Consider the following 72,089-nt stretch of genomic DNA (forward strand, 5'->3'; position numbering starts at 1 on the left):
ACAGCCCAATTTTTCATTTTAATTCAAAATGTCTGTCCCAGAAATCGTTTCTCCAGGCTAAACCATGGCATCTATCTCCCTGCTAAGCAAAATTTTTAACACAGAAAAGCATTAATTTTTATTTTACAGACCTGCGAACATAAGGGAAAATTACATTTTCAGATGAATTTCTGAATTCAGTTAACCGAAGAGCTTCATTTTATAATACGGATTATAAATCGCTCTGGCAATTAATCTGTAATGTGACTAATCCTTTTTATTATCTTAATAAAAAATAAAATATGTTTCACATTCTCAGTGGAAAAGCATTTCAGGAGTTTTTAGCACAGGGACTCAGCATGCTCATGTGCATTCTCCTACACTTATCTACAAGTTAATACCTTGATCTTGCAATAAATGTCATGCAGGCAGAACATAGCTTTTAATCCCTCAGTACAACTAAAAACTTATATCTATGAGGGCTTATTCTAAAGGCAAGTGCTTTATTTGAGTGCCTTTACAACTGAGGAAATAAGAAACCCACAGCCATGAACTCTTGATTGATACAGGCAATCATTATTTTTTGTTAGGCAGAAAAGTCTGTCAAGAAAAGCAAGTGTGTTTTCTTGGTATTTTAATGACTAGTTAAGTTGAAAAGTAGGTCAAAAGTAGCCCTGTCCTTCTGGCACTTTCTTCATAACTGTGCATCTGAAAGCTTAGTAAAATGAATAAAGGCAGGTATTGGGCTAATAACAATTATTGAGTTGGCTTATATTTTTATAAGTTTCTTGCATTCATATGTGTTGGAACACTACATTTTTAACAGGTAGCCAGCTGAACAGAAGTTAACCAGATAATAATATAGGCCAAAATGTTAAATAAATTATTTTTTTAAAAAAGTAAATCAATATGTGTGGTTGTAATTGTGAGTAGAAATGAGCAGACACTGGGCTTGCCAACTGCTAGACATACCTCTTTCAAAGGTTCCATGGCAAAGCTTGGAAAACTTACAGCTGAGTACAGATGGTATTTCTACAAACATGCCAGTAGCTAGGAAAAGCAATGCAGATATGTTCTTACAGTATTCAAATCTCTTTTTATCTGAAAAATGCGGCACATTTTATTACTTTTTAATTTTTTTAAAAATATGTACATTTGAATTCTTTATTAAGTAATTCAACACATTTGTTTGTTTCTTCAGTTAAAGACTATCTCTGCTGGGATGATACTTAAACAATGATTCACATACTATTTTATTGCCACACAAGAAGAATACAAGAAAATTTTTTCAAGGACTGAATATTCTTTTGCTCAAACTGAAACTTTTTGTAATACTAAACAACTACTATCTGCTACTTCAGCATGAATAGTTTTATTTTGACACAAATGATGTGAAGAGTTTACATTCTTGCAGTAAATGTGTCATCTGTAGCTTAAAATCTTTCAGATACCATCATTTTTTCTTCTACTGCCCATACCCTTGGTAAATGTAATTGTCTTATTTGTTCACAGGATAAACTTGAAATATTTTGAATAAATATTAATAGCTGCTGGTAATACAATGTTTCTCCAGCTAGCTGGAGCTTGTACATTTTTTCCCATGCAGCCAAGTTCCAAAAATAGAAAGAGATTAATTTAGGATTTTTTTTCCCAATTAAAAATAATATCTTCCTCTATTGAAAAACATCAGTTCCCCTTTTTACCTGCACCATTTCGGAGTGATTTTATAATTTGATGAGTCCTTGCTGTGCTTAGTTGATTTTTTTGCCAGGACTTGGTTTCATATTCTCCCATAAATTTTTTAGTCTGTATTTTAGATATACCATCAAAATGAAACTTCTAGCTTTTAGCAGCTGATGCATTTTCCAGGGCAGTGATAATGCTCTGTTATTTACAGCTTTTAATGTACTTATAACATTTATTCATAGATCTAATTTCTAAAATAGAAAAATAGATCAACTTTGATTCAGTGTGAGAGATGGTCATATGTGACTTTTAGAAGGAAAGGACTGTGACATTTCATGGGTGTTTTTCTTCAAACCTGGGGTATTCTATTTACTCAGGCGGAGAAATATATATGCAGTAAAAGGCAAGATGGGTCCAGTGAGGAGTAAAACCACAGTCTGTACATTAAAATAGATTTTATTTGTATGGTAGTTAATTTTTTTACAACTTCTCTGCTTCTCTTCAGTCTCCCTCTAAACTTGTATAGGTTTTCTTAGTGTATTGATTTTTATTTATACAATGGAGATGATAGACTAGCACAACTTAATTTTGGTGAGTATATGCATGTAAAACTGTGAAGTTATGATAAAATAGAAAACTTAAGATGAAATAGTGTCCTCAAGTGAATGACTTCAGTGTTCCTAAGAAAAGTCAAATTTTGAGGAAAACACTGATAAAATTATCAATTATATAGGGTTCAGAAATGAAGGGGTTTTAAAAACCTTGATATTTCATATATCTAAATATGTGACCAGTAATTGATCCTCTTTAATTGGGAATCTACATAAAAATAGTTCTTTCCAGTGAAAGTGTCAATCAATTAATTTTAAGTAATTATGTAACTCTCACTTATGGCTTCACTTCTTTCCTAATTTCACCTTTAGCATCCTCTGTTCCTTGTATTCTCCTAGCTTTTTCCTTATTATTTTTTTATCTTAGTTCCTAAAAGTTTGTTTTAGTTTCTAGCTCTAATCATCTTAACAATATTAAAACAGACATATTTTGTTCTGTATTGCATAACATGTTTGGCCAAGAGAAAGGAAAAATATGTTCTAGTCAAAGCATGACTACCTCCATGAGATGGAAAAGAACAGCCTCTCTTTCTTGATTAAGAGACAGAAGCATTAAGTAGCCCACATCTGGGTAGGTCTGAAATACCATGAGATAGTCTACTGGGCTTCCACTTAGGTCTTACAACCTGTCAGCTCTCAGGGTGCCTCCAGCATGCCAGAGAACTTAAAGTGGTGTGGGATGCCTGCTGGTGAGTGGCTGTTGCATACCTAGGTATGCGTTGACTGGGAAGTATCAGGTACCTATTCAATCTGTAGTCATCTACATAATAACATCTAAATTTGTGTAATTTGAAAGGTGAATCCCATCCTGAGAGACCTAGCTCAAGATATTTAAGGCAAAGTGTATTTTATAATCTTCTTTACCTGGATTCTTGACATGAGGGTACATGTCCATGGGTTTTCAGCTGCTTACAGAAAGAAAAGGGATCCTCCATTAAATGTCCTTGTCTAGAATCCCTTCTTCTTAGGAAAATAAGTGTATTTAGAATATAAAGGTATCTGAATTTGAGTTATAATTAAAGAAGGAAATACTATATACTTTGGCTGGTATTGGAGAGAGGGAATTATCCATAAGGAATATTTATGGGTCTCGTTAGTCACATACATGTGTTGTTTGAAGCTGAAAATAAAATTAAATACATACAAAGAGTGAAGGCATTTAAATTACTTAATTTTGGATGACTGCATTATTCATAGGAAACAAATACTGTCAAGCAAAATATGTCCTTAATCCCAGTCACACCAAAGATTTTAGGACTATGTGATGAAAATTCACAGCTGGGGAGACAAAGGAAGAAAAAGTAGGATTTATCTAAAAATACATACATTGTGTTTGTTAAAAAAGACAAAAAAATAGTTTTTATGTGTTCAGCATAAATAGATTAGCAGCGGTGCTAAGATATATTGTAAGTACATCATAAGCTCAGTGAGATGTATGTATATAGATGTACATGCATGCTCTTATTTTTGCAGTTAAAATAAGAACAAAGAGTAGAGAGAAGCCATAAAGTGCCCGAGGCTCTCATATTGTTATGAGTTTGAGGAGAACAAAGTGGCCTGCTGTGGACACCTATTTTTCTGTGCAGAACCATAAGTCTTGTACTTGTACTTAAACTTGGAAGAGAGCAGTCCTTAACAAATCTCAAAAGAACTTGGTTCTGTAGTAGAAGAAAAGAAGCATGTGTCCAAGTCATCTCATTGCAATTTACCACTGCAGAAATTATTTCACTCTTAATTGGCTTCCACTGCAATAGCTTCACCTGTGACAATGGTCAACCTACTGCAGAGCCAGGACTGGAGAGCACCTTTGCCAGCTTCAAAGGACTGCAGAACAAACCTAATAATAGAGGTGCCTATTGTCTGATGCCCTGTTTCTCGAGAAAAAACATATTCTTAAACAATGTTTTCTATCCAATCTAATTTCTCACGTTCCATAATGATGTCAATTGATTTTTTTTTTTAGATTTATTTTTTTCTTTTCTTTTTTCCCCCAATGCATTAACACAAAACAAAAATAAATGTTATTCAAATCATGGAAGGATGTGTGGATGTGTCATTAAGAAACACCTGAAATGTTGACATCAGGAACACTGATTTTTTAAAGACATTTGTGAAGGTTTTGTTAAATATTTCCTTTAATGTCAGGAAACAAAAGGATTTGTTCACCTTTTTGAAGTGTAAGGGTTTAAAGTCCCACCTGGCACTTCCAAGAATAAAAAAAAGGATTCATAGCTGAGTTCAAATTTTGTTTCTTTATCTAGCTTTGCTATATACGATATCTTCTCTTCAATATGTTATGTGACACCATACAAGTAGGAGAAAGTACATTTTTATGACTTCAGGTAGAAATATTTTCTAATATTTTCTGATAGGTTTCATTCTCATAATTTATTCTGTGTAGTTAGACAGACATGCTAGATGTGTGAGAGTGGGCTTTTGCTGTTGACAATGAGGAGTATACCCCTCTCTATCGACAAAGTAACAAAAGCTAAGTTTCACTGTCAATCTTCTCAAGACCAGGCATAAAATTTATTGCAGGTATACAACAGAGGCAAAAGTGCAACATGAGCCTGTGCCACTATGCAGTGCATGGCGGTGTATGCAAAGAACTTTTCAGGTATAAGGAATATCAGAATTTGGAACATCTGAATTTAGTAAGTGTTCTGATACAATATACTTAAATTGCTAGGTGAAAAGCCATTGACATTAATAATAGTTTTTCCAATGTTTACAGTAAGTATGCTATCAGGTCTACTACTATATGTGCAGATTATATGTGTGTTATGTACAGAACTTAACAGACTCCCAAACCAAACCTGTCTTTACATAAATGTCAAATTCTTAGAGAATACAGTTCCTCAGCGTGAAGATTGCCATTACTTCAATGAAAAATGAATGAGATCCTTAAATGGCAGATATAGAGCATTATAATATCAGAGAACAAAATAGTGACCAGAAAGACTGTAAATGTATTTTGTATGTGTAAAGTATACTACCTACCACAGAAGTAGATGATCAGAGTAATTAATATTGTTGATCAATAAATTACCTTTTGAATCACTTGGGCACATGAAGAGTATGCTTTTTGTCTGTTTTCTGTGTATTTTATCTGCAACTTATACTGGTCTCATCAAAATGATGTTAAATCCATGCGTATTTTCCACCACATAACTGAATTTTAAAGACGTCCATTATATATACATGATTACTGATTTACACACTTTCATTTTATTGTGCTTACTAATGAATTAATTATTTTGTTGAAAAGATTTTATTTTTTCATTTGTTTTGTGATAAGTGTCCTGGGCAAGTACTCTATTTATTCATTTGAATTTCATTAACAGACACATTCTAAAATATTTGCCATATACAACTGTGCAGATTTTTTTGCAAAACTTTAGCCCATGAATAAATATGGACAAATCAGTGTACAAATATTTTTGTGGTGATAATTGCCAGGAAAACAAAAAAACAAAGCAAACAAAGAAACACCACCACCTGCACAGTAATTATTAGATGCTTTGAACATTTTTGAACTTATTTTTGAAACTTTTAAAGGATAAATAAAATAGAATTAACAGTATATATATTCTAATATTTTTGTACTATTACATTCCATTCCTTACTGTAACTATCTATACCATTCTTTACAATAATTTATTCTTGGATGATACCATGTGTCACATGTAAGTTGCCACTAAATTGCATATCACTCTTAAGGGAAGGAAAAGATAATATAAAAGCATTGCCATTTCTAAAATTTAGAAGGACAGAGAAATTAATTTTTAGATGCAGAGGAGCCATGTGAAAAATAATAATATAAAAAATTGAGCATAATTCTTTGTCTAGAGATTTGTTTGAATCTGATGGCGATACAATTTAAATATCTATTTCATATGTATTAATGCAACAGTATTCAATTTGTCTCTTATAAATTGTAACAATTTTCAAAATTGTTTCTCTGCATAACATGTTTTTCACTCTATGGGTTTTCAGCTGTTTTTTCATATCTCTCTTCATCATAATAATGATGAAAAAAAGAATATAATTTTTTTATACCTGGTTCCCTGGGAGCAGGCACCATCAAACCATATTTAGGTATTCAAGTAACTGGCCTGATTTTCTGAGGTGGTAGTACTAATGGACACTTTAAATTCTTCTTGAAGAGTAATGATAGGGATGTTTTATGCATTATTTTATTATTGTGATAAAGAAATATTGCTACATTAAATGTATTTCTATGATTTTAGGATCAAACTCGGCATTCTGAAAACAGTAGATGTTTTTCCCGATCAATCTGGAAGTAGAGAGAGTAATTTTAGGAAGACAAAATGTCTATTTGAAAGCTAGGGTTATCTGCCTTCTTTCTTCTTTTTCAAACTCCTCTTTCCTTCTTACACCATTTACAAGTTATTAAATTTTTCATTGTGCAGATTGTGCATCTCCTGCCTGATCACTTGCTCTTCCTGGTGTCAGGTCAGCAGTTTCAAAAGCAAGGCCAGCTAAACAGCTTGTATGTGTACCAGTTCTGTTCACAGCAGAACAGAGCTACTCAAACCCTATTTTTGCAGGTAACTTAGCAGAAGTGTTGACAGATCGTTAGGCAGCTCTTGAGGCCAAAAAGTACCAATAGCTCTGTTATTCTTTTCATGAAGTAGAGGTATGATGGATCACAGTTGTTTAAAATGACCCCACAGTACTTTTGTTTCAATGCAGCAACCTATGGTTACTTCACGTGCTCACAGCACTGCTATAGTCAGTGCTTAAGAGAAACTAAAGATTTCTGTTAGTTTTTGTTGGCTTTTTTTTTTTTTTTAATATATTTTGCATAGTAGTATTAACTTAGTTGTCAAAATCATTCCAAAAAAATACAGCTATCCTGTCAGACAGACTGCACACTCAATACCCATACACGCACAGAAATTCCTACCTTGGTCAGGTTTCCTAATATTCTCTGCTCCAAGATGTAGAAATCATATGTTACATAACACCCATTTTTGTTTCCTGCATCTGTGACAGCATTTCAAAAGAATTTTGATATAATGCTCATCACAAATGGCACAGAGCCCCACAGGTCAGCTTCTGCTGCTTCTGCAGAGCTCTGTACAGGAGTAACATCATTTTTAATGAACCTCCACTCACCAGATTATATAAATCTGATAAAATAATAAAATCAGCAGTGTATGTGACACAACGTCATTCTGCTTACTCAGTCCTACCAATGTACAAAATGGACAGACATCATGAGAAGCATATAGATTTTTTTAAAACTGGAACAACTTCACAAATATCTAACCTGACTTCTATCACATCAACAGAACTTCATTTATGCATTCTGTCTCTAATGAGGTGGTTCAATTAGACCAGAGAGTTTAGTGGAACACCAAAAAATCACAGCATAAAGAACATTATAGTTCCACAGCATCATATGGTTTAATATTATACAATAGAGTTATAATGCATGGCTGAAGAAAAGAGAACACTTTATTAGTTTATTAATAAAATTAAAATATCAATAACATTTTTATGCATAAGAGTTTTACTTTGTAAACCAGCCCCAAATGGTAAACACTTTAATGGGTATAAATCATTCCAAATCCATTGTGGGCCTTTCTCTCCCAACTGACAATGGAGAGAACTTACTAAATACCTGCTGAACATATCTGCAGATAAGATGAAGTATTCACTGTAATGCTTCAATTAGAAAAGAAATCAACAAAGAACTTTAGGAATTCATCACTATCTACCTACTATAAAGATAATTCTTCATGATAAATGAATTATCAGCTAATACATAAAAGAAAACCTAATAATCTGTAATTACCCTCAGCAGTGATTTAAGATAACCCTGTGACACTGCACTGAAATGGATTTGAAGTGGTCAGATTGTTTATTTTGATGTCACAACTGTCAGGACAGTAACTTTCAGCTAAGGAGTGTAGTGACATCTTCTTAAGCTTTTCCAGCTAAATTGCTAAGGCTATTTTATGACTTTCCCCATCAGATGCCTCCTGCTGTATTTATTATGAAGACTGCCAGCCAAATAATGAAAAACAACTAAGAACTTTCTGACTATATCTTTTTCCCAAGATACATGCAGTTTTTTTCAAATTGTATTGTCCCAGGAAATTTTTACTCATAGACTCAAGGACTCTATGATCTAGTTTTGTATTTTTTCAGAAGTTCCCTAGGAGATGACTTAAAAAGATGCTGCTTTTTAGAGAAGCCCAGATGAATGGAAATTAACTTTCCTTCCCTATGCTAAGTAAGGATAGCAGAGGAACAAAAAGTCATGCATGGCTGACACTGAAGTGTAGTACAGATCTATTTTATACATAATACATTGATGACATTTTTCAGAAGCTGTTCATTCTGTTACTCCTGTAGTGCTGCTGAGGTCCGTGGATCTTTGTATCTCCCTGCATATCTTACAGTCATGTTGGCAAATATTACCCAGGTGCAGTCTTACCTTATGCAGCCAGATGTTACAATAATGTGTAATTCTTCATGGTTTTTAGAAATTGGATTTACTTTCCTTTCCCTAGCCCTAAATGGACTTTTATATCCTACCATATGATTGTGACAAAAAAATCCCTAACAATTTGGATGAATAAATCAGTTTTTCCTTCACATTAAATTACATGTAACTGCATTTTTGGATCTAAAGAGGTTACTATCTATATACCTATGCATATAGGTAGACATACAGATAGATAAACAGACACTCTGTGTGCATGTGTATGTCTGTACAGACAAAATAAAAACAGAGAAAAAAGAGAGTCGTCTAATATTTAGCAACAGAGAAAGGTTATAAGGGGTTTAAAATCTTAAAAACTTTTATATTTTAGGAGAAAGGCTGTGCTTTGGTGGTTTAATTTTCAGTAGCTACAATGAAAGTACTGTTCTTGAAAACATGCATCTTCATACTCTTTTGTGTTCAGTTATTTTCTGTCTGGCTTCTGCAGAATTTGGGGTTCAGAGCTGACCTCTCAGCAAAGCTCTGTGGCACCCTGGGTTGTCATGTAAAGAATAATCCTCTCAATAAGAAATAGCCAGGACTTATTTAGTTATTTCATAATAAGTAAGACATTAAGAAAAATAATACTTAGCCATGAAGAGTGAAGCTTTCTAGAAAAAAAAAAAGAAATATATAATCCTTTGTATATAGTATACAAACACTAGTAAAAGGTAGCATGTACGTGGTCACCATATTTCTACGGCTACTTTTGCATTTGAAACAACTTATATTGGCACAGTATTTGTTTTGGGTTTTGGGGTTAGTTTTTCTTGTTTCTTTTTTTTTTTAACTGTAAAGAATATATGTGCATGAAAGCTCACACAGCATTTGATTATTAAAAAAAATTATGAAAATGGAAATTTTATGAACATAACAGCAAAACTATGATGAATTCCTCCAAGTGACACAGCAACAGACTTTGAAATTCTACATATTTCAGACCTGTGTCTATCTAGGTAGAAAACAGATGCATCACAATCCAAATAGTCAGCTGCTGGAAATAGTAATAATAAGTTTCTACTGATAACAAAAATAAGTTTCTACTGATAACACTGATGTTGGTATAGAAAAGTGTATCTGGTGCTTTTAATGATGTGCAAAACAGATGCAAAATACTTTTCATATATGTAAGGCTGTCCAGATGGTACTCATTAGATGCAGCAACAGATAATACCCTTTGTGACACTTTTCTTCCTCATGTATCCATGTCCCAAAACTGGAAATAACAGACTGTTAAAAAGGAGCTGGACGCAGAAGTTTCTGAGAATATGCATTATTTCCCGCTTGCATGCTACAGGTGACAATTACTGCAAATGTGTGAGGAGGTTCAGGGAAGATTCAGGACTGATTTTTCTCTTTCCAGCCTTTTCTTTGTGGATACTAACTGAGCTGACTGGTTGTGGAGGGAAAGAATATGTTCTGCTAGGGGACAACATGTGATTGACTTAATTGGTTGTAATTTAACATCTGAAAGTTAGACATCTAAAATCTGAGCCAGGCATTTTAGAATCCCTTTATAGTTAATGGAGAAAAATAGGCTCCTCCAGGGATATTCATCTGTTCTATCTTATGATGAGATAATGACTCTCTAGAGGTGCCTGTTCCTTTCCATTAGCTATAAAGGAAACTGCCACAGTCATAGTACTCCCTAGGATATGGTGGGGATATTTTACTTTAACTGGGCATTCTCCTTGGAGAGCAAAACTTGCTATAATTTTTTTCTCAAGGCTCTCAAGATCGTGTTCCGATTTGTTGAGACAACACCCACTGAATCTCTTTGTGCAAGTGAAACTGAGAACAAAGTTTCACTGTTTCTAAGAATATTTGTAGCCCAAGGATGACGCTTGCATTCCAACACACACACACACACACACACACACACACACACACACACACGGATGTTCTGTGCTGAGTTAAAGCTTAACCTTTACCTATATAAATGAGGGACAAGAGACAGAAATATGATGTCGTGTCTGTCTAAGGGATAATGGCCTGTCTGCTTCTTGCATGCTGAAATTTCACACAGTTCAAGTGAGCAGGGTTTTTGTAGGGGCCAGTGCCCATGCCCAGTAATGAAACACGAATATCTTCACATGATTTGACATTAGAAAGGGTAAAAATACACTGTCCATACTTTTAATTATTCTTTACTCTGGGTTTGTTCCAGTAGCAATGTGTCTGTGCTGTTGCAACACTCTGTGCACTGAACATGTCTAAATTTTCAGAGGGCTCCTGCAGAATCGTGCCATGGCTCAGGCAAGGTGATGCACTGATGAACCTACCTGGCTTCAGGGTCCCTCAGGCCAAAACACAGATCAGGTAAACCTGTAGCTTCCTGTAGCCAGCCATAAACACATCTTTCATCTACTACTGACTTAAAGTCAGCTACCGCTCCTAAATGTGAAATTGAATTCCAGAATTTACCTTGCTGTAGCCTAAGAACAGAATACATAGCCATTTCTTAGACCTTATATTTTCCCCAGCAGCCTCTGTTTATGCCTTGATAACCCTGCAGAATATACTCCTTCTTGACAGGACTGAGCAGCTCAAACCTGTCCAGAAGCACTCAGTGTCTGGTGTGAGCTTCATCATCTTCTAGAGACAATTCCTCCTTTTAACAAAGTAGCCGAATGCTTAGGATTAAGTCAGGAAGATAAAGCCAAAACCAAGTCAAACAAACCCATCTATTTCCTGCAGCATCTGAGGGATTTGAGGTCTTACAACTCACTTGCAGGTAGGGCTTTCTGGACACCACTCTACTAATCTGTTAGTCTGAGAGGCAAAAGGGCTGTGATGCACACACCAAAGACTAGACATGGCTTATAATGCAGTCTGCAACCTCCTTCCTGATGCCCTTCTTTCTGAGGACATCCAAATCTCCCCAAGGAGTGGACTGTGCTGGGTGGATTGTTTCAGCAGCTCACAGCCAGCTCCCAGGGGCTCTTTATGCTCAGGGCTCCCATCTTGTGATGCAGCAGGAGAAATCCAAGGCTAAAGTGGGGACATGTTTTGTCACTCGACTGGCAACTTCCAGCTTTGTGATGGGAATGAGTGTGGCTCCCCAGGTCTCAAAGGCTTTTCTAGCTGGAGTACTAGAAATATGTAGGAAATACCTTGTGTAAGCAATGTCAAATTCTCCTCACAGATTTTTGAGTAAAAATCTCAAAATCTTTATGCAAGATATAGTTAAGACTGTAAGGGTAGCATTGAAATGTAGATGTTTATACAGGTACCTTGTACTTACCTTATTTTTTTTTTATAGTTTTCATGTAGTTTTTTATAGCTTTCACATAAGCATTCCTCCCATTAAAACATGAACAAGTAGGATATGTAGGATACTGCGAAAGGAAATGAATACTTAATAATTTTAATATTGTCCCTCCATGAAAGGACAATAGCCAAAGTATATTTCAAAATCCTGCTGATTAGTGCATGTTTCTTAGTGGTGTAATTAGGGTAGATCCTCTGCCAAAAATAAAAATCTTAGTGTGTACTTTGATTGTGGATCACTATCTAATACATTTTGTTAAAGTCTATGTCACCAAGGTCCTGCTTATCTGCATCTACAGGAAGGCTGAACCTACAAAGGCTACGAAAGTTGGGGTTCAGCCTGGAGAAGAAAAGGTTGCATGGAGACTTCATAGCAGCCTTCCAGTATCTGAAGGGGGACTACAGCGATGATGGAGAGGAACTCTATCAAGTACTGTAGGGATAGGACAAGGAGTAATGGGGACAAACTGAAAGAGGGGAAATTTAGGTTAGATATTGGGAAGAAACTCTTTACTGTGATGGTGGTGAGAGGCTGGAACAGGTTGCCCAGGGAGGTTGGGGCTGCCCCAGCCCTGGCAGTGTTCAAAGCCAAGTTGGATAAGGCCTTGAGTAACCTGGTCTAGAGGGAGGTGTCCCATGGCAAGGGGGGTTGTGACTAGATGATATTTAAGGTGCATTCCAACCCCTTAACATTCTATGATTCTATGATTTAACGGGATCCATTAAGGTGAAAAAAAATAGGCTTCCTAGTCTAGTATACTACACAGAAATTATAAACATTCTCTGCAAGATCAGTGGTAAAAGTAACTAAATTAAGAAGTTCTTATTCTTACCAGCGATGCAACTTTATTTGAGAAAGCACACTGCTAGATATGCTTGAATGATAAACTGGAGTCTTATCTGGATTTAACATTGCTGGAAAATCCTTGAAATATTTTGCTTTACTAAGGTTTTGAAATACAATTTTAATTGAATCAATTGTCTTTTTATTACAGAAAGATAAAATTGTATTGATGAAAGGGCCAAAAGTGACCTGCAGTGAAGAGATACACTGATCCAGACAATCCCTTTATCGTGCTGCTACTACTGGCAGCAGCACGTTGAGAACGTGCTTTTATTTTGAATTTATTTGAATTAGTGAGAGTCCAGATTGCTCCGATACATTTAGAAGCAGCTTAGTTCCATTATACCGGTTTATCGCTCATGCAGCAGGGTCTGTAGATGTCTAATCTAGTAATTATCATGCTATCTTCCTTGGCCTCTGTTAAGAAAACCAGAGCCAGTTTTCAAAAGGGGATGAAGCAAGAAACATTGTTTTTAACGTGCCTGATCTGAATTTTCCACTCTGCAGGGCAAAGGGGAGGGGTGGGGAAGGGGGATGGGAGAGAGAGAAAGGAAGGCAGGAAAAAGGGGAAAAACGAAAAGGAAAGAAAAGGTCTTGTTTCAATTTTTCACGGAGCAATTGCTCAAGAGTTTTTATACCTACTTTGCAATATTAGAAGCTTATTTTATGGCATATAATAGCTTTTTAGGAGTAATTCAGTATTTCTACTATTGCGGCAGTGAATAGTCACAAAACATTTTGCTCTTTCTGGCACCTGCGTGAAGCTGTGACTTATGAATATGCTAATGAGGCTGCAACCAGCACTGGCTGGGGCTCAACACTTGCACACAATTAGCACTCAAGCTACCAGCACTGCTGGGAGGCCGACTGCAGAAAGTAATATTTAGATTGATCAATTCAACATAATGCACTTCGTTTGCAACAAAGGGTTTAAGAATAACAGCTGAAAGTTTTTCTGTGAGAACTCAGGGAAACTTAATTTTAAGACCTTTTTGTTAAATTCTGGATGCTAATTATCCAGTTTAAATCCTTGGCATCACAAAAGATGGTCCTTGTAGCACATTACATATTTTAATGGAGGAAAAAGAAGCATGTACTCTTAATGAATACTCAAATTATTAATGTTTAGACTGCATCTCCTGCAAAACATCCAAGTGTCTGTTAGTGTTGAATACTGAAAAGCAGTTCCTTGCAGTGCATACAGAAATGTCTTCTATATAACATCTGGAATTTATGCCTTTAATATTAGGAGAAGCAGTACTGTCTACAGGCTGGATATATGAAGAAGGCATCAAGCACGCAGGCAACTACTCCCACTTACAGTACACTTCTAGAGTTGAAACATAAAACATAATGTCCTTAGAGTTAGAAATATTAATATCAATATGAAAAGTTTAAGTTGCCATGATTCACTGTGACAGTGTATGGTTAGAGAGTAAAAACCATATATTTTCAGAAATGAGCACTCCTAGGTTCTACTTATGCTATTAAATGATGGCTGAAACTATTCTGTATTTACTATTTTCAGTAATTGTCTGATATTGCAGAAATTTGAAATTGACTCAGTTTCCACATCTGGACAGACCCTAAGACTCAGAGTATTTAGAAAACAATTAAACTATATATTTTAACTTGTGGGATAGCTTCAGATGAAAGATCATGCCTATTTTTAAGTGTGTTCACAAATACTTATTTGTTTTATTTGATTTTGATATTGGTAGGTTAAAAATGAATGTGGCTTTACCTGGAAAATGAGAATTGATATCGAAATATCCTCTAGGTGCTATTTCCTTCTGGCAGGCAACTCATAATTAGAAAATACATAGACATAAATAATTTCTTCCAATTCCTATAGTTTTGAGTTCTGCAAATCCTTTTCTCCCAAGCAAGCATTTTATCAGAAATGAAGGATATGGCACACTCAAAGGGCACCCATATGAGCTTTCAGTTTCACAGGAAATGTATCAGAAAGAATTGTTTTACAGAGCAATGTATTACCAGACACAGGGAGAGGCCATGTTAGTGCTTCTACTTTGGTATTTTTCTACAAATTACACACAACAGCAATTTTCAGTCTTACATTTCTTAATGTAAGTGGCTCAAATCTCTTATATATCCTTCCTAAAACCTGATCTTCTCTCTTTAGTTCTACTTATATTCCATGGCAGATGGTTTACTTCAGTGTGTACCAACCACCCCCCCAAAAAAGGCACTTCTAAGATATCCTTTGAGACAAACATTACTTGTAGACTTGCACATGGTGAGTACAAACAACTAAAATATTCATACCAGAGAAACAGAGTTTTGCACCTTTGTTCTAACAATAACTGTTTATTCACCAGTCTAGTCTCCCCAGTTTAAACCTGAAAATACGTTGCATAAATAAAAGAGCAGCACATTCCATTTATTTCTTTCAGAAACTGCGTCAGTCAGCCCTACCAGAAAATGCTCTCCAAAACACCTTTTAAGTTGCTGGGTTTCCATTTCAAATATGTCTACACAATACAGCAGTTACTTTGTGACTATTGAAGTAAATTTAGTACTTTGGAATAGGAAAACCAATTTTGTTCTGTCTGCCCTGAGAACGTATTGTTTTAGTAATTATTATTTTACTGTGATATGTCTGTATAACCATGACATTTGCAGGTTCAGTTTTTAAGGATGTTACCTAGCTAGCTGCATTATAAGAAAGACATGAACCTTTAATAACTTCCACTAATACATAATAATTTGTGAAACATAATTTTTGAGTTGCATAGGGAAAATGAGGGGTTACAAGGAGCAATATCACACTCTTTTGCAAAACCTTAAATATTTTTTCCCGAAAGAAAAAAACTTAAAAAATAACAAGAAAACATCAGGAAACTTCTCCATGTTTTCCATTAGGATGATTACTGCTAAGTTAAGACCACTCCTGCTTCTTAATCTCTTTGTGTACAAGAGCAGTATGTGTTTTAGGAACTGTCTTTAGGAGAAGCACTGTTGTGTTCTTGCTTTTCTTTTTTTTTTTTTCCTTGAATTGAGAAGCTTTCTAACTTGGTTTGTCAGATTGGTGTCTTCCAGATCTCTGATGTCATAAGGCAAGTAAGTTTTAAAAGGGTTTCACATCTCAATTGTATTAACAGTAGTCATACAGAAGCCACTTTAAGCTAAGCTCCAGAGAGCACAAATATAACTACATGTAACTATAACCCCGTGAGCAATAGGTTAATTCAAATATCTACATATATAAAGGTACATATGATAGATATGCCTTAAATATACAGTCTCAGGACTGACACCTGAACCAAAGAAGAAAGACACCTTCATGGTAGTTTCATGTACTTCTAGTTCATATTTTTTACCTCATTTGTTACTGCAATGGTCTGGAGAGCTCAAAGGTAACACACATTTACAATTGTAAGAGCAAAGGAGAGGAACCAAAGACAGCAGCAAGATGCCTTTCAGCCTCAAATACATTTCTTAGAACAAGTATAACCTTGAGCTCAGCCAAAGATCTAAGCTTTCACCCAGTTTAGCTCTCAGATATACTTCATTTAGCTGTTCTTGTCTTTTGTTTTCTTTACTCAGAAATACAAGCAGTATTTTTTCCCCATATTATACCAAAGATGGAAATAAATGTCATTAAAGGGGTTTTGAAACAAAAAAAGGAAGCATCCAGTTCTCATGCTAGATCCATGTGTGTTTCTATGTGTGAAGTAGTAAGGCTCAGTCAAGATTTCAAAGTCTGTCACAAAAAAAACAGAGTCTGGTGGAGAAAGAGAGTGATTTTTTTTCAAGTTGTCTCACAAAGATAAAAAATTTTCTTCCATTTAGAGACTCAAAAAAAACCTAAAACAAAGACACAATGGTACACCTGTCTTCTGTAGCCACATTAAGGGGTATCTAACTGTATCATGGCTTCTCAGAAAAAAACCTCAAAATTTTATATAACTCCCAGGTCAAGTTCACAACTAAAAGACATAGGTTGTTGAAACATCTCTACTTTCCTTTCAAATTCTAGCTTGTAAAGAATTTTAGAATCATTTTGTCATCTTTTATTCCAGCATTATAGTTCCCAAAAATAATTAAAAATAAAGTTCAAAAATTAGGTAGGAATAAGCACCTAAGTAAATTTAAGTGTACTCTTAAGGTATTACATTTAGTATATGACAAATTATTAATGGTTGGACAATTAACACTATTTCTTTGAATCAGAAAAATAATAATGTACTGTGTAAGATAAGAAAAAATTCCTCAGTGATCTAGCGCTAAGATTCTTCTCTGCCTCTATTAAAAACTAAAAAAGATACATTACATAAAACAGGTTAGTAAGAGTAAATTCTACCTCACCATTAAGTTAATACAATACCTGAGCTGTAAAACTTCCAATGGTTGGGTATACTTCCACATTTTTGTTTTACTGTTGTTTTATTATTTGAGCACTGTGCTGCAAGACATGAAGCTAGGGAGACCCACTTTTTATCCCTGAAAACATGACTCTCAAAAAGAGTCTTAGAGGCTGTGTAAAATTAAGGAAGTAGCTTAACCCTCCAATAGACTGAACAGGTTGTTACTGAGAGGAGGAACTTCCCCTTCTGCCAGGCTGTCTGTTTGCCATTTGGCTGTAGGCAGTGGCATTAAGTCTATACTTACAATGTCTTCTTACGATACCTACAATAGTAAGGTTAAAAACTAGAGTTATATAGCTTAAAACACAAATATATTTGAAAATTCTTTTTTTCTCTTCTTTTTTTTTTCCTAATTTGAAAGTCCTCCTTTGAAGTTTTGAATTCTGTGATTCTACAATAATTTTGATATGTAGTAGAAATTTTCTGTGGAAAGACTGAGGGTAAAATACTTTCTTGTGTACCTGGCTTTAAATATATGTATATCCACATATGATGCCTGCAATAGAGAGCTTCTAGTTTCCTTACGTGATAAGAACGTTGTTTAAGATTTCTCATACTTTCTGTCAATGTTTTCAATAGTAATGGAATGTTGGTATTTCAATAATACACTGTCTTGATATTTAGTATTAACCTTCATTGCATAAAGGACAGCGGCATTTTTATCAGGAACAATTTTAACAACAATTTAAAAAAAAAATTTAGATTGCAAATGTACCTTAATCACTTTGGTTTCATGTAGTTCAGCCATTAAAACCACTCAGCAATAATGACTGTTGAAGAATTGGTTAGCATCAGAAGTCTACAATGAAGAGCTGGTGGGCACTAGAGTCTACAGAGAAGACAAAGGAGGCGTCATTCAAAACCCCTGAGAGCAGGCCACCACACCACCCTGTGTTCATGGGAACAGCTATGACTACTTGGAAGTAGAAGATAAAAAGGTGAAATTCCTTCTCACTCATACTTGTCTTGCTGATGGCACCTTAATTTAATGAAGCAAGTTTGTCACTGATTAATAGCCAATGTGGTTGCTCCCAGCTTGCAAAATCCTGTAATACTCTCCCAGAAGTCTCTGAATCCTTCCACAACCAAAGTAGAGCCCAATGTATACACTACATTTCATGCTGAAAAAATATACCAGTCTTCATGTTACTATTCACACTATGAACTGTCAAACCACATCTATTTCATCATTCATTCACAGGACTCAAAGGAAACACAGGACAGAATAGTACACACAGAGGAATGTACCCTGCCTTCCCAGACCAGCATGTGTGATCCACTCCTCCTTTTCTGGTCTTTTAAATTCTGAGTTGAGCACTACTGATGTAGCCAGCATGAGTGCTGATTCAGTCTTGCCTAAATCACAGATCTCCCCTCTAATGAACTGCTGTGAAAGTTTCTTGGCTCTATAAAGATTATCACTGCTAAAATCATCTCATTTCCTTTTGCTGTCATAGCTTTTCTACATGCTGCCAATCTGGAGTTCACTAATTAAAAGTGATAATTCTTACATGGCAGTTTCCTTCTCTCAAGATCCAAAAGGGAAAAAATGTGTCTCCAAATGGATGTACTTACAAGTACAAGTGTCTGTGTGAGTACAGCCTCAGTAAATGAGGAATGTTACAGGTTAGGTGAGGCAGTTAAAGGAAGAAGATAAACAGAAGCAGAGGAGGATCAGGATAGGATAAGACAAAAAAACAAAAAAAAAAATTAGTGTATAATTGGATATTGGTTTTCTTGCAATAGTTTCAGTGCCACTCAATTTTTAACAGCTGATCTAATTTCAGATCTAATTGCAGCACTACACACTTGAATTTCTACTTATTTAGCCCAAATTATAGGTAATTAAACAGACCACGGCATTCCAAGAAAGAATAAAGACAGTATTCAGTTAAAATCAGTCATGTTTCATATGGTAATACCAGAATTTAGTGGGTACTTATTACCAGATTTCATGAGGGCAAATGTTCTCTTGAGGACCTTAGCTTTGAACCAACAGTTATGCCTTTCCTTTTTTTTTGCCAGTAAACTAGTAAACTAGGTTGATATAAGTTGAAAACATATAGGTATCTCAGCTGAAGAATGTTTTTTTCTAAGTAGCCATTTTTCTGCCTTTGACCACACTTAAAACACCTGATGTTCTGTTTAAAAGGAAAACCATTCACTTTTCTTGATGACTTGCCATTTTTAAGAGGAGCACTGATGCTTACTATCAAACAAAGACCTGGATTCCTCCAAGAATTTCTCTTTTTGCTGTCATGTTGATAGTCTCTAGCTTTCAAAGTGGGTAAATCTGTGATACTGAATTGGCCTAATGTATTATTTTTATGTGGTTCACAACATAAACTTGATATTTCTCAATGCACTTGGCTATGGTTTAAGCTTTTGCTATGATGCCTATTTAAAAGGAGGATCTTCTGGCTTCATATTTTACAATTGCTTTGGTTTGTATGCAGGTGAGGTTTTTTCTTTCTTTTTTTTTTATTTAATTAACATATTGCTGCAATAAGTGCATGAAGCCATTGGTATGCATCAGGAACATTCATGAACTCATGATCACTGGACTTCTAACACGAGTAAACCTGATATTTGTATGGCTTAAAATCTATAATTCAAAATAGAATAATTATGCAAATGAGAAATAATGTTTGCATGACCTATGTGCTGTAATGACACCATTTCAAAGCAAAATGAAAATAACTTTTCCTGAGTTTGTAAATGTGTAGGAGGTGTTGATGAAAGTTACATAAAAATATCACACTGTAGTACAGTCAATTGCTATCATTGATGGGAAAATGGAATTTGAAGAGGGTTACTGGTACTAGTCCTGTGCAGAGTCAGAATGAATTATTCAAAAGCAGAACATACAAACAGCCTTGCCAGATCCAGCAGCAGGTCAGTCAGGTCAGATCCTCCAGAAGTTTCACATGTGCAGTAGTGTTAGCACATGAAAGAGAAGAAGAACATGTACAGGCAGGTAGCATTGCATTTCTGAATAGTATTTTACCTGTGCTGTGAGTGCTTTGCAGATTGGATTGTATCTGTATTTGAATCTCTCAAAGCAAATTTATTCCATGATTTCTTTTATAACAATTTGTAGAACTATTTAAACTTTTTACAAAAGTCTCAGAGTAACACATTTCTGAACTGAACTATTACATTGCACTGCCTGCAGAGATGTTCCCTGGTGTTTCTTCTGAATAAGCAACCTGCTAGTTTTATTTGAAGCCTACTAGTTCTTATATTAGGAGCTGTAAACAATTGCTCACTCACAGCTTTTATATGCTATGCATGCTAAAAACCATTGTCTCAATTCCCCACCTTTGTCAGCCTCTTCACAGACTGAGGTGGCCCAGCCCATCTATTTGTTCCTTTTGCTAAAATTTTAGTGATCCCAAAGATGTTGCAGGCTGTAAGAATCAGCTTCAGGCTTTTTTGAGGGACCTCAGCAGCTCCTGCCCAGTCTGGGTAGCTATTAGCTACCCCACATTATTAAGACACTCAAAGCATAGCTCCTCAGAAAAGATTTACAGACACATACACTACACCTCATATAATAATAATATGAAGCTGTAGAAAGCAGTGTCCTGGAAAATTTGACAACTTTGTGTGCACATGCAGCCTTCACATGAATAGCTTTCAAATCCTGGGATCCTGATGTGTGAAAAGCATCTGTTATGAGCAGTTTTTAATAAACCTGTATGGGATGCAGGTAATGCATCAGATGACTGGGAGGTGAAAATCTTCTTAAAAGATAGACTCTTGGAGAGTGAGCTCTCTGAGCCCAGTGGCTAATAACTTAACACAGGTCACTGATTTCTGGGAAGCAGATTGTAGCAGTTGCCAGGCATATTCTGTGAGAGCCAGAATTGTGTTGAATGCTGCAGAGCCTCTCTGCCAAGAGATGTTTTTTTCTTCCTTACCTTTTCCAGTGCTGTCTGTCGAACTGCCTGTCAAACTGCCTAGCACCAAATCTCAGATGCTTGACATATAGTAAAAACAAGATTTCAGCCCACAGCTATACAATAAAAATGAGAGAGACATTGAAGAGCTTGATTTTGACTTAATTTGCTGCCTATTTAATACAAAGCAAGGCACAGTGTTTGCATCACCAGAGGACATACCAACACAATGTGCTAGTAAAATAGCATAGGTGAGCAGTTAGAGAGAAATCCATCCTAAATTTGAAAGATAACATAATTATGTTTCAAACAAGCAGATTCAGAAGTCTTTGAAAGGAAATCAGTTTCAAGCACCTTGTCAGCTTCTACTGTAATCATTTTCATGGTACCTCTGATCCCTAGACTTCCAGGTTCACAGTTCATGTTCAGCAAACATGTTCATTACTGTCTAGAAATCAGTGAGATTTCTACTTATGCTAAGTAAGTGTGGCTTCATGAGAGTAAAGTAGCCAAACAGGATCTCTCAAGTAGGCAAATGTTTTTTCTACAGTCAAGATTTTAGAAGAAGGGCTTTGCTGGTTTAAGTCATACCACTAGAATACTAGGGACAAAGCTGCTCTGCTTCAAAATAAACCCTGCCTCAGTGGTAGTGTCCAAAACCTGCCACATCATTATGCTGAAAAAAAGTAGCGGGTGCACAATGAATTTTGCACACAACTTGGTGAGGAGGGAAGGAGGAAGACTCAACGGTAGGAAAGAAAAAACCTGTTTTATTCCATATGCACAAAACTACACATACACACACATACATAGATCCCTGCACAGATGTATACATGTATGAGGGTGTGTATACATGTATGTGTATGCATGTATGTGGGTGTGTATATACATATGAATGTGTTTGTGAGCAAATTGATCGACATAAATGTACATGCAGTACTCTTAACTATGAAAAGTATATATGTCAAAAACCACACACATGAAAACACGTCTGTGCTTGTGGATACATACCATCTCTGCAATCTCTGTCTGCATACATGATCATCTAAACAGAAAGAAGGAAAGTCATATCTGCAAACATAGCTGTTTAAGCTGGTTATTCGGCTATTTCAAGATCATCCTGTTATAAACAGGCTTTCTGTTCCAAGAAGCAGGGCACATTAATATATATTCTCCTTCTAGCTAGCAAGAGAAAGTTATATTCAGAAAACAAGCTAAGTGTTTCTTTTAAATCAAATTACTCAGGATATTGTTCCATAATCAAGACATTATCTGTTATATGTTTCTAGCATTATCTCTACAATTTGTCATTCTTCAATCCCCTGTTTTTTTCCTGTTCAGTTTGTCCCATTGCCTCCAGAAACCTAGTTTTAGGGTCATAAAATTTACCTTTAGCAATTTTGTAAAAGAACCATGCTCATGAACAGTGTTTTAAACTAATAATTATAATTACAATAAATAGTCATTGCTCTGCTTGTTGCTCAGTATAATATGATGAGTCACTAATTAGGAATACTTATTTTGCCATTCATTCAGATGTACAAGCTTTGGCTGGATTATCTAGTTTCAGGGCAATTTTAGCACTATTTTAATGCTTTGTATTTAATTTAACATTACTGAGCAAAACTGAAGGAACCTTTGGGACCAACTTGGAAAAAAATGTAGTGAATTCAGTTTAAATAAATATTTATTGGTACTTTTTATCTTATTTGTCTTCGGGTTCCCCATCCTCCAAATTTTGCACAATTTGTGGGAGTCAGACTGAACAGATGAATTAACAGATAGTTCTGGATGTTGAGGCAACAAAATGTAAGGTGCTATAGAGACCAGAATTTTAAATATATTTTGAAAAGAAGACTTTAAGTAAGGGTCCATCTTCCATAGGTTTTCAATCCCAATTATTTTCACTTAGTGAGGAAGGAAGAGACTTCCAAAACAACCTAATTTATTTAAATATTGATTTGTAGAGAAATGGGTAGGTGAAGCATATCTAATTTCAAGTAAAGATTTTAAAACTAATAATTTTTCCAAATGCCTTATTTTGCGACCTTTTGTCTTTGAAGACTGTCTGCAGCATATTGCATGACCTTCTATTATCAGACGTCTTTTCCCTGAACGGAGTTAACTTTTTTAACCACTACTCCTTTCCTGTGTGTCTAGTCTATCACTTTTCCTCTGACTGCTTGTTGATGATGAGACATGAAACTTTGGATCCAAACATAGCTGGTGTTCCGTCTGTGGTTATAGAAACCAATTTAATCATCAATATTTTGCATTTAATAACATACTTGAACTCAACATAATTATGTTCCTCTCTTGATTCTTCTTCATTATTTGTGTCCTTGAAATATTTTTGTTTACATGGCTCATTTGAGCTATTCCACATGCAAATATTCCCATTTTAACCAATGATGCACATATCATCACATATATTTTAATCATTAGCAAGTATAAACTTTGGGGTTTTTTTTCTCTAAAAACATATGCACTGTATAGTTGGTTATTTACATAATTCCTTGCTCGTTTGAGTTATTTTTGAGGGACACATTTCCATCCTTCCTTTGATGAAAACTGTCATTATAAATACATCAACAGACTTGAAAGATGCCTCAGTTGTGATTTTCAGTTTTTCTTAATACATTTTTAAGAGAAAGGTCTTGATTTTCTTCTGGAGAACACATAGTCTTTGAGTAGTATTACTTTTTGAAAAAGTCTTCTCTGATTTTCCATACACAATGATGATGATGTTAGACTTTATTCTTTCTTTTCCTTTCCTTTCCTGTCCTTGCCTTGCCTTTCCTCATTAGCAGGATACAGTAGATATTCATGTTTTCAACAGTATTTTTCAATCTCACTTCCCTCTTTTCCTTCAAAACAGCACAGTTATATTTACTGTTTGAGTGAAGGGGTCCATTAAACACAAAAGTATGTCCCTTGATTAAACTGGAGCTATTACTCTTTCTATTGCAGTTTCTTTCACATTTTACTCACTTTTTCTCTTTGTTTTTATTTCCATTCTCTACTGACTCTTCTCATTCCATTCTCCTACTAACTACTGGGCTGCTTCCAAGCAGGTTTGCTTTCCTAAGTCAAATATAAAAATTTTTACTTTTCTTGTTTACTGAGTGGATTCCCAAGGAGACTGTAAGGAGAAGAGGGATGTAATGAGTTTTCATCTCTCTTCTGCTCTTCATTGTAACTTATGCTGAGTGGAAAACTGTTCCAAACTTTCCAAACTGCATCAGTGATGGCTAGAGAGCTACACTCTTGAAATTCTTTCAGGTTTTAAATTAAGCATTGTCATGGAGACTTGACAAGCTGGTAGGGTTTTTTTTGAGGGGAGGGAGCAGGATTTTAAAGAAAGGAAGGGATCAAACCTGTGTTAATATATAAAAAAAAAAAAAAATTGTATCTGAGGAAGAATTAATTCTCCAGTGTTTCCTACTGTTACACAATGATCTAACTGAGCTTTCCCCCTCTGAGATGTCTGAGAACAGACCAAACTTTAATTTGCTACCTATAGTGTTTTCTTACTTGGAATGGGATTCACCTCATCCAGATTCAGATGAAATCTGAAGTTGAAATCATTCTACTCTGCAAAACTAAGCACTTAAGTTCAGAAGAAAAGAGTTACCTGCTATTGGTTTCTGATCACTATGAGGAAATTCAGCTTTGGGCTTTTACCACAGTCTTCCTTTCTCACTTCCTTTTTCATCTTTGGATGATGAAGTTTGACTTGAAGTTTGGAGAAAATTATTAAAAATTGCCACGCCTTTTTGATTAAATCCACAAGATCTATGCTAGTTGTCAATGGTTTAATTTTACTATATGTCTCTATATAACATATGTCTATATGTAACATCTGGGTTGGGAAATCAGGGGGTTGAGGGTACTGAAATTTCACCAAAGCATATCAACAACATTATTAGCATCACTTGAACTAGATCCAGTGTTGGGATTCCTGGTGTCTTAGCAGAAGCGACAAAACTTGTGCTGCTGTTTCTGCCTCGTACCAGTCCAAAGCACTTGGCTGCTGCTTCTCTTGGTTAAGTTTGTCTGAGGTGCATGAAAACTGCTCTAGCCCAATGCAAAGAATGGGTGGCCATGAGATATCACAACACCTTCAGCTGGCAGGATCTCTTGTTTGCTCTGTGGTAGGCAGAGCTTGAACAGCATTTGGCTCCCTGAAGCTTCATTTTTTGCCTGAACAGCCAGTTTCTGCTTTCTCCAGGGACAGGCAGAGACCCAAAAGGGAAAAGTCTCTAAGCTGCACAGAGGACACGTGGTTAACTCAGACAGAACATTTGAGCACATCTACCATGACAAACTCCAGTAACTCCAGTTGCTGTAGACCTCCATTCTGCATTTAGAGCTGCTCACTGCTGTCAAGACTGGAGCTTTTTCTCATTATGTTGACAGTCAAAACTTTGTGCATTTGAGAACTTGAAACATAAGTACATAAATATCCACTTTCAGATTTTAGATATATATTTCAGCACCTATAAATGTGAATTACATAGGACTTGGGGAACTATATTTTCTTTTGGCTCTGATTCATAATGGAATTGATTTAGAGGGGAAGAAAGGAATCGTTCAGTCTCAGACAGTTCTACCACAGTAGAAATAAAATATAGATGACTGTACAAAACTTCCTTATTCAAATGGTTGAAAGAGCCTAATTTTCCTGGCAAAAATCCTGTTGTCAATTACATAAATGGAACCCAAATCAATTTTAATAAGTTGAAATTTAAAGACCTGATCCATCTCTGAAATAAATGATAGTTATGTCACTAGCTCAAAACTTCATTTTAGCAACCAAAGCAAGTGTTGGGAAGAAGCTTTACCAAGTTCTTGTTCATTTAAAGTTTTACTTTGCTGTGCTCTCTTATGGTGCCTGATCAGGGATTCTGCAACTTTATGGATTTTCTTTGTACAGAAGTACTTAGAGTATGAAAGATGTTACATAATGTTTACTTCTTTCACAAGAGAAGTGTATATATTTTTTTTCACATGTTCATGGAGCAGAGAGGCTGGCCTACACATTTAAGCATGAAGATCTCAACTTTCTATTTTTTTTTAACTAGAACTATGCTCTTAGAAAAGAAAATCTACGTCTCCATTCATATTTATATTTCCTTTGATATTTAACAGGAATCTCAGAGGTAATAAATTAAATTACTACTTTGTTAAAAAATTCTGTTCCTTTCTAGAACATGCTATTATACATCCAAAGTTATTGGAACTTGCTTTTAGAGAAAAGATTAATATATCTTGGTGCTTTATAAGTGTCTGTATGTGTGTGTGTATATGCAGGAAACTACAGGAATGGTACCCTAGTTTCACTCACTGTGACACACTTGTATCTAAGGAATCTCTATTTTCTGAGAGTGAAAGACATATGAATATAAATGTCTTTGGATTCCTAGGAGTTATAAAAAACAAGAGCAGCTTGTGCTGAGACAATTCATAGTAAGATTTTATGTTCACAAAGCACAGTTTAAAGTGCATATTCCATGAGATGGGCTTTGCCACAATGAAAAATATGTGTGCTGTCTTTGTGAACCTGGAAAGGAATTTAGAATTAAAGCATCCTAAATCAGATATCTGAACACATCATGCCTTGACAGTTCATCAGTTCAGTCATGTTTATCCATCCTCCAGTTCCTTGAAGGAACCTTGCTAGGTGAAAAATATTAAGTTTACAGCACTTGCAAGGGAACAAACTCTTCCACACAGCCTGCAAACAAATTATTGGGTTCATTAATGGCACAAAGTAGATTCTACATGTAGTTATTTATTTGAAGTCCAGGTGAGTCCCTGGTCCCCCTGAAATAAATTTCTCCTGATGAGGTGGTGCAAAAGGACCCCAGTCTTCCTATAAATAGGCAACATAGAAATGAGAATTAAATTAGAACTCCAATATTTTGAAATATTTCTAAGGCCACATATTTATATATCTAATATAGAATGTAAGATTTTAATTTCAAGCACTTGTAATTAATTTCTTATGTCAGAGAGGCCTTCAGAACAATGGAGCACCACAGGTACTCTGTTTTGCGTGAAATGTATAAAGGTAAAAATAATCTATAAAAAGGATTGTAATTTCATGTGATTTCAGACTTCTATTTCTCTCAATATGTTTGTCAATCTTCCATTCCTTAATTAACCATTAAGGTGCAAATAAGCATTTAAGAGTTGTCTGACAGGCTATTCAACTGTCATTAATACATTTCTGTCTTCGTTATGTATGTATGCCTGGAGTATCTTTTACTTCTTAGTTTGTCCCAAATTAAGTTGAGCTACTTTCATACATCTGCTACTGAGGTGAGCACTGTCTAAGAAAGCTGAATAGAAGACTTTATTTTCATGAGTATCTTTGTGATAGCTACCATCTATCTACAATATCTACAAAAGGAAGGCAGCTTTTGCAAGTTTCCAAGTGGACACACTTACATTTTTCCTGACTGTGGAAATGAACTCACAAAAAAGTACAGTGGCCTTAGAATGCATTTTCTACATAACTACCACCAGTTTCATCAGGTATGTAAGTACTTAGACTGTATCCCTTAATGTTTGCAGATCACTATGATGTTATTCTGAAGATAAAGGAGATAACCAAATTTTGCTAAGGTATATTTTGGCTTTAGTCATTTGTCTTTATAAAAGAAGGAGGGTGGGAAAGCAGATGATAAATGTCTACAGCCACTTTCCTAGAATCAGCTTATTCTTATATTCAGATTTTGATAGCGTAATATAAAATTAAAGAACATAAAATAAACAGCATTTATGAAAAAGAACCTGTTTGTTCCTCTAAGCTAGAAATTGAAAGATCAAAACAAGACCTCAAGTAGACACTTAGTACATAAAAAATGCATTACAGCACTTGTTTATTCTGAGTAGTTGAAATTCAACAAAGACACTCCAGGTACTGCTTTTGTTATATATTTCTAACTTCTGAATTCTGTACAGTTAAACATAATTTCAATCACTGGTTTACAAAAGCCATATTTACCTGCAGAAAAGGTTTACTTTTTCAATACAGAAATGCCTTCCACTGATAAGAAGACAGCTTCTACATCTTGAATTTCAGCTATGATGTAGCTCATTACATTAGCACAAAGAACTCAGGAAATATATTAGTAAAGTGTATTCAGCCGTGGCTACAGTTTTGATAGTGCCTACCCTGCAGAAGATCCATCATTCAAGAAAGGTCTAAAGGGACAAATTTTAACAAAATTAAATTCCTAAAATAGAGGCATACTCTTCTGCATCCTAATACTGGATGCAGAAATGCAAAGGAACACTGAATTGAGCACTCTTGAGCAATCAGTATTTTTAGTCATGCCTTATAGATATAACAAGCAGGCTTAAGAAAATCATATTTAATGCTTTAGGGCTCATAGAGATGATTCAGTATAGCATTTAAAGCTGTTCACTTCATTTGCAAGATTATAAAACAAAATATATTGGGGTATGCTTCAATGGAAAAGAGTTAATTTGAAAATATTGAAATTTAGGATTGATTTATAGTAAATTATAAGTGTACATAAAATGGGGAGTAATTTAACCCTTTTTAAACATCCTAAGGTCAGATTAATACAGAGTGCTACTTCATCAGAAATGTACCTTTCTACAGAAATGAGAAATTATGAAGATTATGGGCTGAGCTAGCATATTAGTATATTTTTTCACTATCAAGTAAACTTTTTCAGTTTAAAACCTGTTTTTTTATGAAATAAAATAAAGACTAACCTTTCATTTGCAGTGGCAAAATAACATTTAAAATATATATATATAGAGATATCTTATTCAGCCTTGGAATGCACCATCTTTTAGCAAAGTGTTAGGAAACAGATTCTGATTACATGTACTAATTGCCCCATTCAAACACTCCACGAGCTATGGTGTACAATGTTGTGCCATGGAGAGCTTCATTTGGTAGAACTGTCCTGAGTATACAGAGCCAAACTATTTCACTAAATACAGGTTATTTTTATAAAGATTAAATTCTTTATTTTTATAGTGCAGAAAACATAGGATTCTTTTTTATATTCTCTTCTTTTGTACAGCTGAAAAGATGAAATATTAGACACTGAGCAGAAATCCTTATCTCAAAGTCATTACAAGGAAGTCTAGGGGTTGCAGAATCTTGTCAATATGTGACAATCTTGGTTCTCAGCTCAAATGCTGCACAGGAGGAAGGAAAGGAGGAAGGCAACAAATTAAAGAAGTTCTTGCAATTAACCTTAAATCAGGTCCTAAAGCCACTGCAGTCTATTATGATAGCTTAGATAAGTGCAAGGTGTAGATAAATGTTAATACAAAAAGAATGAATAAAAGGCTTTTCTCACTAATCAAAATGAAAGTTTCCTCTTTTCCCTTTCTTTCTCTTTCTCTATTGCACATTCATATTTATACGTACAGGCACACTATATCCTTTGTGAAAAGCATGAAATATGTGTGATATATTAGCAACAGTTATGCCATTATTATGGAGTGGAATTTGAAATATAAGCTAGTTAAATATTTGAGATAATTCTTTTATATGATATATAAAATTGCTCTCATAAATCTTGTCAGCAGGAGCTAACACAGATGGCCAATCTGTTCATCAGGTAATATATGCTTGTGCATTTTGCTGTGGCTCTGCATGCACATCCACAAAATCTGTCAAAATATCCAGTTTTGGAGATACATCATGGTAAACTTGTATTCCTCTTTTCTTCTGCTTTTTCCCCCACACTTTTCCTGATTTAACTTTGATTTCTTTTCTTGGGAAGAAACGTCACTGCACTATATCATGATCTGTGATTTCTGAATAAGGATGACTACTCTCATCTAGGAGCTTTGTTACACACATGCAGAAAATGTGTCTTTTCATAATCTCTCACAAAACATTTAGCATGCATTCTCTGAGAAAAAGAAGTTTGTAACCCAATCAGATTAATTTTTTAACTGATCAGATTACTTGCAAGGACAGTTTCTTGACTCATTTGACTCTTTCATATGAAAAAACTCTTTATAGAGGTCCCATGCATATGTACTACTTATACAGGTTACTGTTACCAAAGATGAGAGAGATATAAGGTAAAGTTGGATGATGTAAGAAATGGTTAAAAATCTATTGCAAAACAAAATGGGGGGGGGGGGGGGGGGAGGGAAGAGTCAGCAGATTGAAATTGTCAAACTGATATTTAGTATTTCTGCAGTACTTTTTATGCAGTATATTACATCATTGGAATGATGGAAACAGTTAATGCAGAAAAATGCCTGTGTGTTTAAAAAAAAAAAGAATTTTAACGGGAATGAGTGATGAAAAAAAAGCAGGAGGACTGGATGACAAGCTTTTATGAGGATGATATTGAGGATGAAGGAAAAGACACTAAAAATATCTTTGCTGACACAGCATAGCTGTTTTAGAGAGAAGCTGAGGGTATTGAAAAGAAATCAGGTAATTTCTGGATAGTGCTAGAGAGCTGCAGGCTGTTAGAGGAAGTAAATTGGCAAATGTTTTTACAGCTATGCAAAGGTAGGAAGAAGGTTAGAATATTAATATGAAAGGGTACTTGCTGGAATAGTTCCACAAAAAAAAAACCAAAAAACATGAAGTGACAGATTTACATGACTCTTGACGAGAAGCCTACTGTTTCAGTACTAAATTATTTTCTTTCTTCAAATTAGGGTTTTTCCTTGAGAAATACACAAAAAATTGAGCAACATCCTTCAGGTGACAAAACACAAGGGTACTGTGTACATACGTAGAATCCACTCCCTTGATCATATATTCTATAAGCAACCAGACCTTTCAGCACTTTTAACAGACTGGCCTCATGACTTGCTCCCTGGTGGACATGATCTGGGTCTAACACAAAATGCTAAATACTATTTTTTATATCTTCTCTATTTTTTGATGTACTGAACTATGGAGCAGTCTGCATCTGTGTTATGGTCTAGAGAAGTAGTCTGCATGGTGGGTGGGGAACTGGCTGACAGGCTGCACCCAGAGGGTGGTAGTAAATAGCTGCTTTTTGAACGGGCAGCCTGTCACATGTGGGGTCCCCCAGGGAAACACGTGGAGCCCCATGCTGTTTAATATCGTAATAAATTATCTGGATGATGGGATCAAATGTACTCTGATGAAGTTTGCTGATAATACCAAACTGAGTGGGGAAGGGGACACTTCAGAAGGGAGTGGCACGCTGCAGGAAGATCTGGATAGGCTGGAAGAGAGGGCTAGCAAGAACCTTACGAACTTTAAAACAAGGACAAGCATAAGGTCTTGTGCCTGGGAAGACATAATCCAGGAGTGTATCTCAGGCTGGCATCTACCTGTTTGTAGAACAGTTCTATAGAAAGGGACCTGGGGATCCTGGTGAACTACAAGCTCAATATGAGAGGTGAGCTGCTGAGGCAGAGAAAGCCAGCAGATGTTGGGGTGCATCAACAAGAGCATCGCCAGTAGAGATAAAAAAGCCACTCTATTATTCTCCTCTGTGCTTGTCAGGGCACACCTAGAAATACAGTGCTGGGTTTTGATCCCTGCTAAGAAAATAAAATGAGGACAGGCTGGAGAAGGTCCAGAGAAGGGCCAAAAAGATGATCCAAGGACTGGGAAGTTGCCATATGGGAAAGGCTGAGAACTGGGCTTGTCCAGCCTTCAGAATAGAAAGCTTAGGGGAGACCTTATCATCTTCCAGTTTTTAAAGTGTGGCTACAAAGAAGATGGAGACTCCCTTTTCACAAAGAGTCCCATGGAAATGATGAAGGGTAATGGGCACAAGTTACACCTGGGGAGATTCTGATTAGATACAGGAAGAAAGTTTCCCATGAGAACAATCAGCCATTGAAATTATCTCCTCAGGAAAGTGGGCAGCATTGGACACTTTCTAAATTCCTCAAAGTAAGACACTTTTAAGATCCAGCTGGACAGTGTGATGGGCCTTAATGAACATTTGATTGGCCATGCAGAGATGGTTAGAAGTTTATTTACTTCAAACTCATGAAGGGGCTTTTGCAGTGATGAGAAAGGGAGACTGGAAAACCAAAGTGATGTATCACACAGCCAACCACAGATGTACTCAGTAGTCTGTGTAATATCAGAATCTCTGATTCTCAAAATCATTCCTGTTTGAGAGGAAATTGAGTCAAACACCACTTTTTGTTTTCCTTCCCTTCCTCCCTGCCCCTCTTTATTTCTTCCTTCTACCCTGAAAAATAATAACCTATAGGAGCCTCAGCAAATAATATGGGTTACTGAAATGATAAAATAAAAGGGAGCAAGGAGATATACTCTGGCTAAAAAGTGTGTGATATAATTTCTAAAAGCATATTTTCTCCCTGGGAAGATTATTAATTTCTTGTGTTATGGAATTTGTTTTTTGTATTGCATGCATGCCTGTGTTAAATGTGCATGTGCTTTTTATGAGCAATTATGTATATTTTCCTTTACCAAGAAAGGTCTAGATTATATTCTTTCCCTATTTCTGTCAGAGATTGAGTTTTTGTTCAGAGTCTTCTCTTTTCAGACAAATGAATTTTCAGATTCACTCATTTACCTAGAGAGCTTTTCTAATTTTGAACCGTACAAAGTTATAGAGTTACACTAAACATATATGTTTATATATATAATAATGAATATAATGAGAGGAAGAATAAGACTCAGGACAAAAAAATAAGGACTCAGAACTTTTGAAAAAATAATACATACAACAGAATACAAACCAGCTAGATCAGTGGATAAGAAATAATAAAATATATTGTTTGCATTACATAAAACAAGCATGCACCTTATCATTCCCATCCCCAAACTGAGGAATTATGGTGAAAAAAATTATTGAAACCATTAAGCCAGTTTGTAGCTGCAGCTGAAAACATAAACGAAATCTTAGGATGAATGAGCAAAGGTATGTAACACAAATTAAATGAAATATTGCCTCTATGCAAAGGGTTGATTATGTTTAACACTTATTTAGAATAATATGCTTATTTCTTTCTATTCACCTTTTCACAAAGGTATTATTTCTCTGAAAAAAAAAATAAGATAAAGTGATAATAATATAGTTCAGCAGTCCATACAGTAGTGAAAATTGTAGATTTATTCTCTTTAAGTGACCTAAATCACAGCATGCTGAATAATGAAATTTTGATATAGTGAAATATCAAACAGTTCAGACTGAGGAAATAGCAAAAAATAAATGGAACAGGTGAAAAGAGGAAACGTAGGCAGAGAAAAATTTGCTTAGAGAAAAATATGAACTGAGACACCAGGTAGATCAATGAAGCCAAAAATATTAAAAAAGGGGAAGAAACAGCCAGAGATTTATATTTTTTTAAGATATTAAAGGACATAGAGAAAAAGTTCGAATATGAGATTTAGATAAACTGAAAGGAAATATTTCTTTTGACCTTTTATGTATATTGTGTGTTTACTGCTTTGTATAGAGTACCTAGATTAACTTCATTGTCTGCTTTTAAGATATGATTAGTCAATAACTGTTTTATGAGAACTGCTTGTCCAAAAGAACAACAAATTCAAAATTACAGGATCACAGGATGCCGTGTGTAAGTTTTGCCTAGAACATATTTTTACTATTGAAAGTGGGAAGTTTGACTGTGATGGTACCAAGGGAGGGGAGGACTGCAGGAAAATTAGGTCAATTAAATATTATTTTAAACCACATGGGAATTAGAGAGGCCATAGTATGCATCTGAGCAAGTAAGGACTTTTAAAGTATAGGCACTTAGAGTTTGGTAAGATGAATTCTACTGCAATGACTTAAACAATTTTTTTCTCAGGCTGGATTTTTTCTTGGATCCAGATATCTGGATCATGTTTGGGTTGCACTCTGGGACCGCACATCCTTCTTAACTTGCACTAGATTTTATTTTCTGAGATCACCAGGAGTAACTTTAAGATAGCATTCAGTAGCATTCTCCCATTTTAAGAGAAGGAAACTTGGGGAAAAATAAAAATGATATTACAATCAGGAAAGTTTGCTAAAGCAGGGTGAAAACAGAGGATCTGGAAAGCATTAGGAATGCTGGAGAATTAACACAAAGTAAGGAAAAAATTGTTATATTTTCAAAATCCAAGGCCATTGCCATGGAAAAGAAAACTTCTAAGAATTTTTGAGATGATTTTTAAAAAAAGATAAATACAGTAGCTGCAGTGTATTTGTATTAGAGACCAAACACCAATAAAGGAATGAATGAGATTACCTGGCATTTGCAATTGCTTACAGAAACTCCAGGGAAAGCTCAGTGCAGTAAGTGGCTAGTGCCATTTAATTAATAACTGTGCCAGTAATTCCTTCTGCTGGATGCCGAAATTTATTTCCAACACTGAACTCCAAAAGAAGAATTCTCTTGCTCTTTTCTTGGACTCAAAAGCTTCAGATGTAACAAAAGAATAATGAAGGATCTCTTTTCCTCAGGCTCTGAGAATGGTAGCATTAGAACAGTAAGTACAGTTTGTCCTGAGGCAGACTTTGTACCTTACTACATGAAGCTAAGTATTCACTTTTTACAGTGAAATGACAGCAGTTGCCTTCTTCTGAGTCTGAACTTTGGACTTCATTAAGACAAATGGAAGTGTGTTATACAAATTAAACAGATGCTTCTGTATACATGTGAATTTTTGCTAATCAGATCTCACACAGTGTCATATATCAGGGCAGATTCCTTTTTTATTCTGTGCAGCATAGTTAATTTCTTTTACTACGGTCTAATTCAAAGACAGGGTATATTTTCATTGACTCTCAGTTTGTTGTCAGAGCACAGAAAAGTAGGTGATGTATACAAGCAAATCTGTAATATGAGAATGAAGTTCCTGCATATACTAATTTTTTTATACCTTAACATATCTACTTAGAGATGAAAGGATTTCTCTAAGCTCTTTATTGACAAAAAGTAAATTTGGAAAGTACCTTGAAAAATAGTATTGGGAATCATCTAAAATTACATGGAAAACAAGTATGTGATCTCTGTGATTTCACAAGTCACAGCAAAATATAAAGATTTTTTAATAAAAATAAAGTAAAAAAAATACTTTTAGTCAAAAAATTATTCATTAAAAAAGTATTAGACTATGATGAATTTCAATCCCACCCCTCTGTTTTTAAGAGGTTACATCGATTGTTTATTTTCTATTCTGTAACTCTTAGTCAGCTCTATAGACACACGTACACATCACATGGTGCATATTTCAGTAAACCATTATTTTTTTCTCCTAACTCTAACATTATTTTCTGTCTTTGAATTTCACTAATATGGAATAGGCAGGATTCCTTGTAGGACATGTAAATTAAAGCTTTGAAATAGATAACTGAATATGTATGTTTTCTATTCATTGGCCAAACTAAATTATTTCCTAGTGATTTATTTGCTAAATTTCTGGTTATTTAAGATAAAATATTTTTAAAATGTGTGTGTGTTAATAGGTATATATTTAAAAATATTTTTGCATGTGTATTTGAAAAAAAATATTGTCTTTGAAAAAAGAAATGTTATATGTGTATAATCCTTGTAGTCTAACTAACTGGTAAATTTGGGTATGTACTGCAATTTACAGAATTTGGAGAATTCTGATGTCATCTATCCCTTTGTTCACAGCATGAAAGTGGCTTATTAAGCATACTGCTGTGCCATCATGCTTTGTCTGCTGCCTCTAAGCAGAAAGCAGGCAAATACAGAATGAATTGTAGCCAGTCTTCAAAAGTAACTACTTCCAGCTAGAGAAGTTACTTTCTAGAATCAATGAGACAGATTTTTCCAACAAACACTCAGTAGCTTCTGGTTAGGCACTTAATTGGAATGGTCAAGTTTTTCGAAGAGAGCTCCTTGCATATTGAAGACATCTGTGAATGTGACCACTAAATTTTGACTCCTTAGCTAGAGCTGCTCTTTTGAGAAAAGCTGCAGTGCTGAGGGGGAGAGAACAGAATGACTGAGGGAGAAGAAATCTTGTGGACTGGAATACTGAACTCATAAAAATCATGTCTATATAGAGGAAAAGTTTCAATGGGATCCAGAAGTAGACTAAATTGTCCTACAAAGAGGACATATTATTTCTGTTCATATTAGTTATTTTCTGCTTTCTGTCCTCTCAAATTGAGCCTTTTCTATTCCACTGGGTAGCAGATGTGAAAAATACTTAAATACAATTACTTAAAGGCTCAGATTATAGAGATGAAATTGAATCTGATGTTCTGACCAGATTATGTCAGAATGACAAATCACTGAAATAAAACTAATTTGGCAAGGGAATGATTGGTATGTTGATTGTGAATAGAGTGGATGGTTTGTTTTAACCAGATTAAAAAAGATAATGTGGCTAAATTTTAAACTTCTAAGACACTCAATAGAACATCATTTATTAGTTCTGACCTTTAAATATGGAAGTTTATAAGCATGCAAATGAGAGCACTATCCAGTAGGTAGTGAAAGTACTTTCACTACTTAACACTATCCAGTAAGTATCCTGAAAGCCAAATTTCAAAGGGCAGCTGATCCTGGGTCATCCTTTCACTTGCTCATTTTGTACCCCTTTTCCTCCCTTATCTGAGTTTTAAACAGATGTCAAACTCCTTCTGAATGACTCAACTATATCAATTTCAGTCACTAGTCATTTTAGACAATGCATTTATCACTACATGAAAATCATACCTTTTTCAAAAAAGAACAAACAATAAACTACCAAATGTACTAAGTTCTTTCTATGACTATGGAAAATCAGTATTGCAGTGTGATAGATAAATTGGGCAGTACTCCCATCAAAGAGTTTAAATTATTGGCAAAAACAGAACAAAAACAGACCACTGTCTGTCTGACATGATTATATCTACTTCCTTTTCTCTATGCTGTTAGAGAGTGTAGCATTGTTACCATCAGTGTTATCTGATGCTTCAGGCAGTGAACCACACTGCCTGTTCAAACCCACTTCAGTCAATGGGAACACACAGAAAGTTTTTGGTATCCCAAAAATGCTTCTATGCACACACATACACAAAAAAATTGTGATGGCTCTTCTATTTCTACAGACACCCATTCCCTCTGAAAAGAGACAAATGCAAGACTGCTGAGAAGAGGCACTTTTACAATTTAACTTATAAATGTTTGGGTTTTTTTTTTTTAAATTTGACTTTAGAAAATCAAATTAGGTCCTGATTCACCTTTGTTGAAGCCAAAACTAATTTCCTCTCTCTATATACTTTTATTTAATCAACTGCTCTTTTTTTCTCTCAGAATAAAACAGGACTTTCAATCACAAAATAATTCTTACATTTTTCTTGATTTGGCTTCTGATGCTGTTTGTTGAACAGCATTAAATCCTAAGCAAGGAGACTGCACACTATAGTATCAGTCCTCTGCAGAGTTCAGTTTTATTCAAAATTATATAGATGTTTCAATAGTTTGCTTTCTGATGGTTTGATGATCTGTATTTTCACCTTCTCCCTTAAAAATTAATTCTCTTCATGTTAACTTAAGGAAAAGAAATATACATCCCATAGGTCCCTGGCAGTTTTCACCAATTAGTTGAACTACATATGCTTCTGACTTATGCAAAAATTGCTGTTGAAAACAATTAAGATTTAAAATAAAAACTTAAGTTTTGCAGATCAGGTTTTTTTTTTTTTTATTTTGTATTGTTTGTTTGCTTATGAAGCCTGAAGTCACAAATTTTTTAAAATTTAAGAGAACATAAGAGCAAAAAAAGAAAATTATTAAGAATTTTATTAAACAGTTATTCTTCTGAATTAATATATACACATTATCCTTGTTATTATTTTATTCTTTGTGCTTTATATGTTTGGGTTTTGTGGGTGGTTTTTTGTTGTTATAGTTTGTTTTCTTTTTTTTTTTTTTTCACAGTGCAGAAAAAAAGATGTCATCATAAGATACTTATTTGAAAAGACCTCACATGGACAGCACCTTTTTTCACCAAGTGGCCTGGTATTCTGTGATGCATACTAACAACCACGCACCACACTGTGACCCTCTTAGTACCTGTTATTATGTATTAATTTTCATCCTGTATCAGTCATAGAAAACTTCAAAAGCCCAGTCCATTTATCCTATCACATAAACTTATCCTCTGCTTACCATGGTCAGTGCAAAGGCAATTATTGTGAAACTTAGACAAAGTCCTAGTTGGTGCATGAGCTTTTCACCTGTACCTCAATGTTTAAACCTCATTATTAGCAAATACCATGTTACTCACTGGATTTGGTTTACAAATATATAAAGTAAAAATATAAGGTCTTTTATTTTGCTACCTGCATATGTAGGTTAACTCATTCTTCTTTGGTTTCTTACACCCAGCACCAGGGCTCTGAGATCCGACTATGTCCTTTATGTTTGTGGTACTGTTTGCAAGTCTACCACAGACCCATGCATTTAATAAAAAAACATATTTTTTTTAATGGTTATTATGTGTAGATATCTATGGTTCCATATTCTTTGCAGGTATACATACCTTTTAATTAATGACTGGGCCAAATCGTCATTTTCATGTTATTGGTTCCATGGATCAAAACCTATAAAAATATTCTATTAGATCTCAATGGACTGTATCAACAGATTTTTCTTAGGATAACAATAAAGAGATTAAGATGTATTTTTCAGCTCTAATATATAGTAGCTGTTCAGCACATGATGAGAAAAAGATCATATGCTGAAAATTTTATGTTCCTGGTGCTATCAAGAGAAGTTACATCAAAGACCACAGAATAAAGCTCTGGCTTCTATAATTTGGAAAAACTAATTTAAAATTTTAAAGATTTAGTCTCTCCTCATGCCAATCCTCTTAAACTGTATACTCCTCCTGGTCAAATTCCACCTTCAGTGTTTTTCCTTTCACATTTCTGGATTATTTGGAATAAAAAGCTGAAGAAGGGAAAAAACAACCCCTGACTGAAGTGTACTGTTGGTCAGCTAGATAGGACACCTTCTCATAAAAGACAAATATAAAAGAAATACACTTTTTATATTTTTTTACTTAATACTTTTTATACCTTAAATGAAAGAAAATATATGTGCTTCAATGTTTGAACTCACCTAGGCAAAATTTATTCTAGGTGTGGGACTATACAGTGACTATCAAAATGTAACCACATTTAAAATTAAAGTTTTTATTTAAGAGAGGTTTTAAGTTCATGATTCAGCACGTAAGAGTATAGTTATTTGGTGGAGATTTTTATACCAGATTCCACATATAGTTTAGTCTTTTCTGATATGATAATCAATATTTTAAGGAATACTGGAGAGGTAAAAAAAAAAAAAAGTGTTTTCTTCAGTCTAGATAAGGAATTTTAACCCCCAAAATGTGTGTTGCACTTTATATTATATAAAATTGATTGTTTAATGTGTTGAAGAATATTCAAGGCACATTTAAACACATTTAAGGGTCTCAGCTGCATAGGGAATGCCCTGAGAATAACACAGTGTTCTAACCATGAAACCTCCACCGGTTCAAAAGACAGAGGAACTGGGCCAGCATTAAATCTTAGAAATATAACCATAAATGTGCTGTGTTTATTTCCAGTGTCTGAAGTAATTGAAGGAAAGCTTTGGAGGTTTACAGGTATTTTATCTTTTAGTGTATTTCCAGAGATATTTTATGGGGTCTAAAAGAGAATTTTCTTAACTCTTCATTTTTCTTTTGAAAGCTCAGAACACAATGGGCTTGTGGGCTTTTTTGCTTCTTAGTTTGGGTATTTTTTGGGGGGGGTTGTTTAAATTTATTTTGGTTTGGGTTTGTTTATTTGTTTTCTTGTTGAGGTCTAAACAGAAACTTAGAGAAATAGGGCAGAAGTAAAATTGCTAATACCTTTTTCATTAAGCTCATACCTACTTGGTGCTTTTTCAAAAATGTATGTATTCATGTTTAGAATTACTTGAATGAATATTTCTGGAAAGGAAAGGGAGACTGTTGGGACTGTTGGAAAATGTGCTAATAATAATAAAATGATAAGAAGAAAGTACTTCTCTGTGAAAAACAAAGCTCTTCAATAAGGAAAGATCATCTCTGATTAGTTTTTCCATTGGAAATTATATATTTTTTAAAAAGGACATAGTAGGTAGAGGAACAGAAAACTTTAATCACCAAAAACCAAACTTGACTTGTCAAAAAATTTTCAATTTTTGAATTGAAACAGTAAGTTGTTGGGGTTTTTTATCTTCAAAACTTTATTTGATTAAAAATCTGTTAATCTTCCACCTGTGTTCATAAATAAATATGAATACCCTTTTTCCAAAAATGCATTTGAAATAATAATTTAAAAAACCATAATAAAAAGTATTGGAATTCAAATTGTTCTGAAACTTTCACTCACCATCAAAGGAAAGGAGGGAAAAACCCCACAAACCTCTCAGAATTAAAACAAGTGCAATAGCAAGTACTTAAATGTTTAAATAGAGTATGTATTTGAAAGGAAAAAAAAAAAAAGAAAAAACCAAAAAGTCATTATAAGGAACTATGAATGGATGTTATCTATAAATCTTAATTTTAATATAAGACAATTTCATTAAATCAGGCAAAACCATATTGAGTCTGGTTAAGCATCTCTAATCAACTGGGATGAGGAGACTCCTCCTGCTTTGTGTAAATGGGTTTAAAAATGTTTTTCTTCCTTAATATTTCCTTATTGTTATTTTTGAAGCAAGAATAATGTCAGATATATTTGCACCAGTTAGAAATACCAATCAGCATCTGATTCAAAGAAAAGCTAAGAAAATGTGAGGTCTGAAGACTCTGGACTTGTTCCAGCTCTGCACACCAACAAGTAGCTCATTTTTAGCCTTCTGGACAAAGCACTTCTTTCATGAAGAAACAGCCTGTTACACCCTCCCCCGCTTTCCTAGCTGAAAATTCCCTAACACATCATTTTCACTGACTGTTCAAGACAGTGCTATGTCATGATGGATACAGAGAAACCATAATTAACTTCTTTTATTATAACTTGTTTTCTGTCTGCAATGCAAGGCACCATCCTTGTAAAGATTATTTTGACAAATGCCAGGGATAAATGGTTAAATGGTGCCTCACTATTCCTCTAAATGGTAAATAGGATATAGAAGCAGTGCAAAACTTGAAAACCTCACAACACTTGCACAAATCTCAAATTTATGAGGTTGTGGGATTCTTTGTTCCATGGAGGTAAAGAGAATTTAAAAGACTGTGACTGAAAAATTTATGACATAATTTTTTTTATTTTGTCTTGTTGAGCTCTGGTCATTCTTATAAGTTGGACAGGAACTGCAACAGAACTTGAGAACATAATCAAAAGCCAACAATTTTATAGTGATGATATTGATGTTTTTCCCAAGAGCACAGCAAGGATTGTGTCTCTGTTTCATTTGCTGCTGAGCAAACATAAAAAGTACAGAGTTTGCTGTCATGAGCTTACAAATGAATTTGTATTTCTTTTTATTCCTGTATACTGTTACACATATTTTTTGAACTGAACCACTTATATTTTTTTCTTTTACAACCAAAGAGAAGGAATTAACCATGTAAATACGCAAACTGAGAGTAAGGATACCGTTTAGCACAAACCTTAATCACTGGAACTGAACCCAAAATTAGTAGCTTGCTTTCTGGAATAACATTTACAAAAGAGTCATTCTTTCTCTGCATCACTACAAAATCTGCAGTTCTTTTAGATCTTTGTAAGCCCTATGCATCGCTTCTAAGGATTGTGGAGAGTAGAAATGCTTTGTCTGCAGTTTCTGAGCACCTGGTCTATCAAGTGAGCTAAGAAAAGATTCATGAACTAAGAAAAGATTCATGACCTTTGCTCCTCAGGAGAGGGTATTGCATAGTAATGTGATCAGCTAATGTCAGTCATGTCCTCCCCCAGATTTGGTCAGGTGAAGAGATACATCTTACATATAAAAAGTACAAATATAAAACAAAACCAATGCCTTTTCTCTGTTTGGCTCAAGCAATGTCCTAAAACCAGACCTCTAACAGTATGAAGAAAAATACTCAAACACCAAATACCATCAGATTAAATTTCCTTTACAACTTTAATTTCAGCAGATTGATGTGCTTTTTGATACAAACTGTAATTATATAACCATTTAATTTTGTTTTTCTTGAGAAAATTCTTACAATGGACAAAGAACAGAGTCTGTGCAAAGACTAGCTAGCCAGCCAGCCGATTATTTTTTAACTTCATTCAGAACATTGTCCATATCTTATGTACAGGACATCATTTTAACTGAACACTGAATTAAAAATTATTAACTTCTGGGGCATTTCCGTGTTATACACATCACTGTGGTATCAGAGTAACAGAAACATTATTTTGCAGACACAACATCACTTATAGGAAGGATAACACAATTACACCAGTCTGAGATAAAAGGAGCTTGATACCAGAATATTCAAATATCTATTAGCTCGGGGTGATCCCACTTGACGTGCCTACAGTCCAAATTTTTAGTGTATTTAGCATTTCATAATATTTTATCTGATCAAAAGCAGCTCTAGCAGACTTTCTCTGTGGCTCCCTTTTTTGTTCTCCTCTCTCTCTACTTCTGCTCCTTTTACTCCTATTTTAACACTGTCAGCATCTCTCTGCTTCTGGGCCCCTCATTTGAGTTTGTCCTTTTCTCCTTCCCACCCACACTTTGTAGCTTGCTTACTAGTAAGAAGATGATAAACTTGCTATCAAAATGACTTTTGGCTAGAGAAAAAAGCATCAGTGAAGTTTTGCTGAGCTCCATGACAACCTATGCCTGCTCAGCCTATGCCTATTGCAGAGACATAATAGACACTGCAGTCTGGCCCTGAGGGTGAGTAAACACTATTTTAATGCTGGACAGCACATGGCCTTGGACCTGAGCCCCACAGGTTGTAAGTGGCCCTTTCACAACCTTTACCATTTTCAGGTCAAAGTACTGAAAAATTGTGTGGGGTCTGTTACAACACATCAAATGATGTGTATTAAGAGTGCAACTGAGCAGACTGGGGCATGACCTCGAGGAGGTTTGGAAAACATAACTTCCTGCACTAATGTTCCAAGATTGAGCATGGCCGACTGGACCTGAACTGTGGACTCTACTACATTCCCCAATGAGAGTGGTTTTGGATGACTTTGACCCTTCAGCAGTGTCTAGGCACAATCTCAGAGATCACTGGCTGGTGTGAATTAAAATCATGCCAGAGAGCATGAAAAATAATTAATGAAAACAGAATGAAAGAATTGGATCCACTACTATTTTTTTTTTTTTTTTTTTTACAGTATGGGTGTACTTTTACAGTTTGATCAGAACACATGCGAGGAGAGAGACCACAGAAAAGAATTACCTGAAAGTTTCATATATCTATATTCTCTTTGCTTTACCAGAAAAAAAAGAAAAGGTATCTGACACCTTTCTGTCCACATGACACCACTTCAATGTATCAAATTCATTCATCAGTCATTTGAAATTTTTATTAGTTGCTTATGAGATTTTCTTAGCAAGAGCACAAAAATGTTATAGGAAGTAGCTGAATTGTTTCTATTTGAACACTAAATAAAGCAAACAGCAAAAATACAGCCCAAAAGCTCTGATCAATTTTACAAAGGACTTGTAGTAGAAAATGCTAGGAAGTGATATTTTTTCATGAAATTATAAATTTTATTTTACAGTAGATTATGCTTAAGCCTGGTTTTTGCATGATTTACAATTCTGTAGAAACCAGAGTAATGCCTGTCTTGAACTGACAAAAATAATGAAATCTTTCTTAGGGTATTGTTTCTGATCTGAGGGTTATTAAGAAAGATTTGCATATTTTTATGCATAAAAATAAAATTTTGACTTATTATTAAGTAATATGTGGAGTATAAATTAATTACTTCAGATAAGGGCTAAGAAAGTAAAAGATTATTTTTATATTTAACTGAAAATACAGCCAGCTACCAGCACCTTTCACTTTATGTCAAGTTTAGTAGGTCATTATTTCCTTCTATGTGTACTTCAACCTTAAAAGTATAGGTAGGTTGACTAATATGTCAAAGTAAGGAGATTCTGCAAAGAAAATATTAGGACATCAGAGGTCTATTTAAGAAAAAAATAAAGGAGGTACTTTCACTGAACTAGAATGTAATGTTACAACTTACCAGAATGGTAAAGGCAGACAATGTATTGATTTACTACTTTGATTTCTAAAAGACTGTAGATTTTTTTTTTTTTTTTAGATATGCTAGACACAAAAAGAAAGCAAAACAATTTTATAGAGTAGTGGAGACAACTACGACAAAAGAAGAGATTCAAACTCATAGACAGACAAATCAAGCAAGAGTCTTTAGTTCCTAATGTAGTCTAGTGAGTAACCTGTTTATTCATTAATGAAGCAATTGCAAATGTTGACTCAGGTTTACTCTCTTGTCATGATTTGCTGGGAGAAAAGGGCTGAGAGAAAACACTAGAGCAGAGCTGTTTAAAGCTGTGTCTACAAACTCTGTATGGTTTTGGACATGTTCCAGATACATTTTAGAAATCTCAGAGCAGTTCCTTTCTTTTTTTTCTTTTTTTCTTCTTTCTTTTTGCCCTCCTCCTTCCTTTTTCCCTTTTGACCTTTTCTCCTGTCACAATTTTTATCTTTTTTCCCCTTTTCTTCCCATTTTAATGTTTCCTTTTTTTCTTCAATTCTGCCTTTCTTTTTTTTACTTTTTTTCCCCTTCTCTTCTGTATTTTTACCCTTCTCTTAATTTCGTTTTTTTTCCCTTCCCTTCCCTTCCCTTCCCTTCCCTTCCCTTCCCTTCCCTTCCCTTCCCTTCCCTTCCCTTCCCTTCCCTTCCCTTCCCTTCCCTTCCCTTCCCTTCCCTTCCCTTCCCTTCCCTTCCCTTCCCTTCCCTTCCCTTCCCTTCCCTTCCCTTCCCTTCCCTTCCCTTCCCTTCCCTTCCCTTCCCTTCCCTTCCCTTCCCTTCCCTTCCCTTCCCTTCCCTTCCCTTCCCTTCTTTGCCTTGTCCTGCCCTAGCCTTACACATCTTCCTTTTTTCCTGCCTCCTCCTATCATTCTGTGGGTTCCCAAGAGAACAGATGCCCAAATGCAGATGGAATACATTTTCAGGGTGCACCCAGTTCCTGAAAACACCACACCTAGCCCACACTGGCACTAAGGAACAATCCTCATAGGCTGTAGGTTTACCACCTTTTACAGATTAAACATCTGTCACAGTGGAGAAATTCTAAATGAGAAAAGTTGTTATGAAGATGAATTCAATTTTGATGGTATTTAGAGAGTCACAAAATTAAGGAATTAATGAAAATTTAGATTGACCAATGCATTCATTAATTACTTTTCTCTCTGGACTCCATGATCATTTAGGATATCTAACAACTATAGTTATTAACTACAGATTATTTTTCACCTTCCAGTTTTTCCAATATATATCACTATTTGAAGAGTGGGCAAACTGAAATGTTTTCAGTGATGCTGGATAAGCAGAGATTATTTGAAATAGACACATATGGATGAAGTTACATTATTGTAGTACTGGCTTTGTAAATGTAGATTTCACGGATTTCATTTAGGAATTAAAGATCCTTAAAATTTGATATTTGAAAGTTCTTGTTAATTTTATACCTTTTCTGAACTGACTAATTCTTGCTGAAATTTCAGCAATGTTTGAAGGCAGATACTGGGCATGTCTGAAATTCTCACAATTATTTGAGTACATTGAAATTAGCTACATAGCCCTGTTTTCAATGAGTCAGGCAGCATTTAACCTTTCTAAATCAATTTCAAAATAGAGAAAGGAAATCCATTGGAAAAAATAAACCTTCATAAAATATGCAGAGAAAAAGATTGACATAAAAGGCTGACAGAAGCACAATCATTCTCTTTGGAAGACTGGAGATGTAAATAAAGGTATCATTCTTCTCAACATAAATTGCTCTTATGAAATATGAATGTTAACAATACTACACAGTGGAACATATCATGAAGATCAGTATGCATTCTTCAGATGATTTTCAAAGGTCATTAAAATCAAATGAATGTCTCAATATCCACACACCATCACATGCTACAGCTGTATTTATGCTCTTTGCTGTATAGTATAATAAATATAAATTATAAGACTTACAAAGAAAATTAAATAATATTAATAACAACAACAACATAACAAAACCACAACCACCAAACTGGGTGTATGTTACACATGACTTCAGTAGCTTTGGCAATAAGACCATTTTTAATATATTTTTATGGATTTATTAAAATTTTTTTCTCTTTTAAGGTGACAAAGTTTATAAAGTGCTTTGGAGATATGTCTAAGTGCCACTGATGGGGGATTTTAGTAATAGTTCTTATACACAAAGGGACTTATGTATAAGGGATATATGTAGAGGGGTTAAGTATTTCCTGAATGTGCATATTTGCATTTGAATTTAATAATATCAGCCCTTTTTATATCAACCCCTATGAACAGATATATGAATGATGCTGATTATTTTAAAGCTATGTTGGTAGAAAAAACAGAAGACTTCTCATTAACACATTTTCAGGACTGTGTAAAATAATATTAATTAGAAAATAAAGAGTTTTAAAAAATTAACTTTTGTAAAGAAAGAGTTTCAAAGAGTTATTGCATTCCCAGCAGGTTGAGAGAGGTGATCCTGCCACTCTACTCAGCCCTGGTGAGGCCTCATCTTGAATACTGTTCTGGGTTTCTCAGTACAAGAAAGACATGAAGCTCCTGGAATGGGTACAGGAGATGGCAACAAAGATGATTAATCGACTGGAGCAACTCTTTTACAAGCAATAGGACAAGAAGCAACAGGCAGAAACTAATGCACAGGCAGTTCCACTTGAATATGAGGCAGAACTTTACTGTGTGAGTGACTGTGCACTGGAACAGGTAGCCCAGAGAGGCTATGGAGTCTCCCTCACTGGAGAGGTTCAAGAACTGTCTGGACACAACCCTGTGCCTTGTGTTCTAGGATGACCCTGCTTGAGCAGGGAGGTTGGGCCAGACAGCCCAGTGTGATCCCTTTCAACCTGACCAATCCTATGATTCTGTTAAATACTTAAAAATAAAATTAAAGAGAGAGAAGGAATCTTTCTACATTTTGATTTCTGGCCAGGCTTGGCCTATTTCAATTTATTTGGCATGTTTATCTTTTGATATACTTACGTATTTCCCATATTTTAAGTTTCTTAATTTCAGAACTATTGTTAGGTATATTTACATTCCATGAGAATTTATAGATTATTTTTATTTCCTTGAAATCAGATTTTCAAAGAAATCAGAGTCCAATTTTGACTTCGGAAGCATAATTTTCTTTATTAATGTCCACAACAGCCATTGTTCCAACAGACTTCATGTCAACCTGAAAGCCTAATTTTATTTTAGTAAGAGTGAAAAACAACACCTCAGAGATTGATTTGTCTTATTTCTGATACACTTAATTTGTATTTGGGTGAGAGGCTTACTGGCCTAGATCAAAAAGGAAATTTGTGATCTAAAAAACAGCTAATAATATTAGGAAATGGAAGGTAAAAGAGGTGGGAAGGGTTTGTGGGCCAAAGCAGACTCTTTATATTCTTCCATTATATTTCACTGATTCTGATGGTGTGGATATTGAATTGTTTGTTTCCCTTAGTCACTGAGTACATTACATTGAATTAAACATAAAAATCCATGTCCATTTTTGAGAAAGATTTTTTTTTTTTATTCTAAGCATATTTAAATAGAAACTGTTGGAACTCATTCTGTCTAAATCAACTATTTTGTGTTCTGTTCCCCCTTGTCCTGAGCAATTAACATATTATATAAATTAAATTTCCTTTTTGACCATTCTTCAAAGTTTATATTAATATGCTCTGATCTCTCCATATTAGATTTGTCACAAGATCTCTTTTTTTCCTTCATTTTTTCATATCTTCTCAGAAGTCAAATTTTTTCCCATCTAATTTTATAACATGCTTTGAAGAGCCCTGTAGGTCTGCTGAAAGGTTGGTTCATTTTACCTTTCTGGGAATAAGAAGCCCACATAGATTTGATAGTAATTCAGGTACAGCCTTGCAGAATTAAATTAAATTACAAACCATTTTTTCTGAACAAAATTTCTTATTGTATATACTGGGAAATTTCAACAGGCTACCTACCCAAAGCCTTTGAAGTCTTTTAGTTTGCTTTTTTTTTCCTTCTGAGAGACTTACCTTAAAAATGGGATCAGCTATTGAAACTAACAGAGTAGTAAACCCACCATTTTCACTTTTCTGGTGTTTGTATCACTTGATTTATATCCTTATTATTAGAAAATATGAGATTGTCCTGGGTTGAGGTGTATTCTATTACCATCCTCATGAGCTGTTGAAATCAGGTGGGGCAGTGTCTTCCTTGCCTCCTCCCCCCAGACTATCTTTCTGTTAATGGCCCATCATTGTCCTGCTGCATGACTCAGAGATAACTCCCTCCGGACTATCTTCTGTTAACGAGCCTAATCAACACCTGGCCTCATGACTCATTACCCCATTGTGAGATGCTCCACCCAGAGGGAGGAACCAAGCATCCCATCATGGATATAACTGGGACTCTGAGCATCAAAGGGACTCCACTGGATTTCCAGAGGACAGGAGCTACACAGCCACCGCTGGATTTTCTGAGGAAGAGCAGACCCCTTCTACTACAGGATCACCACTTCAGAGGATTGCAGCCACCATTCCACCAGACTGCTACCACTACCCTGCCTAATAGGGACTCAGGTTGTATCTTGACTCTGTCAGTATTTTCTTTTACTTTCTTTTCCTTTACTTTAATTTCCATTAAATTGTTATTCTGACTTGGTGCCTCTCACTGGTTTGTTTTCAAACTAGCACATAATTTGGCGCCCAACGTGGGGCCTGCTCTGAGAGAAAGTCAGAATTACAATCTTGTATTAACAGAAACCTATTCACCATGGTGCTCAGCTTGTCTGCATGGGTTCTGTATCTTGCTCTCTATATTTTTCCTCACATGGGGAACTATCTGCCTGTTGTGTTACTCCTGTTAAAACCAGGGACTGGTATGAGAATTGCTTTATTGGTTTATTATGTCTATAGCATAATAACCTGCGAGGCAATGAATACCATTCGGAATATACACTCAGTTTTGTTTGGCTTTCCTAGTCTGGGCTCCTCTGTCTGGGATCTCTTCAACAATCGCACCCAGCCCCTGGTGGGAGGAGTAGAGAGTGGTTTCTTCCAGCCTTTCAGGCCAGGCACAGCAGTTTTTGAAAATATTGAGTTCCCTCTGGATGTTAAGGATGGTATAATCTTCTTGTCAGTTCTATTCTCTTTTTTCTCCATGGCCTGCATTGTGTACACCATGCTTAGAAACAGAACGCTACTTAGTGTGGTGCAACGTCTGCTTGAGGAGGAGGTAAAAAGGAGCAAAGCAGCAAATACCATGTCTACACAGACTGCCACACAGAAAGGAACCAAAAGCAAAGCAACCGCACCCATCTCTACGCAGACTGTCACAAAGGAGAAAGGAAGCAAAAGCAAAGCAACCGCATCCATCTCTACGCAGACTGTCACAAAGGAGAAAGGAAGCAAAAGCAAAGCAACTGCATCCATCTCTACGCAGACTGACACAGAGGAGAAAGAAACCAAACGCAAAGCAACCGCATCCATCTCTACGCAGACTGTCACAGAGGAGAAAGAAACCAAATGCAAAGCAACAGCGTCCATCTCTACGCAGACTGACACAGAGGAGAAAGAAACCAAATGCAAAGCAACAGCGTCCATCTCTACACAGACTATCACAGAGGAGGAAGGGACCAAATACAAAACAACAGCGTCCATGACTACGCAGACTGACTCAGAGGAGAAAGGAACCAAAAGCACTGTCAGCGTCCCCATGCAAGCCACCACTGAACCAGAACAGCCCAAACCGATTGCAGTTGCCCCCGTGCAGAAGAAGAAATCAAAAAGCAAGTCAGTCCGCATAGTGACTGATGAGGATGCAGCAGGACCTTCACATCCAGCAGAAGAGGCAGAGCCAGAGATCATCACTCGGTCACTATCCCTGGGTGAGCTGCGTGACCTGCGGAGGGAATTCACACGCCAGACAAACGAGTCCATCCTGACCTGGCTGCTCCGCATTTGGGATGCTGCAGCCAATGACACCATTCTGGACGGAAGTGAGGCCAGGCAGCTGGGATCTCTGTCCCGGGATGTGGTCATTGACCAGGGGATCGGGAGAACCCAAGAAACTCTCAGCCTCTGGCGGCGACTGCTTACAAGTGTCAGGGACAGGTACCTTTGTAAAGAAGACCTCCAGGTGCACCAAGGGAAATGGAGCACAATGGAACAAGGTATCCGGTGCCTGAGGGAATTGGCTGTGCTGGAGATCATTTTCTCAGAAGACGAGAGATTTCCTAAGAGCCCAGATGGTGTCCAGTGCACGTCACAGATGTGGTTGAGGTTCGCACGCCTTGGACCAGAGATATACTCCCGTTACCTGGCAACGCTGCAATGGAGGGAAGGCGAGGACAGGGTGGGCGTCTTGGTGAACAAACTGAGGATTTACGAGGACACCGTCACAGCCCCGTTTCGCACCCATGTCTCATCCGTGGAAACAAGTCTTTCAGCTGAGCAAGTCCGGAGTTTGATTGAAGAAGGCCATCAGAAATTGAAAAAGGAACTTAAGGAAGAGATTTACCAGATCTCGCCAGAACCAACAAGAGTCTCTGCCATTAGGAGCCGGCGTCCCCCAACCAGGGAGAGAGGATACACCCCACGAGGTAATCTCTGGTTTTTCCTTCAGGAACATGGAGAAGACATGAGTAAGTGGCATGGAAAACCCACCTCCTCCTTAGCAGCCAGGGTACGTGAACTAAAAAGAGGGACAACTACCACAAGAAGCGCATCTAGAGTCAACATTGCTCCGGTCTCTCACACACAGAACTCCAGACGATACCAGAATGATAGTATGACTGATCCTCTTGAAGGGACCTCAGGAACATATTCACCGGAAGGGAGCAACATGCACCAGAACCAGGAATAGAGGGGCCCTGCCTCTAGCCAGGTAGAGGAAAGGGATAATCGGGTCTTTTGGACTGTGTGGGTCCGATGGCCTGGCACAGCTGACCCACAAAAATACACGGCTTTGGTTGACACAGGTGCTCAATGTACTCTGATGCCATCAAGGTATGTGGGGGCAGAACCCATTTCCATTTGTGGGGTGACGGGAGGATCCCAGCAGCTGACTGTACTGGAAGCTGAAGTGAGTTTAACTGGGAACGAGTGGCAGAAACACCCCATCGTGACTGGCCCGGAGGCCCCGTGCATTCTCGGCATAGACTATCTCAGAAATGGATATTTCAAGGACCCAAAAGGACATCGTTGGGCTTTTGGGATAGCTGCTGTGGAGACAGAAGATATCAGACAACTGAGTACATTGCCTGGCCTCTCAGATGACCCATCTGCCGTGGGACTGCTAAGAGTTGAAGAACAACAGGTACCAATTGCCACAGCAACAGTACACCGTCGGCAATACCGCACAGACAGAGACTCTGTGGTTCCCGTCCATGAGATGATTCGTAAACTGGAGAGCCAAGGGGTGGTCAGCAAGGCCCATTCACCTTTCAACAGCCCTATATGGCCAGTGCGTAAGTCCAACGGAGAATGGAGACTGACGGTGGATTACCGTGGCCTGAATGAAGTCACACCACCGTTGAGTGCTGCTGTGCCGGATATGTTGGAACTTCAGTACGAGCTGGAGTCCAAAGCAGCGAAGTGGTACTCCACTATTGACATTGCCAATGCCTTCTTCTCCATTCCTTTGGCAGCAGAATGCAGGCCCCAGTTTGCTTTCACTTGGAGGGGTGTGCAATACACCTGGAACCGACTGCCCCAGGGGTGGAAGCACAGTCCCACCATTTGCCATGGACTGATCCAGACTGCACTGGAAAAGGGTGAGGCCCCAGAACATCTGCAATACATCGACGACATCATCGTGTGGGGAAACACAGCAAAGGAAGTATTTGAGAAAGGAGAGAAAATCATCCAGATTCTCCTGGAAGCTGGCTTTGCCATCAAAAGGAGCAAAGTCAAGGGACCTGCCCAAGAGATCCAGTTCCTGGGAGTAAAGTGGCAAGATGGACGATGTCAGATTCCCACCGAGGTCGTCAACAAGATCACTGCGATGTCTCCACCGACCAGCAAGAAGGAAACACAAGCTTTCCTAGGCGCCATAGGTTTTTGGAGAATGCACATTCCTGAGTACAGCCAGATCGTGAGCCCTCTCTACCTGGTTACCCGCAAGAAGAACGATTTCCACTGGGGCCCCGAACAGCAGCAAGCCTTCACCCAGATCAAACAGGAAATCGCTCATGCGGTAGCCCTTGGCCCAGTCAGGACAGGACCAGAGGTGAAGAATGTGCTCTACTCTGCAGCCGGGAGCCATGGTCTGTCCTGGAGCCTCTGGCAGAAGGTGCCTGGTGAGACTCGTGGCCGACCACTGGGATTCTGGAGCCGAAGCTACAGAGGATCTGAAGCTAACTACACTCCCACAGAGAAGGAAATCTTGGCCGCCTATGAAGGAGTCCAAGCTGCCTCGGAGGTAATCGGCACAGAGGCACAACTCCTCCTGGCACCCCGACTACCAGTGCTGGGGTGGATGTTCAAGGGAAAGGTTCCTTCCACGCATCACGCCACTGACACCACATGGAGCAAATGGATTGCTCTCATCACACAGCGTGCCCGTATTGGAAACCCGAATCGCCCTGGGATTCTGGAAATTATAACAAACTGGCCTGAAGGTGAGACGTTTGGATTATCTTCTGAAGAAGAGGAAGAGCAAGTGACTCGTGCTGAGGAAGCCCCACCATATAATGAGCTACCGGAGACTGAAAGACGTTATGCCCTCTTCACTGATGGTTCCTGCCGAATTGTAGGCACTAACAGGAAGTGGAAAGCTGCAGTATGGAGCCCCACACGGCAAGTTGCACAAGCTACCGAGGGACAAGGTGGATCGAGTCAGGTTGCAGAGCTTAAAGCCGTCCAGCTGGCTTTGGATATTGCTGAACGAGAGAAGTGGCCGAGGCTCTATCTCTACACCGACTCGTGGATGGTAGCTAATGCTCTGTGGGGATGGCTGGTTCGCTGGAGAAAAGCCAACTGGCAGCGCAGAGGGAAACCCATCTGGGCCGCTGAGATTTGGCAGGACATCGCTGCCCGAGTAGAGAAGCTGGCCGTGAAGGTTCGACACGTGGATGCGCACGTACCCAAGAGTCGGGCTAATGAAGAACATCGCAACAACGAGCAGGTGGACCGAGCTGCCAAGGTGAAAGTATCACAGGTGGATCTGGACTGGCAGCACAAGGGAGAATTATTCCTAGCTCGTTGGGCCCATGATGCCTCTGGTCATCAGGGGAGAGATGCAACATACCAATGGGCCCGTGACCGAGGGGTGGACCTTACCATGGACAGCATTTCACAGGTCATCCACAGTTGTGAGACCTGTGCTGCAATCAAACAGGCCAAGCGGGTGAAGCCTCTGTGGTATGGTGGACGATGGTCAAAGTACAGGTATGGGGAAGCCTGGCAAGTTGATTACATCACCCTTCCCCAAACCCGCCAAGGCAAGCGCTACGTGTTGACCATGGTTGAAGCAACCACTGGATGGCTGGAGACCTACCCTGTGCCTCATGCTACAGCCCGGAACACCATCTTGGGCCTGGAAAAGCAAGTCCTGTGGAGACATGGCACCCCGGACAGGATCGAGTCAGACAACGGGACTCATTTTAAGAACAGCCTCATCAACACCTGGGCCAGAGAACACGGTATCGAATGGATATATCATATTCCTTATCATGCACCAGCTGCCGGAAAAGTTGAACGCTGCAATGGACTACTTAAAACCACCCTAAAGGCACTTGGTGGGGGGACCTTCAAAAATTGGGAAGTGAACTTAGCGAAGGCTACCTGGATGGTCAATACCCGAGGGTCCATCAATCGAGCTGGTCCTGCCGAGTCTGAACCCTTGCACACAGTGGATGGAGATGGAGTCCCTGTGGTACACCTGAGAGGTATTTTAGGAAAGACTGTTTGGATTAATCCCACCTCAGGCAAAGGCAAACCCATCCGTGGGATTGTCTTTGCTCAAGGACCTGGTTGCACTTGGTGGGTAATGCAAAAAGATGGGGAAACCCGTTGTGTACCACAGGGAGACCTAATCTTAGGTGAGAACGGTGTGTAGGGTTTCATTGTATATATATATATATGTATGTGTGTCTAGAGTTTAAGAAGGTATTGATTTGGGATGATGTAGATGGTAATAGAATAAGGGGTGGATAATGTCCTGGGTTGAGGTGTATTCTATTACCATCCTCATGAGCTGTTGAAATCAGGTGGGGCAGTGTCTTCCTTGCCTCCTCCCCCCAGACTATCTTTCTGTTAATGGCCCATCATTGTCCTGCTGCATGACTCAGAGATAACTCCCTCCGGACTATCTTCTGTTAACGAGCCTAATCAACACCTGGCCTCATGACTCATTACCCCATTGTGAGATGCTCCACCCAGAGGGAGGAACCAAGCATCCCATCATGGATATAACTGGGACTCTGAGCATCAAAGGGACTCCACTGGATTTCCAGAGGACAGGAGCTACACAGCCACCGCTGGATTTTCTGAGGAAGAGCAGACCCCTTCTACTACAGGATCACCACTTCAGAGGATTGCAGCCACCATTCCACCAGACTGCTACCACTACCCTGCCTAATAGGGACTCAGGTTGTATCTTGACTCTGTCAGTATTTTCTTTTACTTTCTTTTCCTTTACTTTAATTTCCATTAAATTGTTATTCTGACTTGGTGCCTCTCACTGGTTTGTTTTCAAACTAGCACAGAGATGAACAGGTTAAAAAGTGTGGTGTTCTGTTCTGGAAAAATAATGGGGGTCCGAATCCAAGTAGTGAGAACGATAAAGGCTGATTTCAAGTCCCCATTAGCAATTTCCACTTGAGTGAAGGTTCACACTGATGCAGAAGCACACTCTACATTGTATGCTGAGAGCCTTAAAGGACATAATGTAGTTCATGGCAAGAGAATTAAAAGTGTTATGTATACCTAATTCACAGAACAGGCAAGGACAATTGCCCACTCATAATTATGTAACACAGTTCTGTATCAAGCACTTAAGAATGGTAAATGAAAATAAACAAAAAAAAAATTTTAACATATAACTGATATTTTCCATAAATATTTATTTTAATGTCTTGTGATTGTCTATAAGAGGTAAAATAGAATCATGATGAGCTGTTTGGTTAAGCCTGAGAAGGAAATTTATCCTCATTTGATCTTGCACATAGATGGCATATATTACTCTGAAAAAAAAGGCATCACACAGCTTGCGTATTTTGTAACCTGACTTCCTATTTCAGTTCTCTATAACTAAGTCAGTATTATTCAGTTAGGAAAAAACACATTGTGTCCAATACTAAAAACACATTGTGTCCAATAATAAAACCTGAGGAAACAGTAATTTTCTAATACTAGGGAAAACTAAACAGTCTTTAGAAAAGTTATTCAATATTCCATAAACTCAAGAACATACTCTCATCTTTATGCAAATTGTATAGTATCTTTATGATTCAGCAACTGATCTCCTTTGTTGCTAAAGTTATGGGTCAATTATGCCTAAGCAACTGTGGTTGCAAGACCATAGCAAAAGTTTTGGCAGCTTGGCTATAGGCATTTTTATGTAAAATTACTATTCCTGATCTAAAGCCTTAATTAATTAAGATGGAAAATCATAATAAAATGGAAGATCTGTGGCTCATCAAAAGCTATTCTATGTGCTACTGAAAAGGGCATTTCACCAAACTGAAGAGAGAAATTTGTTCAAAATGTAAGCAGAACTTAATTTCAAGGACACCTTTTTTTTCTTTTCTTTTTTTTTTTTTACTTTTTCATGTTCATTTTGCCAAAGGCTGCTGTCATCACTAATAGAATTATTTCTAAATCATTTGATCTGTAAAGTTGCACCAGACAGGTCATTTCTATTTCCATGATCTTATTTCGTATTTGGAACATTTGGCATGGCTAATCAGAGTGATTGATTGATATAGGGTAGAGGAAGGTAGCCGAAAATAATGCCAGAGTGCTAGTATTTTCTTGAGATGACTTATATACAGTCTCTTAGCACACACTTTATAGACACAAGATCAATATTTTGTTAGCAATGACTAATAATAATTCATGATGATGTAATACATGATGAGAGGAAGCCATTTCCTGAGATCCAATATCTGGCAATAAACATAGCAGCCCTCTATAGACAATTATTGCTCTTCCAGAGCATTAAGAACATATTCCAGAAAACAAAACAACAAAAAAACCCAATTTTAATATTTAGATAAAGTAATAGTTTAATTGAACTTCAGGTTTATTATGTTCTGCTGGAAACACCTTTTTATCTATAATTTTGAAAATAATGATTCAGCAATGAGCGACAATTAAGCAGTGCTTCATTTACAAAGTTCTATTAAGTTTATAGTAAGAAATATGTAGTAATAAAAGTTCTATGACTATATTTAACCAGATTTTTTTCTTCAATAGAAGAATCTTTCATGAAAGTCAAGGGAGAGGTATCACATTCGCTGCGTGGGTGTTCACCATGTGGAACTCTGATTCTTACTAGACAGAACCCCAAATGAGAGAAATCTCCAAGGTTTCTGCTGGCATGTTTATATACCTACAGTGCTTTCCCTTTTTGGCTTGGGCTGACAGCTTTAAGGGATGTTTTCTCTGGAGTGTCCCTTTTCTTTTTTCTTAAGTCTTTTTACAAGTTTCTAACTCTAGCATTAAGAACCTACTCCTTAAGGCTTACGATTTAGATACCTGAAAATACTTTTCTTATTATTAAATAGATCATATGACAAATCTACACATATTCCCCTGTCTTCTACAGCTTTTGTTACTCTCATTTTTGGTACATTAACCTTCTTCCTATCTCATTCCACAGCTATTACCTAATAAAGTGAAAAATTAGAAAGGAGTACTCCAAAACAGTGAATGGAAAAAATCAGAAACATGGTTAAATTCATGTAAGCTTACTACTCAAATATTGGGAGTGTGACTACAGTAACCCCACTTCATATGATCACAAAATAGATGTCTGGAAATGAGAGCCACAGTAGAAAAAAAAAAGAAAAAGGAACTTTTGGGTTATGGTTCATTTAGCTGTGTTTAGATATCTACTTTAGAATAAGAAGAATCATGCCCTTGACTCCAGTGAGTACGTTGACCACATCTGTATTGACTATATAAGTAGACAGATTAGGATCTCAGACATAGATTTAGGTATCAAAATCCACAGAGTGAAATTTATATTCTCATTTTTAACTTGAAGGCAAGATGAAAAAAAGGAAATAGTAAAATATATTTCCATCTGACACATCCTATTAAAAGAATTTCTCCAAATAAGAGAATTACATTCTCTTTATATATACATATTAATATATGTGTGTATGTATACATATCTATCTATGTATCTCTCTCTATATATATATCCAATAATGGGCATTCAAAAATTTGCACCAAGAAATTTAAATATGTGTCTTTCCTTGTTCATTTTCTAATTATACAACCTAGTATCAATGCAAGAGGACGGAGATAATGGCATGATGAGTCAGAAGTAGTAGAGAGCTGACTAACAGAGACACTGAATGTCTTCAAAGTTACCTGTCTGTTTTACTGAGGCTCTGTGGTGCTTCTTCCCATCATCAGTTAATAACTTGGCAGCCTTACCCCCAGATGCAAAGGAACTCTGAACACCTGCATGACATCATAAAGGTGGTATGATAGTTCTGTGATAACTCAATTGTTAAAGTGCTCATCATCATGATGGTATGCAATTTTTCTCATCTTATTTTCACAGCTTTTCTTCAGTGGAAAAGAGTTGAAGGGTAATGTCAGGATAGAGGCGTGGGGGAGAAGAATCAGTTTAAGATAAGAGAATAAAGACATAGATGTGCTTAACTCAGAAACTTCACGTTGAAGAGCTCAGGTCAAGCGTTAGAAAGAATTTCCTGTTTCTAGCATTATTACAGTGTTTCGCCATTGAATACAAAAACAGTCAAGGCCTACAACTCCATTTCCCAATGACAGATCTAACTACAAGGTTGTAGAGTCATGCTGTCTCCTTACTGATGATATACAATCAAGTCATCAGTTCAGGATCTAAATGATTTTGAGGCAGATCATTTGTACCCTAAACCAAAATGCCACTTCACAGAACAATGAAAAACATTTAGTTTCTTGACTCCAGTGGAACAGAAGCCAGAATTATGTCCCTGATATTTTTATTACTGCAACAGGAGGCACTAACACTGCATCAAAACTTCATCAACGTTGCAGGGAGGGCTCTGAAAGCTTGATTCTCCAATCCTCAGACTAAGACGCTCACTGTACACTCATTTCCTGATTTTATGATGAATAAAAATTATTCTCCCAATCTGTACTTTCAGTCTAGATGGTCTTTAAGGACCATAACACAAGTATACTTTTAAGTAGCTCTTAATTGTTTCTTTGATATGATGATTGCAGTACTTCAAAGGTAGCCATGTGGTTGAATCGAAGCCCCTAAGACAAAGAAGTTCCCGCAGCATTTTCAATGTTAAAAGCAACAGATTCATAGTATCATGTGCTTTTTTTCCTAGTCATGTCTCTGGAGAAATGACAAATTTTCTGAATGCTCCATCAAAATTTGATGAAAGATCTAATCTGACGCAATCTCCGAGTATCTTTTATGGTAACAGAGTGTTTGTAATAACTGCTCTAATAGTTACTATAGTAAGTACTGTAACAAAAGAAACAGCATTTTGATTTTAATTTTGTTTTAAAGAATTTTTTTTGTTCCACAAAAGCTCTTTTCTATTTGTGTAAGAAGAAAATATTCACACATTAAAAGAAAGGCAGTATAATGGGCTGTATCATCTCATGTGTAGACATGCAGGATATTTTATAGAAAACATACATTTCTTCACACATGTAAGTAAATCACCTTTCTAACAATGACAGGGTGAATGATCTAGGCTGAATTCCAGCTGCTTGAGGAATTTATAGATATCATCATAGACACTCCTTCACTCAAGGCTTGCTTCTATTTGCAACATTTTTTTTTCAGTCTGAATCTGAAGGATTAAAAAGGGAGAGAAAAAAAGAGGGAAACAGTACAAAATGGAGCATCTTACCAATAGTCTGCTAGAATATGGGGCTGGATGCCCTGACAGTCATTGTGACTGCAAGGATGTGTGCAGGATATGCACAGCTCACAAGGGACTGAGAAGGGATTTAATATAAAGCATGCATTACAATTATTCAAAAAGTTTCCCAGGTTCTGTAAGTGGGGCTTCATAGCACCTGTTCTATCCAGTTATCTGACATTACATTAATGGTCCTATGTACTTGAAATAAACATATTTTGTGGCTAAAAAAACCCTTAATCTCCTCCCTGGCAATTCAGCATTAACATAGTTTCGAGAGGAAAAAAAGAAACCAGATAAATTGCCTACTTCTACTGAATTTTGGCTCAGATTCTCTAAGAGGGAGTGCAGAAGTCCATCATACTTCTTACAGTCTGTTGATCAAAGCAGAAGTACTACTTTATACAGGAACCCAGTGCACAATTTATGCTATTAGACTTACCTCAGTTACAATGCTTTGTTTCATAAAATTTCAGGGCAATTAAATGAATGTTGAGAATACAAAAAAAATATTAGAAAAGTCTTAATAGCTTGTTTAATTTAGGAATGTCTTAGTCTTACATTGGCTAAAATATCAATAATTCAATAGTCTTCAACCACTTCCATTAAATGCTCACAGAATACAGCATTAAGGCCACTTAATGTTAACTTTATAACAAACTAGGAACAAATATTTTAAGACATCCCATAAGTTTTAATAAATATCAGCCACTAAAAAATTAAAAATATAAGATATATGAAAATACGCTGGGTGTCAGGCACCCACAAAAGCCTCTCACTCTCTCCCCTCTGCAGCTGGACAGAGGAGAAAAAGGGTTGAGAGAAAGACCAGGAGAATCCACTCATCAAATATCATCACAGGCAAAACAGGATCAATTTAGAGCTATGAAGTGAATTTATTGCTAACAAAATAAGAGCAGGGTAATGAGAAGTAAAATAAGCCTTTAAAGAAACACCTTCCCCCCACCCCTCCCTCCTTCCCAGCCCTGCCTCTTCCCCCAGCAGTGCAGGGAGACAGGGAATAGGGGTTATGGTCAGTTCATCACCCATGGACTCTCCTTCTGTTCAGGGAGAGGAGTCATTCCCCTGCTGCACCGTGGGGTCCCTCCCGTGGAAGACAGCTCTCCCTGAACTTCTCCAAAGTGAGTCCATCTCACAAACAACAGCTCTCTGCTAACTGCTGCGGCATGGGTCACTCTTCCCCCGAGTGCAGTCCTCCAAGAACAAGCTGCTTCAGAAAGGGAACAGGGCTCCCTCTCTCCACGGGTCTCCCATGGGCTCAAAACCTCCTCTAGGCATCCACCCACTCTGCATGGGCACCCCCTCCACAGGCTGCAGGTGGATCTCCTGTGGACCCCATGGGCTGCAGGGGGACAGCAGCTTCACCATGGCCATCACCATGGCCATAACCATGGCCTGCAGAAGAATCTCAGCTTCAGTGCCTGGGGCACCTCCGCTCCCTCCTTTTCCACTGACCTTGGTGCCTGCACGGTTGTTCTTCTCCCTCATTCTCACTCTTCTCTAATCACAATTGCAACTGCACAACCACTTTTTGTGTTGATTTCTTTCTAAATATGTTATCATAAAGGCATTACCACCATTTCTAATTGTCCCAGTCTTTGGAGCCTAATTGGCATGTCTGTCTTTGGAACCACCAGGGATTGGCTCTGCTGGACAATGAGGAAGCTTTTAGCAGATTGTCACAGGCTAGATTTTACTTTATTAGTATAGAGTAGTTCCCCTGCCACCAAAATCCAGGACATGCAAATCCAACACACCAGGATACAAAGTCAATTTCATAAAGGAAGGGTATGGAGCAAATATTATTTGGGAACTTGGGTAGTAATGACACCTTTAATGAAGTACAAAAGCTACTGAAGGCACATACTGTAATCACAGAATCATCTCCATTTGGCCTGACATAATTGAAGTATCAAACAAAGCCAAGACAACTCAACTGTAACCAAATACCAGTTTATATCCATCATTCATGAATTGATCTACTTGGAATTTCCAGTTGAAGGATTTTATATCCTAGTTTCATTTATGATTTTCTTGATGGCTGGATTAAAAAAGTGGTGCCAATCTCTCTGGAATTTATTCACATCCATACTTAGATAAAACTTCATATACTAGACTTCTAGAATGAATGAGTTTGCCCAGTAACTTGAAAATCTGCACTTCTCTCTAGTCATCACAAACTGTAATATTACAGGAAAAAAAATAAAAAAAGATGTTATAAAATTGTCTTTTCACTATAGTTCCTCTCAACACTCGAGGGAAAGATTATTATTTTAATTTTCTGGGAATAGAGTATAATCTACAAAGCGATTTTTAGTGAGTCTCTAGGCTCACATTAGAGGTAGAACAAATTTAACCTTTTTTACATGTATTAACATTGTTTCTGAGAGGTCTATACAACATGCAATCTCTTCATTATTTCATTATCTAAAAGGAAATCAGTAACACAACTTCTGATTATTTCCTGTTAAAAGTTATGAAACATTTTACAAGAATATAGTGAAGCAAATGGGGAATATTACCTAACAATTCTGATACATTTTGAAAAAGGATATGTTGAAGAAAATGAATCTGTAAGGAATTCTGTTTTGATAGCATGTCATAATAACATTTGCTAAATCGCTCTTTCTGTTTCTCTCTCTCCTTCTCGGTTGTACTTTATTTTCAATGAATTAGAAGGGAAAAAAATCCTACTAGAATTTTAATATTAAACTTAAGTATTTGTAATCTGGTAATGTCCTCAGGAAGATTCATCCATAGGTCCTATTATCTTGTATTTAAATAATATATCCTGAAAAATACTGATGCAGGATTTAATTTATACATATAAAAAACATTAATTGAGTCAAGAAGGATACTAATAAATCTCAGCTTTCTGAGTGTGGGACCAAAGATTGTCTTATTGATTTTTACTTAACAGAATCAATCATACCTTCAAGAGGTTTCATAGCATTCCTTTTGGGATGCATAGCTGAAATCCAGGAATCCTGACTGTGAAATTCAACTGTGTATATCAATACCTTTTCTTTAAAGTGATGATACTAAAAATACTGAAAGGACTCTGGACTGCTGACATTACATTTCACTGAAGGATAAAATACAATGCAATGACTTCTGTGTAACAGAAGCTCAGATCAAGTTGGTCAGATCAAATCAAAATGAAAACAGTATTAGAAGTCCTCACTGCTCACTGTTTCATCTCAGAGGTAGGTCTTTCCCTTCACCTCACTCTTGCTTTGAGTACAGAAACGATTAGTGTCTTGCTGAGTAATGAATAATTCCAAGCAGTGAACTGGAGACCTCTGGAAACTACCTGTGTATTGCCTCTGCCTCTTTACTGTGTGTCTCCTTCCCTTCTTGGGAATATGCATTTGTGTGGAGACTTTTGAGTCCTCCCACTCTGCCTCCTTCCCTCAGGAGAGGACTGCTGCTCCACTCGCTCCAAGGGACTGTGTACTGATCCAATATATGACAGCCAGCAGTGAGCAAGTACATGACCTCTCTCCCTCCAGCTGAGTTGAACCTTCCAGCAAAACACAGTGTATGGCACAAGAGAAAACACAGCAAACGAAAGATATGTTATTTGTCATTCTTAATATGAGATAATTCATATGTATATCGAAATGTTTCAGAGCCTGCATTGAATTCGTCACCAATGGAAATTTTCTCTGTCTCCTGACAACACCATCTCTCATCAAACCTGAAACTGGGAAGTAGTGTTTAAAAAGAACCTATCACCGTACTTGCAATGGAGCTATTCTTAAAGAAACATAAAATCTGATCATAACAGGATACGAAGTTAGAATAGATGATTATTTTAACCACTGTAACTTGGAAAAACAAATATTCTTAAACTTCGCTTCTCAAAAGCCCCAGCTTTTTAAAATGTGAAAAGGTTCCTTCTGTTTCCTGGAGGAAATGAAAGCCTGATCAGAGTTTATCACTGAATTTTCTGTGTCAAGGCCCTGGAGGAACCACCAGGCCTGGCTGCACCTTTACAACCCTCTGCATCTTCTTCCACCCTGCCCAAAGACCAGGAACCCAGAAGCATCAGCCTCTACCCCAGCCATGTGACAGCAGGGCTGGTCTCCAGCTGCGCTCAGCCCTGTCCTGCCCAGCCAAGCCAGGCCCTTCTGTGTGTGCACAGCCCCACCTTGACCCATCCTCTGGGCATTGCCAAGTGCCAGAGCTGTGGCTGCCCCATTGCCTCATGGTTGTCCTACTTCTGGCTAGGGCTGGACCCTGGCTGATAGGTCCTGGGATGGACCCTGTTGCATGGCTCCTGCCCTGACAGGGCTAAGCATGATCCCAACACCTCTGAAGCTCCAGCGCTAGGGAGCCAATGGCCTTCATGGTGCCACGATGCTGGTAATGTACTTGGGACACCTTTCAGAAAACACTAAAGAAATCATAGCTTCTTTTAAGTCAAACAAGTTATAGCAACTGTAGAATCACAGAATTGTTTAGGCTGAAAAACACCTCTAAGATCATCAGTTCCAACCATTAACCCAGCACCTCCAGGTTCACCACTGAACCATGTCCTCAAGTGCCACACTCACACATTTTTTGAGCTCTTCCAGGTATGATGGCTCCACCACTTCCCTGGAAAGCCTGTGCCAATGCTTGACAACACTTTTTGTGAAGAATTTTTTTCCCAATATCCAAACCTCCCCTGGTGCAACCTGAGGCCATTTCCTCTCAATTCTTGTTACCTGGGAGAAGACACTGACCCACACCTTGCTACAACTTCCTTTCAGGTTGTTGTAGAGAGAGAGAAGATCCTCTTTAAGCACTCTTTTTTCCCAGGCTAAGCAACTCCAGCTCCCTCAGCTGCTCCTCATAAGATCTATGCTCCAGCACCTTCACCAGCTTTCTTGCCCTTCTCTGGACATACCCCAGCACCTCAATGTCCTTCTTGTAGGGAGGGGCCCAGAACTGGACACAGGATTCGAGGTTGTTCTCGTTATCATGGCCCATTCTAATGGACATTGTGCCACTTGAAAAGTTCATCTCTGAGAGGCTTTATCTGGCGTGACTACTTTTCTTCTGTGTATGCTAACTAATTAGTACAAAGATGAGAATGCATCTCTTTGTCACCCCACCAGAAACCTCTAAAGACTGCTGCAATATTTCAGCAACAATTACCTCCTGACACATACTAAATACTCAGGCTTTTTGATGAAATATATGTATTACTGCACGGTTAGGTTGTGGATTTCTGACTTTGCTACAAGGTTCCATAAACAATTATGCTTCTCTTCTTCAGGTAATATAAATAAATACATTTAATATGTGCTTGTCTTCTCCTGGAAATGTAAATACATACACTAAACATGCCTGCAATGATAATTCCCCAATTTAATGTTCAAGGGGAGACATCAGCATTGCCAGAAGAGAAATTTATGAGAAAATGAGAGTAACCTGCCATGCTTTAGGTTAAGACTATATTTTTCACTTAGCTTCTGAATTTGGCAATACTTTCTTAACTTCAGAATTAAATAAGTGTCTAAAAATAGAATAACAGAAAAATTAAATTAGAGCAATAAAAAGTAATAAAATTTTAAATTTGTTCTTCTATGAGGAGAGAACTTATAAGTAGCACTTATAAACTACATAATTATTGTTTGTCACTAGTAATTGGAGAATATGCGAGATGATTTAACCATACATTTCAAAATTGTAAAGGAATTGAAAGCCCACCTAGATGCTTGTGCAGTAGATATTAAAATCATTTTACCAGGTTTCTAGCCAGTTTTTTCTGAAATCTGAAAAAACACACAGATTTCGAAAATATATTTATGGGGGTGTAACTATTGTCACAATAATTTGGTGTATTAGACATTCAATAGTCTGCAGTGGTCAGAGTTTGGTACTCCTCAGTAATTTCTGGAGACTATTTAGAAAAAAACCACACTTTTTGCACCAGATCAGAATTGCTGTGACTGCAAAACCCATTCTGGTGCAACCAATATAAACCTAGTTTTTATAGAGCTATCATCTTCAGAATGGTACTTTTCTACAACAAATAAAACTTTCCCCAAAAAATCATGGTGATAATACAGACCTGTTGGAGTGAGTCCAAAGGAGGGCCACCAAATTCATTAGAGGGATGGAGCACCTTCCATATGAGGAAAGGCTGGGAGAATTGGGTTTGTTCAGCCTGGAAAACAGAATGCTTAAGTGTGGCCTAGTTGCAGCCTTCCAGTATGTGAAGGCAGCTAAAAGAAAGCTGGAGAGACACTATTTACAAGGGAGTGTAGTGACAGAATGAGGGGAAATGGCTTAATTCTACCAAAAGATAGTAGATTTAGGTTAGTGTTGTGGTAAGCCATGGCTCTTGCCAGGGTGTTCTGGGCCCCGCTGGACAAAAGGTCCAGTGGTTTAATTCTCATGAGGCCCAGGAACCCTAAGACAGCCGCCCGCCACAACATGGACACCCTCAGGCTGTCTGGCAAGAAAGTTCGCTGGCCAAGGCGGGAAAGACGTGGCACCCTGCCCATCTGCAATGGCCACCACTCTCCCCTCCCTTGGCTCCCCCATCACTCTGCCACTGGCCCCTGCTCACCCTCTCCGCCTACCTCTCTCCCTATTGGTTAAGTTGTATGGATCCCCACCTATGTAACACCCCTTGTCTGTTCTGTTGTTGGATGTTCTGTGATTGCTCCACCCTGAGCAGTGGGGTAGAAAACCACTTGTCAGAGGCTTTGCTTTGTTCTTCTCAGCCCCTCTCTCCCCATCTCCGATAAACCCCTTCCTGTCCCCCCGGGAAGAGTCCCTCATTGCTTCGTCTCTCCTTGCTCCTTCTCCATCGGTGACTAAAGCGAGCCTCGCCTGGACTTCGCTTAGCCTCCCGCTCTCCCTCGGCACCTGTCCTATGCTACTGTGGCAGGCAAGGCAATTGCCCGGTGCTCAGCCTCTGAGCTAGCCACCCGACGGGCTTCGCGGCAGGGTAGATATTAGGAAAAAAATTCTTTACTGTGAAGGTGGTGAGGCAATGGAACAGGTAGCCCAGAGAAGTTGTGGATGGCCCATCCCTGGAAGAGTTCAATGCCAGGCTGTATGGAGCTCTGAAAAACCTGTTCTAGTGACAGGTGTCCCTATCCACACCAGGGGGTTTGGGACCAGGTAATCTTTAAGGTCCCTTTCAACTCAAACATTCTCTGATTGTATATAGAACATTTTCTAAAGCTCCAGAGTTCCAGTAATTCCTTGAGGAATGTGCAACCATTATATTCTTTCCCCTTATAAACATGAGTAAGTTACCATTTGCATAAATTAGCAACTCTTCAAAGAAGAATACAGTGTTTTGTAAACATTTCAGACAACCACTTATGATCAATAATTGGATTTTGCTACTGACTTGAAAACAAAGAGGTAGTTGTGACCATTGTAAACCCTTAACATTCATAAATGTATTTCATTAATATGAGGCTGGTGTCTCTCACTATGGTCTGCAGCCTCGCAGCTGTTACAGTGGGGAAACTGCAACACACGTATCAATCAATGAGGCCCGTGGAAAAGAAATATCTATGGACCAATTCTTGGTAGATGTTTCAGAGATGTTTATTTCCCCAGCCGCATGGCCGGGGCTCTGCCGAGGAACTGCTCAATCACAGGACCCGAGGGTCCTTTGCCCACGCAGGGGAACACAAACCAACCAATGGGGAATGAGGCTGACCAGGGGCAGGGAAACCTCGTGTCTGCCCCCCAGGGCCCCTCTCCCAGAGCTACATGGCAGGGGAAGGGCCCCAACACACAGCAATGTGCCTGTTTGGGTTTTTGTTGCAAAATATCTTTCTGGGAAAGGATTGCATTTTATGCAAGTATGCTTATGACTGAGTTACTGTAGGAAAAAAGTGGTTTTTTTTCCTTTTCTAGATATTTGCAGTTAAGCAAAATAAATAAGTGGAGGTGGTCTTAAGCAGATAAAGACATATAATTTCCATCCTGGTTCTAACACCTATTTTAGAAAAGTGAAAACCTCAAACATAGCCCTAACATTTCTTCTAGGAACTGCTCATTATATAGCATTTCTGGTTGATTGTTCATCAGCCATGTAGAAAATTAGTTAAGGTGGTTGGGATCAACAAATGTGAAACTAGAAGCTTAAATGTGAGCTATTACCTGGCTGTGCTTTTCACAAAATCAAAGAATGGTTGGAAGGGACCTCTGAAGGTTCATTTGGTTCAACTCCCTTGCACAAGTTGTATCACCCAGAGCAGGTTGTTCAGGAACACGTCTAGATGGCCTTTCAATATCACCAAGAAAGGAGACCTCAAAACTTATTTGAGCAACCTGTGGCAGTGCTCAGTCAACCTCACAGTGAAAAAGTGTTTCCTTATGTTCAGAGGGAGCCAACTGCTCTTCTGTTTGTGCCCATTGCTTTTACTTCTGTCATTGGGGACCACTAAAAAGTGTTGGGCTCCACCTTCTCGTTCAAAGTCCCTCCGAATAACAGCATAACCTTCTGGTATATCAGACACCTCTCCCAGTTTTCTCTCATAAGCAACCTTGCTGAGTGTATACTCTGACCATTTTCCTGATCATTAATGAGGATGTTGAGGATTGAATGCAGTATTGACCACCCATGTATAGAACTGTTCTTTCTGTTACCCCACTGTTTGTTGAAGTTCCTACAATACCTTTGATAGAAGTAGGAAAAACCTGTTCAGCTTTTCTGCCAACTTTATGTAACATACCTGGGGTGTCACCCAGAAAAAGAAAGTAAAATACATGTGCACACATATATATCTTTAAATACACTGAAGTTTATAATTCAGTATTTAACATTCTGTGTTGGCCACAGCAGTATCCAGACCTGTAGACATTATTTGCTCTGTGCTCTCTCTGATTAGGGGCCAACCTGTGGCATCTCCCTTCTCTCATCCACTGTGCAAAATATGTTGTTGCCTAAGGGAATGCAGAATATGTCAGAAAAGCCAAATGGGAAAATTAGGAACTAAGGATCCCTAAGTTCTCAAACTGAAAATTCTTGAGGGAAGAGCAAAATTCTCTCAAATACATTATTTGCTCAATATGTAGTGAATGTGTAGTAAACAGTGCTAAGATGTTGTCTTATGATCTCCATAAATTGCAAATTACAATGCTGAGCACAGTTTTTGTGGAAATTAATATGCAGTCTTTTTTGGCAGCGGAATATGAGTTAAAAATCATAATTGCATATAAATCTGAGTTCTAGGGTTCAGGTTATAAGTAATTTGAGCTACTAGTATAAACAAGTGTTAAGTAATGATTCAAAAATTTTAGTTGCTAAGATTTGATCATGTTTCTTTCATGTTGTCTCATTTTCTGCTCATTTTTTTTCCTGTTTTCATCTCTGAAATAAAATAATAATTGAGGTTTCTGTCCTCACTTTTTCTGAAACAGTTAATGAATACCTTATACTACAATGAATACTGTGAAACAGGTCTGGTGTAATGCCACTGGAAAGTTTGGTACATGGATTATATTTAGATGTTTGTGCCTTCTTTATAAGCCTCACTCACTCTGCTCGCTTCCATCAAACCAGTGAAGTAATGCATAATACAGCAATTATTAATAATATGAAATCTCAATCCTTATGTTTTGTCATCCTGACGTATCATAAACTCTGTTGACACCTCCATGTGGCACACAGGTTCCCATGCATGCTAAGAAGCCTGCTAGCTTGTGGAATATATTCTACCCTACACCTGAGCTTGGCTGCAGACCAGAGATACAGAGTGATCTCTTTCCTCTGGAGATTAATCTGTTAGTCTTGCCAGGCTTTGCGCAACTCATTGGGGCTGCATGGGATTCAGTTGAAAACTGATGGAATTTTATGCATGCTAAACTTACCTGGCCAGTGAGTCATTAAAGTACCTTTTATTTCTGAATAGATTACAATCACCAGTTCCACTTTGACGGAAAATGGCTAAAAATATAGAAAACAAAAAAATTAATATTGGGTTGGGTTATTTGATGTCTTTCCTCTGAAGTCTGAATTATTGGTAAGAACAAAATGTTAGAGACATGCAATAAGAGGGAAAATAGCCAGAATTATCTTGTGACCTGTCCTGACACAAAGTTAGCTGCATTTTTATTTAAGAGTAACCAGACGAAGACTAGGAAATTTTAGAGCATATTTTTTCCAGTTTCATGTTACTTTGATACATGTGCACCCAATGCATTGTCAAGTTAACAGCCTGTTTATTAACTGTTGTGTTTTTCATTAATTTCATCACCTTCTAATGAATCATCATTGTATCTCTCTTTTTTTTTGCTTTTTTTCCACTTATGTTATTGAACATATTCTCATGTTCCTCAAGTGAAATCATGTTAGAAGTGATGTCTGGTGGGGAAACAGATTATTCTGATAGTGATAGGATTTTTCTTATTTTGAAAATGATAAATTCTGCATTTTCATCCATTATATTTTATTTGTGACTTATTTTTTCTTCTTAATACTGGTTTTTTTTTTTTGTGTTAATACTACATCTGTTATTTGAACATACTAACTTAGAACTCTATTTTATAAATATAAACATACGCATTTTAGCCTTAGCAAGCATAATTCTTTAGATCTTCATGAAGTTTTTATGTTTTAGGAACAAAACATTAATTTTTGAGATGAATCAAATCAAAACTTCTCAAAATAAGCTGCTAGAAAATTTCACATGTAAATAATTTCCTCTGGAAGCTAAATACTCAGACTTTTATTTGGAAATGCTTTTAAAGGATCTGTGTTGTTTAGTCTCCTGCTCTCTTCAATAGTCAATTTTAATTTTTATTATCTTTTTAACATGAGTAGGAAAACCAAAATTTCTGTCTGCAACACATATTTACCATGTAGTATAATGCTGTGTTTGAACACATTTAAATTTATATAACTCTTCTGAAATGCAAACATGAAAATAGTTATATAGCTGTTTCTGAAATAATGCACCATATCAACTGGAATGAATTATTGTTATTATATTTTTATTATTAAGGCAAATACTAATAATGCTCTAATAGCAAAATTTTATATTTCAGTTTTGTTAAGGTTGAAAACCTGGAAATCCTGATAGAAGAAAAGAGAACTAACCAAGGTGCAAAAAGGATAAATATGTAGCACAAGACAGCAGAATTTAAAAATAAGGAGTTTAGTGGCTGAAAATTTGGGCTCGGCTTCTGAAGAGTCACAAAACAAAATTATTTTCTGTGTAAGCAAGCATTTTAATATGCACAAGTAGTATGAATTTGGAATTCACCATGGAAGATGTAATTCACTGTAAATAAGTAGAAGAACATACATATGAAGATTTCATATAACTGTTAAATAATATCTGTTTGGGGTGGGGTGCATGGCAATAAGTTCAGTAACTGTTCAATATAATATGTACCTGATGTCTCTTAATCTAATGCATCCATATGCTTTCCAGCAACAGCCATTCCTTCTCCCTTGACCCAATTCCTTCCTGCAGTTTTATGAATATTTAAACTGCTAAGGTGCCAATAAGAGATGATCTTACAGATTTAAAGTGTGTCTAATCGTTATCCTTATAGCTTACTTTGCTATAGTGTATTATTACATTATTTTTCAGTGATAATGGTGTGCTCCCACTTTGAACAACCTTCTATATAAAACATTTTGTCTGCAGACTCTATGTTATCTTGAACCTGAATAGTGACGAATTTAGCTTCTGGAAATCTCTTGTTAAAATTTCAACAGCAAGGTAAGGGAGATAAGCTGAATCCATTCACTAGATTATAGTGATTTTAATTTCCTCAGGAAGTAAACATTTGCAGCATGAGATGTCAAGGAATGTGTAAAAGCATGTCAGAAGAGGGCTGCTTTACCCTCATCTTTCAAGGATTAGTTGTGTGGAAATTAAATGAAAAATAAAAATCCTAAGCTTGTATATCCTTGACACTATTTTGAGGCATCCATGACAGGGAGCCAGAACTTTCTGGAGATCTGTATGCTAACGTAGGCATTTACTGACATTTGAGGGATTAAAGAGAATGCAAGACCAGTGGAGAGGAATGGCATATTTTCCAGCAGACCTATGGGTGACCCCTGGTTTATGAAACAGCACCTTGCAGCCATGCATGAAACCTTTTGTTATGTCAAATAATATAGATTTTCATGTTTTGGAAACTGAACGAAGCTGTAAATTTAGGAAGCTTAATTTAGTTGGTTTGTTTTTGTTTCTTTTTTTTTCCCCTTCTTTAACCATAATATAGCTAAGAATGGGTCCAAAATGCCTTTTCAGCATAACAGATAGGATGAAGAAGTGACTCTGGAACATAGATATACAGTGATTGATGAAGACCAAAGAATAAGATCAAAAGTTGAGTTCCTGACAGATTAAATTGCTCAGGTTGTATTTACTCCTTGGATCCATTTTGAATAGCTCCAAAGCATTCTATACAAACAAATTTGGTTATAAATAGGTCTGTAATTAGGCCACTACCTATTCAGAACCACAACAACAGCAAAACCAAAACATTTTTATCTAAGGTAATTATTTCCTAACATTTTGAAATGCATTGGTCAAGGCATCCTTCAGATTCTTCTCTATTCTCTTTGCCTTGGAGATTCTGGCATCTGATACGGAAATGTGTAAAAACTGACAGTATTTATCAAATAGTTAACATTTTACTAGAGAATAACGTGGGATGTTTAAAACTACCAAATTTTAGCCATTCTGAGAA

Source organism: Aphelocoma coerulescens, chromosome 1, assembly GCF_041296385.1.
Source record: "Aphelocoma coerulescens isolate FSJ_1873_10779 chromosome 1, UR_Acoe_1.0, whole genome shotgun sequence".
Lineage (NCBI taxonomy): Eukaryota > Metazoa > Chordata > Aves > Passeriformes > Corvidae > Aphelocoma > Aphelocoma coerulescens.